Source organism: Lissotriton helveticus, chromosome 10 (assembly GCF_964261635.1).
Source record: "Lissotriton helveticus chromosome 10, aLisHel1.1, whole genome shotgun sequence".
In the NCBI taxonomy this organism is placed as follows: Eukaryota; Metazoa; Chordata; class Amphibia; order Caudata; family Salamandridae; genus Lissotriton; species Lissotriton helveticus.
Genome location: NC_136071.1, coordinates 827603855 through 827675943, shown reverse-complemented (window position 1 = coordinate 827675943; position 72089 = coordinate 827603855).

Here is a 72089-nt window from a genome sequence, read left to right as displayed (position 1 = left end):
TAGAATATGTCTGGCCATCATGATCCAAAAGAACTGAAAATGGTTAACTAAGATTGAAGAACTTCAGCTTTGTAAGGGAAACAAGCATTGGAAATGCAATAGGTCTCGCACCATTAGAGTTAGTGCTTTTAGAATTGTTTATGGGTTTTTTTTGTAAATGTTTAGCATTTTTGTTTCCTGTAGCCAATGCTAAAGAATTACAAATAAAAAAAGCCATAAACATTTCTTAAAGCTCTAACTGAAATGGTCTGAGACCTATTGCACTGTGTGAGGGTGAGGGGTTGAGGATGAGTGAGGGTGAGGGTGAGAGTGGGTGAGGGTGAGTGAGGGTGAGGGGTTGAGGGTGAGTGAGGGTGAGGGGTTGAGGGTGAGTGAGAGTGAGGGTGAGTGAGGGTGAGTGAGGGTGAGTGAGGGTGAGTGAGGGTGAGGGGTTGAGGGTGAGTGAGAGTGAGGGTGAGTGAGGGTGAGGGGTTGAGGTTGAGGGTGAGGTGTTGAGGGTGAGTGGGGGTGAGGGTGAGTGAGGGTGAGGGTGAGTGAGGTGTTGAGGGTGAGTGAGGGTGAGGGTGAGTTAGGGTGAGGGGTTGAGGGTGAGTGAGAGTAGTTGAGGCTGAGTGAGGGTGAGTGAGAGTGAGGGTGAGTGAGGGGTTGAGGGTGAAGGTTTGAGGGTGAGGGTGAGCACACAAGCTTAGGAGTATGTCTTAGCACAACTTGCCCTCACCAATCACCTTTCACTTCTCAGGGCCTATGGACTTTCAAGGCTACAGATAGCATCTGCCATGTGCCTTAGAGGAACATTTATGTTTTAAAAATGTATTTGACAAATAATTATCGATCCATAGTTCAGCGCCGGCGAGATTATGCATTTTTGATATTTTTTGTTGCTGCACAGGCACTCGTGAGCATCATCTTTACCAGACTATACTATGGGTGGGCCGAGAGTTAGGCAGTCCAGGATCTGGGTGTTGCCATTTTAGAATGGCCCCTTACTTGCCAACTGATGGAGAATTGTTGGGTGGTCTCACTACTACTCGCTGATCTTGTAATTCATGCTCTAATACAAATGAACACTAAATAGCTTTTTATTCACCATCTCAGCAAGAGGCCAACAATTGAATAAGCAGAGTGTGAACCCTTCAGTGAACAGCACCAGTGTAAGTTGTGGATGACTTGAGGATTGTCGCTCATATTTTAACAGATTCGTAACTATTTCACATACATCTTTTTAGTACGAAAGATTCGCTGTTTTTTATTTTCTCATCTCTGATGCATTTTACTTGTTTCTTTTCATTCCTGCATAAACCATAGAGCCAACTCGGCACAAACGTGTTATAATGTGGTCAGAGGGAGGGGCACTAGATGACGAGATGTGGACTACCGCCACATTATGCAAGCTTGCCAGAGCCTCTGTGCCTTGTGGTAAACTACAGCTGTTCTTGAAGTGCTCAGAGCTGCTTCTTCATTCAACGTAAGCCATCGCTTCACTCCAATGAGAGCATCTGAGCATCCTGAAATTGACGTCCTTTGCATAATAAAAGTGTTTACATACCTCAAGCTTCTTTCTCTAGGATTCTTTCTGTAGGATTTCCTTCTGTTTCCTGCTCAATGGTTTCTTCAATGAAATGTTCTTAATTGCTTGTTTCTTTGCTGATTTTTTGGAGAGCAGAACTAGAGCACAGCTTGTAGCTACTCCTTTCAGTCTTTCGTCATATTTCAGTTACTGGTGCGTGTACTGCATCATTGAGGCACACGGCCCTGGTGCTGGGTGTGCAGGGTCGATTTTTACATTGACACAAACATGGGAAATAAGTGGTGCAAATTGAAATTATACTGTTTTCGTGCATGCTATTTAAAAAACAAAAATACGCTATTCCCTCAAAGTTATTACCAGCAAAATAACGAGAGTGTAGTTTGCACAAAGCTCTAAAATAGCACTGGAAACAAAGACAACAAGTGAAAGCAAGTTGCGGTAAAGCGGGTTTGGGCTTTCATTTAATGTTATTCCCGAAATGTGCTCCAGGCAACACGTTAATCTCTTTGTACGTCGTGTTTGTGCTGCATATTTGGAGGCTTGACAATAACATGCTAGTTGGGGCTGAGCAACACCAAAATGGTTAAAGGGACTGTAAGAAGGGACGGTGCAAGGAAAACAAACTGCGAGGGGCGGAAGGAAGGAGACAATGTAAAAAAAATTCAAATGAAAAGAAGCGAGACGGGTCAATTACATGTTCCCTCCAAGCGCAATGCCGCTGCCAGCAGCGGCAGAGCAAGAAAGTCAGCACAAACAAACGGTGCGAAGAGGTGGCTCAACATATAACGATGCCGACTTTGGAGAAGGAGAACAGGGTTCGAGCCTCAGCGTGGGCGGCATCATTAATTATAAATTAAATAAACTGAGATCTCCTGCATATTAAATATAAATAAATAAACAGCGTGCGTGGGGTGAGGGCAGGAAGCTGCCAGCTATTTAAAAAACAAAAATACGCTATTCCCTCAAAGTTATTACCAGCAAAATAACGAGAGTGTAGTTTGCACAAAGCTCTAAAATAGCACTGGAAACAAAGACAACAAGTGAAAGCAAGTTGCGGTAAAGCGGGTTTGGGCTTTCATTTAATGTTATTCCCGAAATGTGCTCCAGGCAACACGTTAATCTCTTTGTACGTCGTGTTTGTGCTGCATATTTGGAGGCTTGACAATAACATGCTAGTTGGGGCTGAGCAACACCAAAATGGTTAAAGGGACTGTAAGAAGGGACGGTGCAAGGAAAACAAACTGCGAGGGGCGGAAGGAAGGAGACAATGTAAAAAAAATTCAAATGAAAAGAAGCGAGACGGGTCAATTACATGTTCCCTCCAAGCGCAATGCCGCTGCCAGCAGCGGCAGAGCAAGAAAGTCAGCACAAACAAACGGTGCGAAGAGGTGGCTCAACATATAACGATGCCGACTTTGGAGGAGGAGAACAGGGTTCGAGCCTCAGCGTGGGCGGCATCATTAATTATAAATTAAATAAACTGAGATCTCCTGCATATTAAATATAAATAAATAAACAGCGTGCGTGGGGTGAGGGCAGGAAGCTGCCAGATATGGAAATACCAGCATCAAAGAAAACAAGACGGAGGGAAGAGAGGGGAGAGGGGAGGGGGGAGGAGAAATGCGACACGGCGGGAAGGGGCAGGCAGGATGACTCAGGGGAGGGGGCGGAGCGGGGCAGAGCGGCATGTGGGTGTGAAGAAGCCGGGCCTTTGAAGTGAAGCTAAGCTTCACTTCAAAGGTGTCGGAGGAATGCGGGCGGCTGTGCACGCGCTTTTAAGCTCAATGCACATGCGCATTGAGCTTAAAAGTCACGGGCACTGCAAGGAATCGCCACGATTCCTTGCAAGTTAGATAAAGAGTAGATGAGCCCCTATAGTCTCGCTTGCTCGATGCGCATGCGCATCGACAGGCGAGACCTAAAAAACCACCCTCAAGCAATAAACAAGATCAGCATTAAACATCTTCATCACAGAATGCAGTTCTAACATTTGAAATGTATTCCCAAATTGACCTTCAGAAAAACCGCAAAGGGCGCATGCATTGCAAGACACTGGCTTCCAACACCGGTGTGCACGCGCCTTAGTACCTCGCGCTAGCTGCAGACACTCCCAGCACGAGACTCTTGAAAACACACAGGACTACAGCTCCCCACATCCTCTACGTCTACAACAACCGCACCCGCAACAACCAGGAAACGCGCTGCACCAGGTACCTAGTCGACCGCAGTCCCGGTGTGCAAAGATGGTGACAGGCCAGAGTGAGGAAAAACAAGAGCAGCATTTTGGTCTGAACGGCAGTACCACAACATCAGTGTGGCATCACAGGCCACACGCCGCACGCTGGCTGTGTGGGAGTGTTGAGTTGGCGAATGCGGCCTAATGGAAATGTGCAGGGCACACAAAGAGCAGAGACAAAACTAGGGGGCTTATATACAAGCCTCTTGCGCCTCCGGTATATCACTTTTTCCCATATTAAAAGTGATGAACTGACGGCACAAGGGGCTTGTAAATAAGCCCCCAGGGTGCAGATTTACAAGCACTTTGTGCCTCTTTCACGCCGCCGTTGCGTCACTTTTGTGACGCAGCAGCGGCACAAAAGATGCGCCATGCTGCGGGGTATTTACAACGTGACGCATCTGGGAGATGCATCATGTTGTAAAGCCCTGCGCCAGAAGTAGGCGTTCCCGCGCAGGAGGGGCGTTCCGGCGATGGAACACCTTCCAAAAGTGGCTCAGTCACTTTTGAGCCCATGCTGCGTCAAAACCCTGCGCCTGCTTGAAGCAGGCATAAGGATTGACGCAGCATTGCAAAGATAGGGCCCCAGAGCATTGCTAAAGCTGCGTCGCGCTTGCGACGCAACTCCAGCAATGCGCCACCTTTACGGCACAGATGCATCTGTGCCGCTTTTGCCCCATGGTGCGCTGCATTGTAAATGCGGCGCATCCATGGTGGCGGAGCCCCTGCGCTGCATTGTAAATGCGGCGCATCCATGGTGGCGGAGCCGTGGCACACAATAACTGGCGCATCCCTGCTGATATGCAGGGATGCGCCAGTTATTGTAAATCTGCCCCCAGGTACTTAAACTTGGAGCACCATGAGGGCCGGCTGGGCCTCCTTATTGACCCCCCCCCCCCTCACGTCATGGACGATACCACAGAGGTCACCTGTTTGTCACACCTCCCTCATTTCCTATCCCGACATAACATGGGGGTGCGTGGCACAAAAAGATCGTGTTAATTCACTGCAACACCAAGTAAAAAGCTGGCAGCAGAAAAAGGATGCTGAATAGCCCAAGCCATACTAAGGAGGATACACCAGCTTTCAAAACATATTCATTGCCTAAGAGCCATGGAAGCTCGCGCGCACAACACCTAACACATAGTCTCCCTGCCACCTCAAAGGGAAGTCGCTTCCTTACGACAATGTACATACAACAAACACACACGAGAAAGATATGCTGGAAAGAAATCAAAAGAGCCAAGTGTAGGAACAAGTCATCCAGAAATATCACAGGCTGGAAAGAACATCCTTGCTTTATGTAATCTTCCAGATGTTGCTGGGCGGATTTTGCCTATGAGTCATAGGGTGCAACCACAGCAAAACATATTTTTAAAGCTTCATTCAATTTGAGGCCAGAAATCTATTGGGAACAAAATCACCGATTCGAGTAGCAGTTTTACTGTAACAGAGACATGTCTATATTTACAGTAATTTATATTTGGTAGTGACGTTGTGGGATTTCTTGTTCAGTTTACACCATCATTTTCTCAATGTGTTAATCAGTCAGAACAAGTAAATAATCTCCTTTGCTTTATCCTCATTCCAGTTCGGTAAAAGTGTTTGACGCTTCTTAAAATGTCTCCGCCCATTGATTCATGCTTAGTTAGGTGCCTGCAATGCACCCTGCGCTCCCCCTGGAGGTAAAACACTGCCTAAGCCCCTATATTACAACTCCTTTAGAAAGGCTATGCGAAGAGTTTTATTACTCTACATCGGAGGTGTCCAGCATAGGTCCAGGAGGGTTGGATCCATACCAGTGGTGTAACATAAACCCCGCAGCCCCTGCAGTGCGGGGGCCCTAAGCTCCAGGGGCCCCCCTTCAGCAAAAGTAGTAGGTGGTGGGCCCTAAAGTTTCGTTACGCCACTGATGCATGCGGTCCTTTAAAGTTAATGTCTGTGTGGCATTCCATATAAAGACACTATACATAAATGCATATTTGAGGATACCCTGATAATGTTTCATGGATCTAACCTTCCTGCAGCTACATTGAACACAACCGATCTAGGTAGTGTACAGAGAATTCCAGGACCTTTCTCAAAAGTATTTTGGAGTATGTAAAATAGTAATCCTGTAGTATTCGTTTACGTAGTCATACGTGCATTTGTGATAAACCCCCAAACTTTCTAAAGTGGGAATAAAAAGGGAGTGTTCAGAGAATATTATATGCAATTAGCATAATTAGAAAGGATTGTATCCTCCTTGCACTTTTACTAATAGGAAGTTGGACATTTTGGGGCAATTCACAAAGGCATGTAGGAGTATGCAAAGGAGTACTCCTATTGGACTACTTCCTATACTCGTAAGTGCCTTTGTGAATCTGCACTTGTGTTTAGCAGAGCAGATCCAATATATGTATTTTTTTTTACATAAGTAAAAAGGCAACCCCATGCGAAAATAAATCCACTGAAAGGCCAAATGAAGGATAAACAGCATACGTAAATAAACACTTACAGGTACATGCATCATTGTTGCCGTTTGCGATTCCTTAATTGCGAAAATTAAGAAATCACAATTAAGGAATCGCAAACGGCAATGCATCAAAAAATCGCAATTTTTTTAGCGATTCCTTATTATTCCTTAATTGCGATTCACAATTTGCGAATCGCAATTAAGGAATCACGTCCCATTGATTCCTATAGGCCAAAAGGCCCATAGGAATGAATGAGAAGACAATCTCAATTTGCGATTCGCAATTAGCTAATCGCAAATTGAGATTGCGATTTCAAGGGTGCAGGGGTGTCCAAAGGACACCCTGTTGCACCCCTGAAATCAATCTATGCACATATGTTGTGCACACTGTGCACAACATAACAGTGTGAAAAAAGCCAAAAAATGCATTTTTTAGAATTTTCGCAAATTACCATGAGGTCCTACCTTATGGTAATTTTTTCCCTCCTAATTGCGAATTCGCAATTGTTAAGGATGTCATGCATTGCATTTAAGGAATCACAAATTGCGATTCCTTAAATGCAATCGTATTTTTAGAAATCGCAAAAAATTGCGATTTCTTGTATTTTTTTTTTTGATGCATCCCAAATAGTGATTTAGGAATCGCAAACGGCCGATTTTTGCGATTCGCACCGTTTGCGATTCCTAAATCGCTTGATGCATGTGGCTGTATGGGTCCAACCCACAAAAGCAGGTAAGAGAAGCAAAGAGTACTCCTGTTGTTTCCTTTTATATACTCTTACATGCCTTTGTCACTTGGCTCCAAAATACCCCAACAAAGGAAAAAAATGTGAATGTTTAGGGAATATCCATATACAATTAGTAAAAAACAGAAAAGACACTTTACTTTTACTAAGAGGGAGAAGTGTTTTCAGATTCATAAAGGCATCTACCAGTTCGTAAAGAAGTACTTCTGAAGTACTACTTTTGAACTCATAAATGCTTTCTGTGAGTAGGTCCCTACATTTATATTCTTTCGGTCATGTAACTAAATACCTTGTCTGGAGCTGTCACTGATTTTCTTTAGGATGGTGCAAGAATTAGGGTGACCAGACGTCCCGGATTTCCCCGGACAGTCCCGGTTTTCAAAGGACTGTCCCGGTGTCCTTATGCTTTCCTTAATTTTAAACAAATGTCCTGGTGTTTGGACCATAGGTTAATTCATACTGAAAAGAGAATTGAAAGGCATGCTCTCTATAAGTAAATTGTTTCTTTCTTCCAGGCAGGCAGTGCAGTAGGAGTTCGGCTGCATGCATGGTGCAGCAGATAGGGAGACAGAGTGGGGATGGATGGAGCAGGGCAGGGGGGCTCAGGGTAGAGGTCGTGCCATAGCTAATGTTATTTATGCATAGCTTGCAAATGTGTGCCAGACATTTATTTACTATTTATCAGTGTGTGCGCAAACGTGTGTGTATTTTTTTTACAAGGCTGTACAAAATCGGGACAGGTCAGACATAAAAGTAAGGCTAAAGGATTTAATCTTACTTTTGTGTCTGGCCTGTCCCCGTTTTATTCTTCAAAAAATCTGGCCACCCTAGCAAGAATGCACCTGCTGTTAGCTGAGCACGTGCTGAATTCCATTGCTCTGATTGGTTCCAGGTGCTCCACTGTGGTTTAAGCTCTTTGTAAGCCGTGGATCGGAAACTGTAATGCGTCACTTTTACTGTTCCGAGAGCAGTGTGGAGGCGAGAAAGTTAAGAGCTGGGCGTTTCTTTCATATTTTAGTCTGGTTTGCCAAGAAAAACAACAATCAGGGGCCGTATCATGATGGGCTCCGCTGCCTCAGCGCAGAGCCGAGAGCCTGTTGTTATGAGCCTGCAGGGCCTGAAGTCAATTAATTGACCCAATATTTCTACCAGACAGAGCTTAATTTTTAAACAGCAGAGCTCCAACGCAGTGAGCAAGGTTTTCCTCTTTCTATTTCTGAGAAGTGCTGCCTGTAGCAGTCTAGTTGCCGCTCATACATATTTCAGGGACCCTTAGCCCCGAAGAGCACCTACACATTGTTTCACTCTTTGGCCAGGCGTGGCAAGAGAGAGTACAAATCATTGGGCGGAGGTGACTCGTGACTTCCGGCCCAGACCTGGGAACTGCGTGTCTGTGTCCATTAATTTGCTCCACAGTGCTAGGGCCAGTTGCTCCAGACCAGCAACATCACACTGTCTACATTAATGTGTTAACCCGTAAAAATATTAGGTATAAAAACAGACGCTCTGCTCTGAGCCAGCACAGCCCATCATGAACAATATTCAACTGTGCAAATATTGAGTGCCACATATGTTTGCACATCCATTTGCACACAGGCAGCTGCGTTTCTATGATTTGTAAACCGAATTTTTGGTTTGTGCACATGCCATCTGTTTTGATTCTGCCAGGAATATATCACATTGTGTAATGAAGTGCACATGTCATGAAGATGTTCCTAACTGGTGCATATTACAGTTTTCCTATAAGACTGCACATTTTTATTAACTTGTTCCCAACTGAGAATACAGCAATAACACAACTTTTGCACTAACTTAATGCTGTGCTTTTCAATCAGGTAACATTTTTTATGTATCCATCAAGTATAATTTTTCATATGTACGACACTTGTCTGAAATGGTATTGTACTGCAAAAATGGTGCTAAGTGCTACCACAAATCAGTGTTTGCACTGGTGTACAGGATTCACAATACTGATTAATGCAAATTCGCAAAGATGTAGAGAAGGTAAGTTGTGCTGCAGAGCGGAATTAAAAAGCATAAAAAGGAACTATGTGCAAAATTACTACACAGCTTCCTTCTATGTCTGTTTTCTAAGCTGCACTGCCATGAGCGGCATGTGTGCTAGTGGCTGAGGGCCCGATTCACAAACAGCCTCTGCGCTCTAGTAAACGGCTCGCAAACGTGGCGGGACCAGGCACTCACGATGGAACCGCCGCTTTGCAGTTTCTCCTTGCGAAGGTCTCTCCACGAGTATGAGCTCCCCGCCATGACTGCGGGGCCTCCGCCATGAGTGTAGAGGCCCTTTGTGAATCGAGCCCAGGGTAATTTCTTCAAAAAATTGTGCAAAGCTCTCTCTACATCTGTGCACACTTGTACATAACATTCAGGGGCGGCCCCTCCGTTATGGCGGAGGAGCATCTCCCCTACCCCGCTGAAAGCCAACAGAGGCAAAGGACAAAAATAAAATAATAATAAAACATTTTTATTATCATTTTATTTCTCGTCCTGCAGGCTGGAACTGTGAGCAGAGGAAGGGACCTGGCCACATACACCGACGCTGCAGTTGCAGCACCAGGGAGGATGGAGGAGTGGTGGGCACTTTCAAGTGCTCATGACGGTTTGGCCGGCCCTCTGAGGCAGGCCAAACCGTCATGTGCACTTGGCCTTTCTCCATTTCTCTGCATTGTACAGCTGGATAGAGAAACCAACACAGGCTCCCAGTCTATGTCTGAGCGCCGAATCGAGGCCAATCAGAATAGTATTCCCAGCATGTGAGCAGCGCTGGGATTGGAAGCTGGGAGCCTGTGCAGTGTGCAGCAGTTCCTGGACGTTTGGAAGGCGACAGCCATCGGAACAGGTAAGTGCATTTTTCTTTTATTCATAATGCTTTTTTTGGTTTTATGTTCCCCCCTCCCCCACTCCACCACTTTGCAATATGAGTGGCCGCTCCTGATAAAATTGTGATACGGGCCCAGAAATGTAATTTGATTTAACTTAAAAAAAGTTTAAAATTGTTTCACATTTCACTAAGTAAGCATAATGACCACAATATCCTTCACTGCAGATTCCTGCAAGTGGGATGTACTCAAATATACAACAAGCAACAAAGAGTTTCTCTTGAACAGTGAGTAAAAACAGTAGAGTGGTATCTAAATTCTTAGACCTGACACTACTAGTAGTTAAGAGGTCCATCACCAGAAGATCGAATGCTGGAATTGCCCCTACTGTAAACAAATGGCTAAATGAGACTCCAGCTTGGCTGGAAGCAGAAAGCAGAGCCATTGAGGAGTTAAAAGGACTTAGGAAAAACACTAATGCGAGTCAGTGGAATGAACTGGTTCAGTTACTGAACCAGGGGCAAGTGACAACCTAATGCCCAGTAGCGCAGCCAGTGTGTCTTGGACCCTAGTGCAAGGACGGTCCTTGATAACCGTGGCTCATATTTGACTTATAAAATATAGCAATTATCAGGGTCAAGTGGGTCCCAGTGCCACTGCACCTGCTGCACAAACGGAAGCTACACCCCTGGTAATGCCTCCATGACACATGTGCCTCTTGAAAACACACATGGCACTTATCTACTCGTTCTCAGAAGCACGTTAAAAAACATACTCACAATTTGTACCACTTCCATACCAAATGTTATTGCAAAACATAAGGAACACAAATGGTGGCACAACGCTGTGAGGTGTTTATTAAAGTGTAAAGGTGTAGGGAGTGAAGGTACGCCATGAGGCAGTTCGAGGGGCCAGTAAGTCCCACACTTTCAAGTGACTGCTTGCCATCTGGCTATTATCTTATCTTCATGGTCTGCTATGTTTCAGTAACAAACCATGACTCATGGTGTCTGGCCTACTACTCCCTGGCCCATGTGTCCTCAATGTTTACTCGACTCCCTTTGGGCCCAGTTCTACCACTATTCTTGTAAAAGGGTAGGCAGATTCCAACCGATAATCTTTAAGTATTTGCCCGGCGTAAGTCACCTCTCATACCACTCGAATTTACTAAGCAAAGAGGCAGGCGCTGGAGACCGGAAGGCAGGAAACAGAAGTTTATTCCGACGGAGCAGAACACATCAAATCAGACAACAGGGTATCTTCTCGAGGTGCTCTCATCGCATCTCTGAGGCCTGGCCTCTTATACACGGGTTTATGGCTTTATTGCATGAAATACATTCTTGTCAATACTTTGAAGTACGGAAAGACATCCTCGGAATCCCCGCTTCAAGCCCGTTCCCACACACATTTACAGTAGAAGTCCCCACCCCGATCTCAGTAGGTGATGACTGTCGCGCAGCTGGATATTCCGCCGATTCCCGGAATGTGTGCGGCTGATCGGATCTCATGGGGTGGGGGCTTTGATCAGTCATAGATCCTTTGAAGAGGGACAGCTTCCTACTGTATGGGACAATAAACTGCATCCGCAGGGCCAGGTGATGGCCTGGGATCGGGCCAGACAATCGGGCACAGAGGAAGGGGGTTCATCAAAGGATGTGTGATTACGAAAGGGACGGAGGGAGGTGTTAGCCGGGTACGGGATGTGGCTCCGAGGCAGGGCCGCGCTGAAGGGGCGGTTTATGGCCCAAGCATGTGAGAGCGGGGGCTGTCAGTGCGTGGGGGATGCCTGCGAGGTCAGAGAGGGAGAGAGAGAGACGCGCTGGCTACCGGCAGTGGGCAGAGAGGCCATGGCGTTCAAAATGGCTGCTACTTACGCGCACATATGAGCCTAAAAAGGGACAAGATGGCGCCGATAATGTTTACGTCGCAATCTAGATTTTAACAGTCCTCCCTTTTCAACATATCTAGCCAGCTTGTCAATCTATGTCTATCCCCATCATATTACGGATTTCTACTTCATACAAAGCTTTCATGCGTTCAGCTTCGAAGTCCAGAGTCTTAGGGCAGATACAGTTAGCAAAAAGTGAGCACAGGGGTGGCAAGCATTGAACACCCAGGCAGAATCCACATATTATGACAATCGGTATCAATACAATCATAAACAACCTCCACCCCCAGTCCTTTACAGTACTCCAGAACCAACTCCCAAGCGACCATTCTTCTTGTTCCTGATGAACTTCTGAGGAAAGTCTGTGGAGGTGTTCAATGGCTTTGTAGACTGAGGGCGAATTGTCTGGTATGTAGGTGCAGCAGCTGGACCCAAAAATACGACATGCTCCTTCACGATCCGCTAGAACAACATCTTGAACAAGACGGTTCTGAAGGGCCACCAGGCGGACCGCCTGAAGCTCGCCTGTATTGTTTGTGAGGATGCCAGCTGTAATGTTCATCGTCGTTTCAACTTCTTGGGTCAAATGTCGGATGGCACGGCTGTTCGCCATCGGACCCCAGAGTGGAACAAGTCCCTTTATTGCGTCCAGGAACTGCGCTCCGGTGGAGTCGGCCTGCTCAATGTCTTTTGCTCGCTTTTGTCGGTGATGGTCTGCTGGGGCCACATAGGTTGGAGGAAGGATGAAGGCAATGTAGCAGGTACCTCCCCAGCCCTTTGGGAGTCAAGTGTAGGCTTTTGTACCACAGACAAAGTACATGTTCGGAGAGGTGACAAAAGAGGGTGGATCAGTTGAGTCCAAAGTTCTGGTGATGCGGCAAGCGCTGTGGCCCACCAACTGTGTCCCAAGGCCTTCGATGCATACAAGGCCCGAGATATTGACGACAGAAAGGGCCACAGTCAGGGTGGCAGTTGCTCGTTTTCGGAGGTAAGAGAAGGTGGGTCTGGCTGGGTTGTTGAAAACCTGCATTACAACCCGTTCTTTGGCAGGGATGTTCATGTGAATAGAGGTATTGGATGTCAGAGGGCAGAAGGGAGCAGCATTTCTTCCTGTTTTGTTCAGCCAGACCCCATGATAAAAGTGCGACATAGTTTTGCTGGAAGTGGCATTATCCCTGTAACTCTCTTGCAAGAGGATCAGCCAAGCAAGGCAGGAACCATGAACAGAGAAAGGTGAAGGGATGAAGGGGATGGAATATCCAGCGGCATGTGGTAACAACCCACAGATCCAGCAATTTGTGGCATTGGCGGCAAGGTTGTGTTGGTGCAGCAACTGCACGAAGGAGTTGTTCCAGAACTCCTTACGTCTTTCTCGGAGTTGAGGTGAAAGAGAGACCAGGTAGTGTTCTTTCATGGTGGTAGGCTGCGCAGTAGTTAGAAATGTCTTATGAGCTGGTGCGCTCTCTTCCACGATCCAGAGGGTGGTCATGAGGAGGAGGCAAAAGAGAAGGGCGATAAAGAGAACAATAGTCTTTGAGCTGTGTATTTTGTCAGTCTTTGGGTTTCTGTAGTGGGTCTTCGGATGTCCGGTTGCTTCCATCATCTTCGTGTCGGGTGCTTCCATCATCTTCGTATCGGGCGCTTCCATCATTTTCAAGGGGCTCGGTAGTGGGCAGAACCACAAACTTCATTTGGCTTCTCTTCTGGCAGCCTTAGTAGTGTTAGGCCGCCGCTCTGAGAATTGTAACTTAGTCAGTGGTCTGCTTAGCCAAAGCTCCCTCCTTTCGTCGCAGGTTATACCCTTCTCTGGATGGCACAGTGGTATCGGGGAATTCTGCCAGCTCAAGTGTCTCTGTATCAGGGTAACAGCTCAGGGATGGTCAGTCTTTGTTCAGGAGCTCTTCTTGGGTGGCCACGTCTTCGGTCGTCGTCAGGGTTGAGGAGATTTTCTTACAATGATGTGCGTGCAGCCAGTTCCACTTCCCTTCCACTCGAAGAGCTGTTTGGGTGGTGATCAAGACTTGCCAGGGTCCCATCCATCGGGGTTCCAGACTCTTTGCACGCTGGAAGTTTCGGACTAACACGTAGTCACCGGGTAGGATGTCGTGTCCGGGGCCCCTGGAAGGATCGGGGATGGCCTGCAGCACCTGTTGATGGATAATAGACAGTGTTTTGGTCAAATTGTACAAATAGTCAGACATAAGGACGTCCGGGACGTCGTGAATGGATGTCGGTTTTGGTGCAGACCAGATGCTCATGGGCCGGCCGAAAACGACCTCGTAAACGACCCGCCTCTCCCCCCGGCAGGTGGGTTTTCGCCCCCTCCACTCTACGGAGAAGGTGGTGACCTCAGTGATGGACTGCCTACGCGAGGGCATTGATACCAACTTTCCACAGGCCCTCATCCTTTTAGATCTGTCCGCCGCTTTTGACACGGTGGACCACTCCATCCTCCTTACCCATGTCAGGGCGGCGGGCATAGAGGGCCTGGCCCTCGCCTGGCTTGAGTCCTTCCTGAGTGATAGGGCTCAGGCGGTCCACCTAGCTGGTTTCACTGCTGCCCCTCGTAGGGTCGTATGTGGAGTCCCCCAAGGTTCCTCACTTTCTCCCCTTTTGTTTAATTTATACATCTACCCCCTTATTTTTTTGTTACAGCAGCTTGAGGTCACGGTGTTTAATTACGCCGATGACCTCCAGCTAATTTTTAACCTCTCCCATTCTCCCTCCTCATCGCTGAACGTCCAATCCGTCATGCTGATCATCCAAGATTGGATGAACTGCAACCACCTCAAACTCAATCCGGACAAGACGGAACTAGTCCTGACCGGAGGTGGTTGCAGTCCCTGGTCCCCCTCCCACTGGCCTCCCTCACTTGGTGTTCCTCCAATCCCCGTCCCTAAGGTCAAAACCCTAGGCATTTTTCTGAATTCCTCACTTTCCGTCCATTCACAGGTTAATTCAGTTGTTTCCTCCAGTTTTTTTCCCCTCAGAACCATTAGGAAGATCTCTCGCTTCTTTTCCCTACCCGCTCTCAAAATTATAGGGATGGCTATGGTGCTCTCGCGCCTTGATTACGGCAACATCATCTATAACGGCGCCCCAGCCTATGCCATTCACCGTCTGCAGCTAGTGCAGAACCAGGCCGCCCGCCTGATTCATGGCCTGCCTAAATTCCACCGCGTTACTCCTTTGTTGCAGGCCCTGCACTGGCTGCCGGTGAAAGAACGAGCCTTGTTCAAGCTCGGCTGCACCACCTTTCAGGCCAAAATGGGCACCGCTCCGGAGTTCATCTGCTCCGCCATCAAGCCCTACATGCCGGGCAGAGAGCTCCGCTCCTCTCATCAGGCCTTGTTAACTACCCCCCGTTTCAGAAAGAAAAAAGCAGGCGGAACAAAATTCGCAGTTCTCGCTCCTGCGTTCTGGAACTCTCTCCCGACGGAACTCCGTGGGACACCCTCCTACACTGAGTTCCGGAAAGGTCTAAAAACTCTGCTATTCTCCCGAGCTTATAATGCCTAGACCCCTTCTGCTCCTGTTGGCCTCCCTGCAATCCAAAAAGCGCCAAGAAACCGCGTGGTAAAAGTGCGCTATAGAAATGTTTTTAAATTCAAATTCAAATTCAAGTGGTGTTTGGTGGGGGTGGAACGCATTGACAGCAATGCCAGTGGGAGAGCATCTGGCCATTTCAGTCCTGTGGTAGCCACTATCTTTGCTAGTTTGAGATTCAGTGTGTCATTATGTCACTCAACCAGTCCAGCAGATTGGGGGTGGAATACTGCGTGGAACTTTTGTTTTATACCCAACCCCTTCAAGATGAGTTGGACAACCTCGGCTACGAAGTGAGGGCCATTGTCACTCCACAAAATTCGACAAAGGCCGTAGCGAGGAAAGAATTCCTTCAGTAATACCTTTGCAGTATCAATGGCAGTGTTGTCGCGAGTTGGATAGGCTTCCACCCACTTGCTAAATGAGCACACGACAACAAGTACATACTTTAGACCTTGGCATCTTTCTAGTTGGATGTAGTCCATCTGCAGGACTTCAAATGGATGATTGGGAACCCCAAACCCTCCCCGGGGTACAACAGTTCCTTTCCCAGGGTTGTGTTGCAGGCATATCAGACATTGTTGGACCAGACGTTTAGCTGAGTCTGTGATCTTGTCATTGTGCCAAACTTTGGAGACAAGTTCGGCCATAGGGGCAGATCCTATGTGTGCAGGGAAGTGTGCCATGGTCAGTATGGGGATTAGGTACGAGTTGGGTAACAACCATTTGTTCGTGTCTTTTGTCCGCCAGCAGCCTTCATCGTCTTTCAGTCCCACCCGTGTCCATTCAGTCAGTTCGTGTGGTGAGCTGGCCATCTGGATGTCCCTAATAGTTTCCCTAGCGTCCTTCCATTTTTCGGTTTGTGACCTGGTCACGTACATGCGTATCGTTGCCCTATTCTCGGCTGTGGTCCGGGCAGTGATGTCGGCCAGTGCATTCCCCTGCCCAATGATGTCTGTCACCCTTTTGTGTGCCTGGCATTTGATTACAGCAAGTTGTTTGGGAAGGAGGATCGCTTCAGTCAGAGCGGAGACTAGATCTCCATGTAGGATGGGTGTGCTGTGTGAGGTCAGGAATCCCCTCTCCTTCCACAAGAGCCCGAAATGATGAACCACCCCGAAGGCATACTGGCTGTCTGTGTAAATATTTGCTGTCGTCCCTGCTGCTAGGATACACGCTTGTGTAAGGGCAATCAGTTCCGCTGCCTGTGCAGATCGTTGTGTGATGCGGGCGGTCTCAACTACAGTTCGGGCTGTGGTAACTGCATAAGCAGCTGAGGTGGTGCCATCGGGGAGTTTGATACAAGAGCCATCCACCCATAGCTCTCCATCAGGATCTGGAAAAGCAGTGTCTCGGAGGTCAACCCTACTCCTGGTCTGTTCGTCCGTGAGGGTCACACAGTCATGTATAGGGGACACATTGGGGTCGTTATCAGGTAGGGGCAACAAAGTGGCTGGATTCAGCATGGTGCATCTTTTTAGTGTGATGTGGGGTGCAAGCAGAGTCAGTTCGTACCCAGTCAGTCGTGCACTAGTCAGATGCTGCGTCTTAGTCTGGTTTAGGAGGGTGTCAACCGCATGGGGCACTAACACCGTGAGGGAGTTCGAGAGCACGATCCCCTCACTTTGTCGGATAGAGATAGCAGCGGCAGCTACAGCTCGAAGGCAGGCAGGCAAAGCTCTGGCTACGGGGTCAAGAGTGGCAGAGAAGTAGGCACATGGGCGTTGCTTGGGGCCAATGGACTGAGTCAGGACAGACAAAGCGCACCCCTCTCTTTCGTGAGTGTAGAGGGAAAAGGGCTTTGTGTAATTGGGAGTTCCTAGGACTGGTGCAGAACAAAGGGCGTCTCGTAGTTCTTTGAAGGAGGATTGGCATTCAGGGGTCCAAGGGAGCGGGAAGGGGACATCTTTAGCCAGCAGGGAAACTAGTGGTTTCACAATGAGGCTGAAATTTGGCAACCACTGTCGACAGAAGGAGGTGAGGCCTACTAGGGAGCGGACTTGTTTTTGGGTCTTAGCGACAGGGGTTTCTAGGATGGTCTGTATTCCATCAGGTGTAAGTTTCCTCCCGTCTTTGGACAAGAGATGGCCTAAGTAACCTGGGGTTGGCAGAATTGCAACTTCTTCTTGGAGACCTTGTGGCCATTTTCCGCGAGGAAGTGCAGGAGTTGGATGGTGGCTGTGACTGCAAGTGGAGTGGTGTCGGCCGCTAGAAGGATATCATCGACGTACTGTATCAACACCACTCCATCCGGTAACTGGACTGCGTCCAGCTGTCTCTTGAAGGCCTGGCTATAGATGCTGGGACTTTCAGTGTAGCCTTGGGGTGCTCTACAAAATCTATATGAGCGGGCTTTTAAGGTGAAGCCGAAAAGGTAGCGGCTGTCTGGGTGGATGGGGATGGAAAAGAATGCGTTCTTGAGGTCGATTACTGTGAAGGTGGTGGCAGTGGAAGGAATCAGAGTCAGAATGGTGGTGATGTCTGAGACTACGGGGTACTGAGGTACAACTACTTTGTTGACCTCTCGTAGGTCAATGATGAAGCGGTACGCTTTCTCATCTCCCTCACCCTGCTTCTTTACAATGGGTAGGATAGGGCTGTTGCAAACATTGCTAACTACTTCCTCTACCACTCCGGCATCTATCAGGGACTGGATGATCTTTACCAATGCCTTCTCGCCCTCGGGCGATATCCGATATTGTGGAAGTTTTGGGAGCACTGCGTCCTGTCGAACAGTTATATGCACAGGGTCAATCATCATGCGGCCTACGTCCGAGTCAGTTTTGGCCCACAGGTACAGAGGTAGGGTGTCGAGTAGGGACAAGTCAGCATCAGTGATGGAAAACATGCGTTGTGTAGGACAAGGTCTGAGCAGAGTCGGGTTGTCATACAGAATGACTCGAACTCCGTCTGGTGAATACCTAATAGTAGCTCGGAAATGTTTCAATAAGTCAAGTCCCATAATGGCATCGGGGGTGTTGGATGAGAGCAAAAACGTTGTGTCAGTGGTGTTATTTTCCAAGTCAAAGGAGATCAGTGTGGACAAGGGATTAGTGGAGGGTGTTCCATCAAAACCTATTGACGTTACATGTGAGCCAGACAAGGGTGCCCTTGGAATTAGTCGTTTAGATAACGCACTACGTGTTGCGCCAGTGTCTACCAGAAATGGAGACTTCGTACCCAGGACCTTAGCGGTGACATAAGGACCTTGCTGGTCAAATTAGAGCTCGACTGGATCCCTCCCTTGCCCTTGGCAGTCCTATGCGAAGTCGTGGGTGTCGTCGCAGTCAGACTGTTGGTACTGGTTCTGTCGGGGACGGTCAAACAAGTTTGGTCTGCCTGGCCTGTCGTTGTTGGTGTCGTTCGTGTACCCTCGTCCCTGTCCTCTATTTCTTGGCCCACCCGCTACGTCTCTTGTGTCCCTATTTTTGTTTGCTTCTTGCAGAACCGGGCACTGGGATTTCCAGTGACCAAATCCTTTGCGAAACGCACACTGGTTCTCATCGATGTCTTTACGTCCAGTGTAGGGTGCAGATGTACGGTCTCTAGGGGGTGGATTTCTAGGAGCATTCGATTGGTAACTTCCTTTGTACTGTTCCCTTCCTATTGTCACCCCTTGCAACTGTGCGATCATCACCCTTTCTTTTAGGTCCTTTTTCTTTTTCTCAGTCGCCCTATCGTTCTCATTCTTTTGATGCTCATAGTACTGGGCCATCTGAAGGATAGCCGCAGGTTTGGAGGCTGCCCAACTACTCTCGCTAGTCTGTAGTTTCTGCGAGACTTCCTGCGACAGACCTTTGACATAATTCTGGACAAACAGATGATGTCCGGTTGCAGTGGTCATGTCCTGGCCACTGTAATCGGAGAACACCGTCTCAAACCGGGAGAAATATTCTGATACGTCTTCCTGGGGTTTCTGGCGGCAGGCCGTTACTATCGACCAGTCTACCTTCTTTTCTGGGATCAGGGTTTTCAATTTCTGGACGATCTTGTCTGGGAGGTCTAAAATGGATTTTAAGGGTTTCTGTCCAGGCTCTCGTTGTCTAACTATGCCATCGAGTTGTGACCAGGTATGTCCGAACAGCTCAAGGTGGTCGACTTTCCGGATTTGCTTCCACACGTCAGCTGACCGACATAGCCCGAAAAACAAATCGCTGTCCGCTAGGGTCATAATCGTCGAACCCAAGGCTGTGCCTAATTCAGTATAAAAGGCAGTGGTGTTCTTTCGTAAATCAGGCAAGGATTTTCGGAAAGTCAGGATGTCTTGCCGATCCCATGGTTGGTAGACCCAGTTATAAACTACTCTCCCTCTCGCATCTTGGTGGTTAATGTCATCATGCGTTCCCTGTCCTCTTGGGGGAACCCAGTAGGGAGCGGCCTCCTTTATAGGCATCATTGTGTCAGTTTTTTCTGTTCGGGGTTCGGTCGCTACAGGAGTCGTAGCGTTAGTTTCTGGTCTCTGTTCAGTGAGGTGACGGAAAACTTCAAGCGTACGCGTGAAGAGGTCCGTCACATCACACTTGCCTTCATCCCCAATGTCAACTTTCCTATACAGAGTCGTTAGGCTCTCAGGACCTTTGTCTTGGTATCGATCCTCATAGGTATTGAGGGTGTGATAACAAAATCGCACAACAAAGTGTCGTCTGTGTCTATTGGCATATGAATTGTACATATCCGTTATGTATTCCTCACTCTCTTTTCGTTCCACCAGTGTCTTCACTATCTTATCGATCCCTGCTCGTTCATCTTTGCTTAATCAGTTTATTCTAGTGGAATCTTTCCTTCTAGCTTCAGGGTCATCTAGTGTTACTGCTTGAGCTGCGTTGAGTACAAGGGGCTCAGCCGGCGCGGAGGCCGTGAGGATCGAGGTCCTGGCACTATTCTCACCTGTACTTGGGGGCTGTGGGTGTTGTATTAAGGGTTGGGAAGGGGCGTATGGAGGGGGCATGTAGATGATTGGGGGACCTAGTAATAAATCATCGTTCGCTCGTTGTTTCGAGGGTAACTCAGGGTAGAGGGTGTTCTAACGGGACACTGGCCCGATGTTTCGGACTCTTGCTTCTGTTTGGCTTCCTCTCTCTCCTTTATCTCTTCCTCTAACTTTCTAGCAGCTAGGTGAGCTGCTTTTCGTAGCTCTTTCTCTAACCTAACTTCGTTTCTCTTTTTCCGTTGCTCTGCTTCTTTGCGCCACATGCCGAGACTATCAAGCATAGTGGGCGTTGTCTTATTGTTACGAAGGGCTGTTTCCAGCACGTTTATTTTATCGTCATCAAAGGATCCTATCAGTGGCCACTGACTTTCCTGATCCTTTCTTGTATATTTATGCCATGGCTTACTATAAGCTATGGCGACTAGTCCATATTTAGTGAACATGTCCTTATTAGGGGTGCCTTCCAGTGGAGCTGGATGGGTCATCTCTAATAAGCGGTCCGGGCTGAACCAACTACCAATCAGTGGGGAGAAGATAGGCATGACAGATTACAAAGGGGGACAAAGGTCCGCACTACCTATCCTTCACTACTTGCAAAGACTAGGCAGAATATTTCTATTCTACGTTATTTGCAAACAGAGAATATCTCAAAAAGAACCAACTTCGAACAATCAATGTTCGGACAATCAATCAATCAGGTGGGAGAAAAATAGGCACGACAGATTACAAAGGGGGACAAAGGTCCGCGCTACCTATCCTTCACTACCTGCAAAGGAAGAGAGAATATTTCTATTCTACCCCGTTTGCAGGCAGAGAATATCTCAAAAAGAATCAATGAGCAATACTAGTATTTTCAAACAATCGTTTCGCAATTTGTCGTGTTACACGACCTTACCCGGACCGCATGGACAGTTTCTCGTCTTCCGCTTCCAGCGCCCGATCGTCCTCTATTCTCCGTAATTGCCGCGGCACTCCTGATGGTTCCCAGTCAGGACAGTAGATCACTCGAGAGAGGTCTGCTCGGAACCGGTGAAGTTGGGATGATCGGCTGCCAGACGAGGGTCTATCGGGCAGGTGCACTCCCGATCGTTGCAGTCGTTCACTCTGTCGTCAGGACCTCTCCCACCGGATCCACGTGTCGCTGATGGGCCCCACGTTTGGGACGCCAATTGTAAAAGGGTAAAATGATTCAGAAAAGGGGGTGGTGATGAACAGAGTGCCTGAATTAAGCAGACCACTCTTACCCAGTCCAAAGATCAGGGCTTGATCCATCACCGTTTTTTAGCTCACTGCACCATCCCAGCTCAGAACTTGGCTATATGCAAATTAGTCTGTTCCTGTCCCAGTGCATGATGGGAACAGGGCAAACCAAACTACCAAGCCAATTCTTATACTGGGAAGGAAACGAGCTTCCGGGGACCGGTTTCTGCCATTTCAGGCGTCGTCGGCCGGGCTTGCTTGAATCCTGATGGTGCAATGAGCAAGGGACTCACATCTGAGTATACCCTTCCACGCTTATGGTGGACAAAATGATTCAGAAAAGGGGGTGGTGATGAACAGAGTGCCTGAATTAAGCAGACCACTCTTACCCAGTCCAAAGATCAGGGCTTGATCCATCACCGTTTTTTAGCTCACTGCACCATCCCAGCTCAGAACTTGGCTATATGCAAATTAGTTGGTTCCTGTCCCAGTGCATGTTTGGAATAATCTTCAGAGACATTTTACTCGAACAGCAGTTTAGATTTTGGAGAGTATGCGTTTGAACTCGTGATCATGGGAAAAACAATGACTGAGTCTGGCAATCTCGGATCCAAGTACTATTGAACCTATTCATTCACAGTTTGGAGGGAAAAAAATACGTAGCGCTAATTCAACCCGAAAGAGAGGATGGGACAGCAGGTCAACCCTGTGCAGTCAGTTCTTGTAGTAAATACAAGCCCAGAACAATATGCACAGCAAGGGACAGTCATCGCTTTTGACACTATCGGACTAAAGCAGAGGAAAGAGCTACAGAACTCAATCAAAAGCCCCCAAGAGGCGCTGGTTTGTTTGCAAGAAATATATTATACAATACTAGTGAAGTACATGTGCACTTGAGTTCAAGTTCATGATTTACATCTTGTTGCATTTTAAACTACTGCTTCACATTGCACTAAGCCTATCACACATTGCTCTAAATAAGGACCTTTGGGCAATAACAATTAAAGAGAGAGGACACAGGCATCTCCAGTTGGAGAATGTTTCGAGGGGAGTGACTCCAGGTGGATGCCAGGAATGGAGGGAGAAAACGAGGGTGGTGTGACATTGTTCAATGCGGTCTAGTGCTTGGGGGGTGGAGCTAGAAACAGGAACAGGAGGAGCCGGGACTGGCTAGGGGGCAGTTAGAGTAGGGACAGGGACGTAAGAGGAAGCACACAATAAAGCTCCTGTTAGATTTACATATTTGTCTGTCGTTATTGAGCATAAGACATGACAACTGGCGACGAGGGTGGGATGTGAAGATAATCACCCCAGAACAAGCGTCCTGTCCCTGGGCACCACGAAGAGAAAGTTGTCTGCGAGACACGTGTGCCCCGACGAAGCCGCTGCCTGCAACAAAAGGCCAGCGGTGAGTGCCCCGCTCCGCGATTCGTCGATCGCGTGGAGCCCTGCTGGAAAGTGTGGCCGGGCGCTGCATAAAATTTAAACCGAGCGCGAGTTCGCGCCAAAAACCGGGAGTGCATCCCCGGTGCCCACCGAGCTGTGTGCTGTAAAGGAGGAAGTCGGGAGCTCACCCCGATCCTGCCGTGACGCCCTGAGGAGTGGAGTGCGCGGGAAGAAGCGTGGACACCCTGGCGAAGAGCGTAAAGAAAATGCTGATGTCGGAGCTCACCCCCGATGCGTGAGAAATGGCACGCTTGTAACGGCACGAGTCGGAGCAAAGCCCTGAGACTACCTGGATGGTCGTGGTGGCCAAGAAGCGTGGAAAGCGCTGTGGAAATCCTGGTGCCCGTGGAAGCAGCAGTCGGTGAGTGCTGAATGAAGCCAAGTGAGCAGGAAGAATGAATGCAGCCAAACCTCGTGGGAAATGAGAGCTTCTGTGTGGCGGCCATCTTAGAGTCAGTGTATAAATGGGGGGTTTTACCCAAACATAGTCACTGGGACCTGGGTTATATGAGTACTAAGAGGAAGGGGTCCCAGCGTGAGTGTGATGTAATGTGAACAATTCAAAAAATTATTTACACAAACAATAAATGCATCCACATTGTTTTATTCACAATGGGACTAGGTATACTGAATATACTAGACAACTGATCAATAATTTTAAACGGTTGAACAGTGCCCCAGGGAGGGAAGGGGAGGTGATCGGGTGAGGATATTGTGATGGAAGGGAATTAGTGACAGTAAAATCAGCCTGTTAACAAAACAGTATTGGCGAGTTATATACAAAACAAAGGACCATTGGTTCCAAGCTTAAATCAAAAGATATCATACTTCACATAATACAATAAATGTAAAGATAGTGGCGTGAAGTTGACGACCAAACAAGTTATTGTCGACGTTTCGACCCTCAAATGTTCGCAGGGATTAGTCGTGCCCTTGCTGTGGGGTCTTCATCAGGACAAAAAAGGGGGGCAGGCAACCTTGGTTGGTAAATAAATTGGCAAAAGGTCACAGACTGTGGATATCGCAGGGGATCACTCCGCGTGGTGCGTGTCCAGTTGAAAAAATAGATATGGCACGAGTTCAATGGTGTAGTTCTGGGAAGGTCGTACAGTAATATCCAGAGTTGAGGGATGTCGGAACTCGGGTCTGCGGGTATAATCACTCCGTGATGCGTGACGCCGATTGAATCTGGCAGAGGACGCCGCTCTTACTCGCGGCGTCCTCTGCCAGATTCAATCGTGTATTGGCCAAGGCCTTGAAAGCTAAAATAAATTGTTCCACCGTAGATAGTCTATGCAACAGGAATGGGGTCTTGGTAACTGGAGAGAGTGAAAAGACTGTATTTTTCCAGGACCCTATGAAGCCCTAAATGCACAATGTGTTGCCATACTGTAGAGCTGGAGTAGGTTTATTGATCAAATTTCTGTACCAGAAATATCCAAAGAGCAGCGTACAGCAAGGACGAGCATTGGCAAATCTAAAGTAACGATCAGTGGCAAGTGTACGGAACCAAGCACTGGCAAAGGTAAATGAGCGAACATTGACAAACGTGAAGGAAACAAGCCTGACACATGCAAGAAGTGAATCAAACAAGTAAACAAGCACAAGCGAACATAAGAGTCAACACAGACAAGCATATGCAAATGCAAGTGATGCAAGAAAACAAGTACTGGCTGATGTAAGAAGTGTAAGGAAAAGAGCCTAAGCAGATGCGAGAAACGTAATCTGAAGACCCCGAAGAGGGCAGAAGTGCAGAAGACCCAGAAGAGGGCAGTCCTGCAGAAGACCCCGAAGAGGGCAGAATTGCTGAAGATCCCAAAGAGGGCAGAAGTTCAGAAGACCCAGAAGAGGGCAGAACTGCAGAAGACAGTACCAGAAGCCAAGAAAGTAAATGATCCAGAGGCATGAGGAGATGAATGTCGAAGAAGCCTTCTCTCATCAACCAAGTGGCTGGACAACCTGTACTAGTCTGGAACAAAACGCAAGAAGAGGATGTCAATGTTGCCACATATTGTTGCGACAGCTCCACCGGCCATCTGCAGTTAGCACGCAACTCCAAAGAAAGCGGGAATTCGTAGAGACACAAGTCGCACATGGTGCAGCTGAATGGTGGCCAGTAGCCATCAGGTGATCCAAGCTTAACTCACTGAAGCATACCGAGACAGTCGTGCCAGGGGCGCACAACATACAATAGTCACCCGGGAGCGGTGAATCTTACCAAAATCAAAGGAAACAACCAAACAAAGACTATCGGCCGAGGAGGGTCGGCAGAAAAAGACAGGAAACAAAGGGAACAGTCCTGTGAAGAAGACAGGAAGCAAAGGAAACAGTCCTGTGACATTGTCATGCCACCACATTCCACCATCATGGTGGGGAGAGAAGAAACACATACATCTAACCCCTGCATTGGAGTGCCACCCCCAGTGACACGGACCAGCAACCAAAGTTTGGGTCCCAAATGGAACTGGTGGTTAGAATCACTGGATGCATTTCCTGACATAACCGGAGAGCGAAGAGATAGCAAACGTCTACTACTACTACTTCAACTGGTGGGTCACGAAGGCCGACGCCTAATCAGAACCTTTTCAGCAAAGGATACAGGGACATATAGAAAACTCAAAAAGACGATACGTGCTCATTTCACCACAAAGGAAGATGTAGATCATGAACGCATCGTCTTCAATGCAGCACGGCGGGAACCAGGGGAATCATTATCAAACTTCATAACGAGGCTACAAAAGTTGGTACGATACTGTCAATTCAATACACTCACAAATGAGGAAGCGATTAGTCTCCGGGCAATTGAGAGCTGTTCAAAACCAGACGCACAGAGCAAGATACTTCAGGGGCAACTCTCGCTAAAGGAAATCATCAGGAGGGCTGAAGCTGGAGAGCGAACCAAAGTGAGAGAATTGTCAAGAGAATTGCATGTCAATGCAAGAGAGGAAAAGAAGCGAAAGGAGACATCTCTCATGGCAGAGCATAAAACCCAAGAGGCAACCAAAACCAGAAAGAGGGAGGGCGAAGACAGACTAGAGACAAGATAGCAGGAGAAACAAAGTGACATGAAATACCTTGAGTCAACAACGCGAAGACAAAAGACTGGGATGATCCAGGATCATGACAGCCCCACCGACATAACCTCAGGGAGTCATTCAACCTCAAGGAGTCCCTCAACAAATAGTACAAACTATTCTGAAGAAGAGTCAAGTGGGACAGATCACACGGATGGAACCGATGACAGCCTGCTCAACAAGTATGAAGGAAAGACAAGCTACAGAACAACAGACCTGTCACGTCAACTCTGGGAGCCGATACACAAACACACCCGAGCAACCTGCGGTTCACCAATTTCTATAGACGAGTCAGAAGAAGCATACAGCCGAAGCAAACACCACTCCCAGGACACAGACAACAGAGCCCCCAACAAGCGAGAAAAAGAAAGAAACCTCATAAGACTGGGTGATTCACTCAAACACCCGAAAATGATAGGCAAGCACTCTCAGGACAACCGTGACAATGAGGGAACTGAGAAGAGACAAATAACATCATACGAGAGGGGCAGCGACAAAAGGCCTTGGGATCGAACAAAAGAAATAAACGCGTGGTTGTCAGACATTCTCTCCACGGAAACAGCGTGGAAGACATGTCGAGAGACATACCCCAAGAAATGTCCCAAAGACAGTTCTGACTCTAAAAGCAGTTCGTCACAGTCTACCAGTTCAAGAAGTGTATCAGGCAAAACACACTTGAAAGAAGGGTCCCGAACGAAATCAGCAAGAGACTTCCCTGATTCAGAAGACATGTCAGTATGATCACTCGGATCAACGGAATCAAGTTCACGACAACCCCATGGCATCGATCACCTGAACGGACATTGGACTCAGAGAATGTTCCACCCGTCCAAAGCAACACATCTCACGCCGATGGCTCGGAACAATCGATCACCCGTCAAGCAACTTGTCCTGTCCGTTGCAGTCATATCCGGACCTGAGGAGGGTACCGTCACCCCTGACGGGGTTTGCGAGGTTGACTCCAAGGGTTTTCATAAGAAAGACAATCATATGGGACACTATACACTGGCGTGGGAAAAGACCGTCTCCTCACTCCGTCAAGAAGACAAGGTGTGTTGGCAAAGATGGAGCCGCATCACGAAGACAAGAGGGGACGAGAACGGTACTTGCTCATGCCCCAATACTCAAAGAGTTCAACATTTACAAACACGAGTGGGAGCAAATAGGACAAATAGAGCCCGCAAATGAGCCCCAAAACCGAACCAGGACACTCAGTTCAGACAATGTCTTATCAGGCAATGCCCTATCGTCCAATACGCAGAGCCGGGAACACGAGAGCATTGATGCCCCTGACCGAATGGGTAAAAGAAGTGAAACCACAAGCGGATGCCTAGAAAAACAAGTGTCACAATGGAGAACAGACTGCCACTACCGCGCTGAGATATCAGTAGTCCCACAGCAAAAAGAAACCATGACAACTGTGGAATCTGAGAACAAGCAGTTCATGCACAATGTCTCACATTTTCAAGAATGCGCTCCTGTGGTCAAAGATGTTTGTGTTGAGACAACAGAAAGATCGACCAAAGACAGGCCCATCACTGATTCGGCATTACTGATGCTTGAAGACCGGACTGAATCTGAGCTCATGCATGGAGACACATTCCTGTGGCCCAAACAGACTGTCTGCCGACTCATGGGGCTGAGTGGAAAATTACGAACTTGGTAGAAGTCTATTTCATTTTGTTAAGAAAGGGGGAGATGTGACATTGTTCAATGCGGTCTAGTGCTTGGGGGGCGGAGCTAGAAACAGGAACAGGAGGAGCCGGGACTGGCTAGGGGGCAGTTAGAGTAGGGACAGGGACGTAAGAGGAAGCACACAATAAAGCTCCTGTTAGATTTACATATTTGTCTGTCGTTATTGAGCATAAGACATGACTGGTGGGAACAGACTGGGAGTACCAGAAGAATCAAATTGGGAGCTAATCGACCATTGGCCGTAGTCTGTCTTTTAGTATAGTTGAGAGAGCACAAGTCTGAAAAATGTATAAGTGCACCATATTTACAAGCACGTAGTTAGTTAACATGTACTTTGCACCAGAGTGTTTATATTTAGAAGTGAAATACACAGAGTGTCTTATATTCAGTGGTGAAATGCATAGAATGTTTAAGTAGAGTAACAATAATCATAACTGTGTGAGACTAATGTAGAAATGTTTGGGATGAATATGAAAACCTCATGTTCTCATGTTAAAGGAATCATGTTAGAGTTGAATAGAGCTTTACAAAACCAGTATAATGTGTAGGCCTCATGGCAATTCACAGAAAATCTAAACGTGCTGCTAAAATAATGTGAGACAAGGTTGACGTGGTTCTTCCAAATGTATTATTGAACTTAGGGTTGAAGTATATGCTTTATAGATGTGTTATTTTAGAAACGTATGCTAGTTAAGAATGTTTGCTGTTTAAATCAAGTTAATGTTTTAAGAGTGCAGGGACCTGCTTCATGTAAATCAAGTAGGCCTGAACAGATAATGTCATATCGTTTGAACTACCATGTGCTCGTTAAGGAAGAAGTCGAGAGGTGTCCAGCACAGAGCTTGGAGTGTGTTTTATGACTCAAAGATATGGTGGAGTCTGGAATTTGAGGCCCACTGCAGGACGGACTGTATGCAGGTGCGAGGGTCTTAATCAGCTAGAATGAAAGGGGCTTTGTTCAGTGGCGCTTGGCGCAGGCCTGTAGGAGTTTCCAGGAATTTCAGGGGGTATCAGCGCACTGGAGAAGAAGCCTGGTAACCAAGGTCAACTATAACGAGGGTCTTGAAGAGTACCATCATGGAGTTTACCGCGCAAAGATGTACCACGTGAGGGGCGTCCCGAGGGGCGTTTCTATTGGAAATGTGATTTGGTATTAGGGAAAGAGACCCGGGAGGAGAGCAGAGCAGATGATTTTGGGAGCCTAAGGAAGCGGATGGGTAGGCAGATAGGCTGATCAGGAGAGACCCATTATCAGAGAAGAGACAAAGAGAAGTGCGTGATCTTCTTAGGAAGTCACCACGGCTGACACCTAGAGGGGTAAAGATCTTGTTAAGTAGGGATATCACTTAGTGTAGTGTAGGGATAGACTAACCTTAATTTTCTTTTCTGTAATGACTTTGAGGTTGCAACTTGTATCCATTTTGGCAACCCTTATGGTTTTCGAGCTTGTACTTATTATTCTGTTTTTCAGACTCAGACTATTCAAAAAGTTCATGTTCATAGTGATACCGATTTATCTTCTGAATCTCATTTTGAGAAGTTTGTATCTTCAGTTATCTTTGACTTTATATTAAATCTTTGAAACTTAAAATTTGGTCAGTGGTCATTTAGAGTGGTGTAAGTTCTTAAATTGATTGACTTATTGTAAGATTACCTTTTACTCAATGACAGGTACCAACGATTCAGTCGACATAGTTTGGGATTTGGTAAGGTAACTAGTAACCAGAAATCCCGCGTTAGCAGTTGGTAGCAGAGGATGGTTATCTTCTTGAGGAAGGTAATCTAGAGAGGTTAGTTTACCCCAAGGCCCCTAGACGTCGAGAGACGAGCAGCGGAAGAATCGTGTGCCGAAAGGTGCAGACGGTGCGAGAAAAGCAGCAGTATCGGAGAGTGAGTATAAAAAGGGTAATGCGTGAACAGATTGCGGTGTTTTGTGTTGTATTTGTATTGTAATGTCTTGCGGAGTTGAATGCCTGTAGTGTGAATGAGAGAAGGTTGTGAGCGCGCGCAACCTGGTAAACTGGTAACCTGGTAAACGGGTGAACTGGTGAAATCTTAAGTTCAGGCCAGAGCTTAAGTGGTTTTGGGTGTATCGAACATCCAGGGTAGTTGTCGACCATAGTACGGAGGTCACGAGGTACCATTGACCGCCGTGGATCCAAGATAGGGGGAGTGTAAGAGTGAGTGTATGAGTAACGGACGCTGGTCGAAAGTTACTGTGTGTGAGTAACCTATCGGAGAAGGCGATTGTCTGGAAGTAAACGGAAAGATATTTCGCCAAGTTAAGGTGACAACTACAGAAAGACTGTGGGCGTACAGTCAAGAAAGGTGATCGCTTGGACGGAAGTAATCATTTTTCAGAGTATGAATGGGACGCGTGCATGACCGAGGAGACGAGCTGAGAAAGGAGGGGAACTGCTGCGAAGGGGGACGGGTGACGTCAGCTAGAGCCGCGCTGTGATTGAGCGGTTGGTGTGACGTTAGCTAGAGCCGCGCTCTGGTTGAGCGGCTAGAGTGACGTCGGAGGAAAGTCGCGTACGGATAGGCCAGTTAGTAAGAACGGCGCTGAGATTGGTGGATTGTCATCAGGAAGTAAACAAACGCGGAGAAAAGAGAAATCATGAAGTGTTTTAAGTGTTTGAAAGGGATTTTTAAACGTAAACGAAGTGAACATTATTACGGGGAAGAGGCTCCGCCGGAGGGTACACCAGCTCATTATATGGCAACGAATGTTGGGCTGCATACGATATTATGGATTGGGGCTTGGAATAAGCTTACGGAAGGGAATGAGGAAATGCAGTTCCCGAGGTACGGGACGTTTAAGTTAGAAGTGTTACATCGGCTAAAAGCAACCATGTCCTCATTGAAACCCTCGCCTAGACCAACACAGTTTGAGGCCCTTAATGCATGGATTAGGGCTGCACACGACAGAAATTTGAACAGGCGTCAACAAAGACTGACGCGATCGGTAAGAGCAGTGCGAGATTCTAAATGGGATGAGGAAGCAAAGCGGTGGAGGGTACAGGTTATTGAGGTGGAAAAAATGTATCCGATGAGGGAAGTGGCAGGAGGAGGAGGAAACCTCATGGAAGAAGACGAGGAAAGCGAGTCGGAAGACAATCTGATAAATAGATTGTTAATGGATAGACCACCTCCGAGAGTTGAGGAAATTGAAGATAGAGGGCTCGCAAGGGAAGATGGGAATGCCATAGAGGGGTATACACCACTCCCTATATCGGAATGGACACCTATCAAAGGTGGGGAGACACCTCAACCTAGTACAGTACAGAGTGTAGTGGGAAGGTTTGTGGTGCAGAAAACGCCAGCCACCGAAAGGGTTGAGTCCTTTGGATTGCCAGATGCTCTTCAAGTGCCTGTTACCATAGGACCCATAGTTTCGATCTATAACCCTGAGAGAGATAGAGAGGAACAACAGAGGCAATTAGATAGAGAAAGGATCGAGATGGAAAGGAGGAATAACGTGACAAATGCATGGAAGCAATTGCCAGGATCGGTAACATGGAATACCCCATTAGACACAACTGTCGGTCCCAATTCAGAACAGGGAGGTCCGAGAGGACCAATGGATCTAAGGGGACCGCGGCCAAGACCCTATTCAGAATTAAGAGCTGATTTGAGGGAATGGGACGGGTCCACAGTATCCCTGAGTAACAGGACAAGAACGGAACCAGAGTGGGAAAGCAGGGGTAACGGGACTGTATCTCACTGTGGGGCCAGCGAAAGCAGTCAGGGGCGGGAAGGCCAAAGTCAGGAGAATAGAGGAGTTACATGTCCTACAGATCAGAGAGAACAGCAGGAGCAGAATGGTAGGAGTATGGAGTGTGAGGAGGTGTCTCGCCTCATGCAAAAAGAGGGAGACCAAAGAACGCAAGAGTACAGAGATAGGTTTAGGTGCACTCATCACTCACACGCACCTGGGGAAAATGTACAGCACTGGCAAAGAGGGAACAGTGAAAGGTCATGTCATACATCGAGTGATCGGAGGTCACAGATGCATGAGGAAGAAAGAGGGAGTAATGGAACATCTTGCCCTGCATCCCGTGAAACTAGCCAGGATGGGGAGAGAGAGGCTAGGAGGCATGAAGGAGTGTTTCACCACCCACCCCGAGAAGATGGAAAGGCATGGGACCTAGAGAGATGGGAACAGGGGAGGACTCCCTATAACTCACCAATACCTAAACGTAGATCTCGGAGCTGGGATGGGAGAGATGCGGATGGAGGAGCTAAATTGAGTGTCTTGAAAGCTGAAATTAAGGCAAAAAGGCTTGATGTTACTAGTTTAAAATCAGATGTTGATGAGATAATAGATGGAACCTTGCCTTTGGAAAGGATAGAATTGTATGAACAGGATGAGTTATTGTTCATGGCAAAGGATATTACTAGGAAAGCTAGAGCGTTTCATGAGAAACTGACTGATTTGGCAGATAGGTATGCCGTGGATTTGTCTAAGACAAGGGCATTGCAGAGTAACCACAGATTACAGTACGCAGACCAAGACCTAGATGAGAAGAGGACTACTGGATTGAAAACTCACATAAGGGAGTTGATATCTGGGATAAGAGTGTGGAGAGAACTGGATAAATGGGAAGAAAGGTGGTCAAAAAAAGGCACGGTTAGGCGAAGTACAAATGTGATGACCCCTGAGGGAAGGGTAATGCAGATGGAGGCATTCCCTTTGCGAGAAATATCAAATGGAAATTATGTACATGTGCCCTGGAGTAGAGGAGACTTAGCTGCATTTACCAACTCATTTCCGAAGTTGAGGGACAATCCAGTAGAGTGGTATAAACAGGTAGAGAGGTTTGTCAAAATCTCGAAAGTACTGTGGATTGATTTGAACACGTTGTTTGACATTGTGGTCCCATCTGATTTATGGACCCCGTGCAAGACTAGTGTTGAATGGCCAAATACTGAACCAGTGAGGGATGTTCGGACTAATGGACCGTCCGAGATTGTCATGCGAAAGTATGAAAGGGTAATAGCATGGCTGAAAGATAAGGTACCACCACAGGATATAGATTGGGTGAAAATAGACCGAACGAGGCAGGAACCCAAGGAGACAGTTCACGAGTTTTATGAAAGATTATTGAAAACATTCAAGCAATACAGTGGACTAGATGTAATGGATCCCAAAGATATAGGGCAGTTTGTGTCAAAGTTTGTCTTGGGGTTGAGACCTGATATTTGTTTGATGATACAGCAACATTTAATCTGTTGGCAGAACAAACCACTAGATGAGATTTTACGTTATGCGAGGTACTGTAGTGACGAGATAGATTCTAAAGCCAAGAATCTAAAGGAGAAATTGATGGTGGTGCAATGCAGTCCGCTGGGAAGGGTGGCCAGCAGAAGCAGGGGATGGGACGAAAACCAAACGGTCAGAACAAAGATAATAAAGAAGGGCAGAGACCTAGGATAGACTTTGCCACTTTAAAGAAAACGACAAAGTGCCATCAGTGTCACCAGGTGGGGCATTGGCGACGCGAGTGTCCCTTTAACCCTGAAAATGGAGGGCTAGAAGTAGAAGAGCAGGTTCAAGAAGTCCCAACTCCAAAGGTGACAGTTCCAGGAGGCAAGGTGGCCAAAGGGGGGACTTCGGCCCCACGGGCCCAGTTCCCACAGCCACCCAAGGTAGCGACAGGGAGTAAGGTCTTTAAGCAGATGCCTCTCTTCATCGAGGAAGAAAAGTGTTATTACATTGATCCATTGACAGGACAACGTGTGAGCAGTGAAGAGGTCTGTACCCTCGGGGCAGTCCTAGAAGTGGATCAAAGAGGGCCATTTGTTGAGGCAGAAGTGGCAGGGTGTCCCACTACGTTCTTAGTGGATACTGGGGCTACTCGTTCGACTCTGAGATCAGCGGTGGTTCCAGACTTGCCAATGTCAGGGGAAACTATTCAGGTGGTAGGAGTCGCAAATAAAAGAATGACTAGTCCCTTGACAGAACCAGTGTCTGTGAAAATTGGAAACCACATGAACGAACATCAGTTTGTGGTTTGTGACTCGAGTCCAGTATGTCTGTTAGGAAGGGATTTGTTGTGCAAATTGAACTGCACCATATACTGCACCCCGCAAGGAGTGGAGGTACAGACTACCGACGATGATGCTACCTTTAAGGTGGCCAATTCAAAATCCTGTGTAGAACTATATCCTACTCTGACTGTAGAAGATCTTCCCCAAGATTTAAGAGATGCAGTGGCGTCAGAGGTATGGGATTTCACAGGAGAAGATATAGGATTGATTAAAGGGGTAGAACCGGTAAAAATTCTGGTAAAACCAAATGTTGAGTTTCCAAGAACGCCTCAATACAAATTGTCCCAGGAAACGATTGCGGGAATAAAACCTGTGATCGAGTCAATGATACAACAGGGAATACTGAAAGAAATCGTGGGTAGTCCTTGTAACTCCCCGATTATGGGTTTGCAGAAACCTAGCGGGAAATTTAGGATAGTGCAGGATTTACGAAAAATTAACAACATAGTCGTTTCATGTTGTCCCGTGGTACCGAATCCTTCAGTGATATTGTTTCAAATACCATGTCAAGCAGAATGGTTCACAGTGATAGATCTTTGCCAGGCTTTCTTTTCCATCCCATTGGATGAAGAGAGCAGGTATCTTTTTGCTTTTAAAATGGAAGATCGCGTTTTAACATGGTGTCGAATCCCACAAGGATTCACAGACAGTCCATCCATCTTCAACCAGTTGTTGAAGAAGAATCTCGAAAATCTAGTACTGCCGCAGAACTCGGTTCTGGTCCAGTACATAGATGACCTACTTGTTGCGTCAGAGACAGAGGAAGCCTGTAAAGCAGATTCAATTGCCTTACTGAACCATTTAGCCGAAAATGGACATAAGGTATCTCCGAGCAAGTTGCAGTACTGTCTGACGGAAGTACAGTATTTAGGGCACCGGTTAGAGAAAGGAAAACGTAAGGTGTCACCAGAGAGGATTGAGGCGATAATGAAGATGAATGCGCCCACAACACAGAGAGAAGTTAGAATGTTCCTAGGAATGGTGGGTTACTGCCGACAGTGGATAGTTAACTTTTCACTGAAAGCAAAGCCCTTACAGAAACTGACGCACAAGGAGGTGAGTGATCCGGTACCATGGGACGAAGAATGCTTGGTGGCGTTCTTGCAGCTGAGAGACGATTTGTGTCGTGCTCCGGCTCTGGGAATGCCCGATTACGAGAAGTCAGTTTCACTCTATTGCTGTGAGAGAGAGGGATGTGCTTTGTCAGTCTTGGCACAGACCCACGGAAATGCCCGTAGACCAGTTGCATATTTTTCGGCTACATTAGATCCAGTAGCCGCAGCGTTGCCCGGATGTCTCAAATCCGTTGCTGCAATGGGTGTCAGCATTGAAAGGAGCGAGAGTATTGTGATGGGACATCCAGTGGTGGTGTATGTACCACATTCAGTTGAATTGCTAATGACCAGGACGAAGACGCAGCATCTGACCAATAGTAGGCTCACGCGCTACGAGCAAGTTATCCTTGCTGCGGAGAACGTGACTCTTAGGAGATGCTCTGTCTTGAATCCTGCTACTTTGATGCCATTACCCACTGTGATAGAAGGCGAAGGATGTGAAGACCACGATTGCCTTGATGTGACTGAACTATGCACGAAACCCGGACCAGATATTGTGGATGAGCCGTTGTCTGACCCCGATGAAATTTATTTTGTTGATGGCTCATGTTTAAGAGACGATACTGGTCGATTGAGAGCAGCTTATGCTGTTTGTACCATTACTGGAGTTGTGGAAGCCGCTTGCCTGGAAGGAGTACATTCCGCACAGGTAGCAGAAATCATTGCCCTAACTCGTGCTTGCATAGCAGGAAACGGAAAGAGAGTCACCATATACACTGACAGCCAATATGGTTTCGGTGTGGTTCATGATTTCGGGCAGTTGTGGTCTCAGAGAGGTTACATGACCTCCTCTGGTTCACCCATTCGGAATGGAGAATTTGTGAGACTGTTGTTAGAAGCATTACAAGGTCCAGTTGACATCGCAATAGTAAAGTGTGTAGCTCATACTAAGAATACAGATTTTGTGTCACAAGGCAATAGGTACGCTGATGAGGTCGCACGTTATTGTGCGGAACAAGATTATTCATTTTCAAAAGTGGAAATAGATGGTGCTGAAGAAAAGACTGAATTAAGCATGATGTTAGAAACTGTAGACACTTGGGAGGATTTAAGAATAATGCAGGAGAACGCACCTGAAACAGAGAAAAAGGCATGGGAAATAGCAGGTTGCGTGCGAAGCGAAATGGATTTTTGGGTTTCAGCAGATGGGAGAGCTGTGTTACCTGAAGAATTAGCTAATCCCATGGCGAGAGAAATACATGGTCCAGTACATCTAGGAAGGGACGCTATGATGAGAGTGTTTAGGCAAACTTGGTATTGCCCTAAATTTAGAATAGCAGCAGAATCAGTATGTAAGCGATGTGTTACCTGCCAACAACTGAACGTAGGTAAACGAACACCAGTCACACTGAGTCACATTGGGAGGTCGGGAGGGCCTTTCAATAGAATGCAACTAGATTTCATCGAAATGCCAAGAGTTAATCGCCTTCGGTATGTGTTGGTGATTGTATGCGTATTTTCCAGATGGGTTGAAGCGTACCCTACACGTAGGTGCGATACACTCACAGTGGCTAAATTGTTGCTCAGGGAGTTGATACCGCGCTTCAGGGTGCCTGCCTCTTTGGAATCGGACAGAGGAAAACATTTTAACAGTGAAATAGTGAAGATGTTGTGCTCCACACTGAATATCGATCAAAAGCTGCATTGTAGTTATCGACCAGAAGCTTCAGGAATTGTGGAACAAGTGAATGGCACATTGAAGAATAGATTGGCTAAAGTAGTGGCATCCACATCTTTGAGTTGGCCAGATGCTCTTCCTTTAGTGCTCATGAGCATGCGCAGCACACCTGACAGGAGGACAGGTCTCTCTCCCCACGAGATCCTGATGGGGAGGGCCATGAGACTTCCCACAGTTCCAACTACTGCCCTATTGAATATTACAGATGATCTGATCTTGGATTATTGTAAAGGACTGTCTGACGCCATCCATTCTGTGTCCCTTCAGGTGCATGCGGCTGAAGTTCCAGCATCGAGGAACCTGTGTCATGACCTGAACCCAGGGGACTGGGTGTTGGTTAAAAAACACGTCCGGAAGAACTGCCTAGATGTTCGCTGGCGTGGGCCCTTTCAGGTAATCCTGATAACGAACACCGCGGTGAAGTGCGGGGGGCTGCCAAATTGGATCCATGCATCCCATACTCGAAGAGTTCTAGCACCTCTAGAAGAAACAGCTCCTATCCCAGACGAAAGCCCGGAAGTGGAAGAAGGGTCGCAAGAAGGGATTGCAGCAGCTGAGGGGGTGTCGGAAGAAGTTGGGAACGCAACGGATTCAGAAGAAGAGCGAAGGCAGGACGGCAGTGAGACGGAAGACGCAACTGAAGGAGAGAGCAGAAGTGAATACGACTCAGACTCAGATCCGTATCAGAGCGACCAAGAACCAAGTGAGAGGACAAGGAATAGGAGAATAAGGCTTGGAGCTGCCACTTGGCCAGCAAGGAGAAGAAGGCTAAGTTTGAGGTCGGCCCAGGAAGAAACGCTTGCTCCTATATCCGAAGACTCAGATCCAGAAGAAGATATCCAGGATCAAGCCGAGGAGGGCCTTAGAAGATCAAGGAGGGTGCGAGTGCCTAGCAGAAGATACTCTACTCCCGACTGGACCTACCTCGTTGCAGATGTCTGGGGGGCTCAGAACCGGGAGGATCCGGGAAGTGGACCTGGTCAGAACTAACCCGATCATCACAGTGCAAATAAGGTTTCTACTGCCAGGAGCGGAGACCGAAAGGTTGCTGACACTCAACATCGTTCATCCTCCTCTCCTGAGCGGAATAAGAAAATTGATTTTAGAGACAGTTGAGTTTCCAGTTTGCTGTTCACGATATCCAATATTGGAGGGAACTCTTCTTCGTTTGGAAATGCTTGAGCGAGTAGTAGAAATTCTAGGAGCGCTCATAGTTGTGGATTAATACCATATTGCGAATGTCTTCAAGGGGGCGCAGAACTGGAAAGGTGAAGAAAGTGATCTTGATTAGAACGGACCCCTTTGTAATTGTGGATGTAGAGCTGATAGTACCAGGAGTAGAAATTGAAAAAACGTTAACTCTCAATTTCGTCCGTCCACTTGTCCAGAGCGAAATAAGGAGAATAATCCTAGAAACAGTTGACTTTCCATGTTGTGGTACGAACTGCCCAGAACCTGAGGGAATGTTACTTCGGATGGACATTTATGAAGACGTAGTGTCCCTCCTTGAGCCATACATAACTTTAGATGAAAATAAGACTTTTGAAAAGAAATTGTAAACTTGTTGCAAGATAACCTAGCGCCGAGTGGAAGAAGAAAAGTGGTAGGGGTTTCCTTTTAGTGGATGGAGAAGGGCTAGGGTTGTCTAATTTCTACTGGACTTTGAACTGTTTTGCGGAAATAAATTGTCAAGCTTCCAAGTGTTCAAAAGAGAGACATTGCGAGAGAGAAAGACTTTGTTCGAAAAAAAGGAAGAAGTTGATGCAGGAGGAACATCCAGAACCACACTGTTTGAGAACATGGAGGCTGGCAACCCGAACCGCAGGGCAAAATGCATAGTTGGCACACTTTTAGGAGTAGTGATTTCTCTTATAGTTTTAGTGGTTACTGTCTCATACATAGTGGGACACGAGAGAGATGCAGCTGCAGTGAAGGAGGACAAGGGAGTGTCAACACCGAGAACTCCTATTGCTAATGATAAGGGAAACATCAATGATAAAGACAAAGCATTGTTAGATGCAGAAGTAAAAAGGTTACACATGGATGAGTCACAGGGAAATTACAGGTCAAATGCTTATGCTAAATTGCTTTATGAATACGTTGACGCCATGGAGGTGAAGAATTGCTACGTTTGTATGCAATTACCAGCTTCTGTGGAGGAGGGTATCAGATACCATCATCTTCCATTGACATATGGAATCACATGCAGTTTGTTGTTGAGCATATTTTATGGACGAGAAGGATTTGAGTATTATTTCTCGAATTTCGACTCGACATTGCCAGAGGTCCCGAATTTCAAGCATTTGAACAAGTGGGACTATTACAAAAGCGAAGACAGATTACACAAATGGTTTATTCCATGGAAAACGTTAGATACTTCACATGCTCGAAGGAACAATCTGACTTGTCAAGTGTCAGAAATTGAGAAAAAGTTTATAGGACAGGTAGATACTAGATACAGGAGGCAGAAGATTCTGAAGGCCTCAGGACAATGGGAAACTGATTGGACCAAGGAGGAAAGGGCACATCAAAGAAAGGGTAGTATTGGTCCAATTGCTTTGGATAAGGAGAAACGGGGGAAACTGTGCATTCACAGGAGTTACTCCTATTATGAGAACTTTTATGTAGGTCAAGTCAATTGTGAACATGCATTTCAACTGGAGTATTACTCTAAGGATTTTTTGAAGGGGATGCAAGCAATTCCAAATGTATATTTTGTATGTGGAAGAAATGCCTATGTGAAGCTACCAGATAATTGGTACGGATCATGCTATCTGGCTGTTGTCTTCCCTAAAATATATCATGTTGAGAATTTAGAAACGACAAAGAAAGAAATACCAACTAGGTGGAAGAGAGGGCTGGGTGCAGCAGAAGTAGTTGGAGATGTACTCGGTGCTGCATTCCCTTTCTTAGGACTGATATTGAATGACATTAAGATCAGGAGGTTAGCTACAGTCGTAGATAGGCTATCTGCCAGTACTGCAAGATCATTGATGCTGATAGAAGGGGAGATGCAATCGATTAGGGCAATGGTTCTTCAGAACCGACTTGCTTTAGACGTCCTGTTAGCTAAAGAGGGAGGAGTCTGTAAGGCTTTGAAGGTCCAGGAATGCTGCACTTACATTCCAGACAATTCAAAACCTCTAGAGAAGTATATACGAAACATCACTGCCATACACTACGAAATTGAGGACCTGGCAAAAGTAAATGTGTGGGAAAAAGTAGGTCATGGAATGGGTAAAGTTGGAGGTTGGTTTGCCAACTTAGGAAAGGGTATCGTTTGGTACATACTGAAACCCATCATCATAATTGTGATTTGCGTAATCACTTTGTGGGGATTGGTGCGTTTGTATCAATGTTATAGAGCAAATAGGTTGCAGAGAATTATGAGGAAACAGGAGGAAGAGTTGACAGCGATGCAGGACACTCAATACAAGAGTCTGAAAGCATTGGAGACTATGAAAAGAGGTGGCACTGCCATGACTTCACTTTGAAGGGTTCTACATTTTTAGTGTCCTGATGGTGATGACCCCTGAAGGTCATCAAAGGGGGGATTGAGAGAGCACAAGTCTGAAAAATGTATAAGTGCACCATATTTACAAGCACGTAGTTAGTTAACATGTACTTTGCACCAGAGTGTTTATATTTAGAAGTGAAATACACAGAGTGTCTTATATTCAGTGGTGAAATGCATAGAATGTTTAAGTAGAGTAACAATAATCATAACTGTGTGAGACTAATGTAGAAATGTTTGGGATGAATATGAAAACCTCATGTTCTCATGTTAAAGGAATCATGTTAGAGTTGAATAGAGCTTTACAAAACCAGTATAATGTGTAGGCCTCATGGCAATTCACAGAAAATCTAAACGTGCTGCTAAAATAATGTGAGACAAGGTTGACGTGGTTCTTCCAAATGTATTATTGAACTTAGGGTTGAAGTATATGCTTTATAGATGTGTTATTTTAGAAACGTATGCTAGTTAAGAATGTTTGCTGTTTAAATCAAGTTAATGTTTTAAGAGTGCAGGGACCTGCTTCATGTAAATCAAGTAGGCCTGAACAGATAATGTCATATCGTTTGAACTACCATGTGCTCGTTAAGGAAGAAGTCGAGAGGTGTCCAGCACAGAGCTTGGAGTGTGTTTTATGACTCAAAGATATGGTGGAGTCTGGAATTTGAGGCCCACTGCAGGACGGACTGTATGCAGGTGCGAGGGTCTTAATCAGCTAGAATGAAAGGGGCTTTGTTCAGTGGCGCTTGGCGCAGGCCTGTAGGAGTTTCCAGGAATTTCAGGGGGTATCAGCGCACTGGAGAAGAAGCCTGGGAACCAAGGTCAACTATAACGAGGGTCTTGAAGAGTACCATCATGGAGTTTACCGCGCAAAGATGTACCACGTGAGGGGCGTCCCGAGGGGCGTTTCTATTGGAAATGTGATTTGGTATTAGGGAAAGAGACCCGGGAGGAGAGCAGAGCAGATGATTTTGGGAGCCTAAGGAAGCGGATGGGTAGGCAGATAGGCTGATCAGGAGAGACCCATTATCAGAGAAGAGACAAAGAGAAGTGCGTGATCTTCTTAGGAAGTCACCACGGCTGACACCTAGAGGGGTAAAGATCTTGTTAAGTAGGGATATCACTTAGTGTAGTGTAGGGATAGACTAACCTTAATTTTCTTTTCTGTAATGACTTTGAGGTTGCAACTTGTATCCATTTTAGCAACCCTTATGGTTTTCGAGCTTGTACTTATTATTCTGTTTTTCAGACTCAGACTATTCAAAAAGTTCATGTTCATAGTGATACCGATTTATCTTCTGAATCTCATTTTGAGAAGTTTGTATCTTCAGTTATCTTTGACTTTATATTAAATCTTTGAAACTTAAAATTTGGTCAGTGGTCATTTAGAGTGGTGTAAGTTCTTAAATTGATTGACTTATTGTAAGATTACCTTTTACTCAATGACAGGTACCAACGATTCAGTCGACATAGTTTGGGATTTGGTAAGGTAACTAGTAACCAGAAATCCCGCGTTAGCATAGTCATTGTCAAGGCTCATAGCCAATACAAATGCAAGTTTCATCTCCCCCTTCCCCAATCTTGACATGGTTTTGACTGGGGATTTCAGTAACTCAGGGAAGGAAGGGCTAATTGTGAGGCGTGGGGGACTATATCACTTGTGGAAGAAACACAGGGCATCTCTCAGGTTAGTGGCTACATCATTCTCTAACTTGACATGTAGGGGCTTTCATAATCCTGACAGGCAGTCTCAGAACCTTCCCCATTCATGCAAAGTCAGTCATATATTTCTTAATTTGCCTGAACTTCTCTTTACCTATGTTAATAGGGATAGCCTGGAACATATAAAACAGGTATGGGGCTACGTTCATTTTAATAGCAAGAATTGTGCACATCCAGAATGCAGAGATGTTTTGGTCTACATATATTCTCCCAGAGATCATTAACTAAGAAGGTTATATAAGCATCATACAGCCTGCTCATTAACGGGGTTATGTGGACCCCCAGGTATTTCACGGAGACGTCTGATATTCTGAAGGGCGTTAGAATCTACTGGAGGCCTTTCTACCTGGCCAAAGGGATTGGAAACAGGATCCATTGGCCCTTGTCTGTCTTGTATCCAGATGCCACACCATGTCCTCGCATAGCTTCAAGCAAGGGAGCAATACAAAGTAGTGGCCCAGTCACCTTTAGCATAATATCATCTGCAAATAAGGATATGCTTTGTTCTCTGTCTAAAAACATCATCCACTTAGTAAGGCTAAAGCCAGTGGTTCTATTGCCAACACAAGCAAGAGTGGTGATATAAGGCACCCCTATCTCTTCCCCTGATGTAATTCTAACCTAACCAATTTCTCCCCTTTTATCACAGCTCTGACTGTGGGTGAATGGAAGGATGCCATTACCGTTTCCACAAAGCTTCCCCCTCCTGAACTTCCCTTATACATGCCTAGAAATCTTGTCAAAAACCTTCTCCACTGCGCAGTTAAAGCCATCTTTATTTTTTTTCCTCCTGGATATTTATGACAATGTAAGCAATGCGTTCTGTAGTGCCACTTGACAAATTCTGAATGGTCATCATGTTTTAGATCAGGGATAAGACCTGCAAAGCCTTCTCTACAGTGCAGTTAAGGCCATCTTAATTTTTTTCTGTTGAATTCATATGTCAAGGTAAGCAATCCTCTCTCGAGTGCCACTTTACAAATTCTGATTAGTCATCAGCATGGTGGCCCGAGACACTAGGACAAATACTTGCCCCGAAAGCAGAAGTAAATAATCTTGGGGTCTGGCTTGATTCTAAACTGACGTTTGAAAGTCAAATCCAGAATGTGGCGGGGAAATGTTTTGGGACTTTTAAAGTCCTAAGGAAACTCCTTGACCGTTTACCCATTAATGTCAGGAAAACAATTGTACATGCCTTGTTCACCACCCACATGGACTATGGTAATATCTTCTATCTGGGAGCATCTAAGAAAGGACTGACCAAGCTCCAGACGATCCAAAATGCGGCCGCTCACCTAGCTTTGAACCTCCCTAAAAGAGCAGCAGCCGCGAGGGCTGTGGCAACCCTTCATTGGTTGCCCTTGCAGAAGAGGATCACGTTTAAGGCCATGTGCTACTGCCACAGAATTCTGTGGAAAAAAGGACCGCAATATCTCCAGTCTATGATAACTGCTTGCACAGAATCTAAGATCTAAAAGCACCACACTGGTCACTGTTCCTAAAATACAGAAAGTCAGGATGGGAGCTTGCTCTTGTGAATACCTTGCTGCCACGATCTGGAATATTCTGCCAGTGGTGCTAAGAACCAAACCTTGTGAAATTACTTTTCGCAAGAGATTAAAGACACGGCTGTTTCCACCTTCAAACTAGTACCGTGATCTTCGAGTGACGCCATATGTTTCCGGGTACTCTTTTAATGTAGCTTCCTGCTGACTTTACTGAGATTCTGCGCTAGCGCAGGGTCACACCGGTGGCGTAACCATGCGCTTTATAAATTGATAAAATAAATCACGTTTTAGATCGGGGACTAGACCTGCACCCTTCTCTGCCAAGACCATCATGCATATTTTGTTGTGTACATTGAGTTGTGTAATAGTCCCAGTGAAAATAGGAGATCCCATAGCTTTGAACAATTTAGTTCATTTGATCACTTTTGTGACTCCTCATCTGACATCGGAGTTGATATAGAGCCTCGCTGCTCTTTGGATATTTCTGGTACAGAAATTTTATCAATAAACCTACTCCAGCTCTACAGTATGGCAACACATTGTGCATTTAGGGCTTCATAGGGTCCTGGAAAAATACAGTCTTTTCACTCCCTCCAGTTACCAAGACCCAATTCCTGTTGCATAGACTATCTACGGTGGAACAATTTATTTTAGCTTTCAAGGCCTTGGCCAATACATGATAAGTTTTATTGCATGTTTCCTACACTCTTTTTATGTGTGTTAATATTGCCTCCTCTGATTTGTTCACCAAGAGCGCACACAATTGATGTACGGTCTACATCAGGGACCTCAGATTTCTTCTCGCGCCTGACTTTTGTCGGACTCCTCTAGGTCAGTTCCCTATTTCTCTTTTCTGCTGCAGATAGTGTCAGTGATTTCCTTTGCCTTCAGAGCATCCATCAGTACCTCAGGGATTGGTCAATCTTAGAAATTCTGCCATAGCATCTTGTATTTCGAATCTTTTGCTGAATTCTGTATCAGTTGCCACATCTTGTCCCCATGTCCCATATGGGAATTATATATGTAAACCATAATCCTAGTGTGATTTAATATCACAAAGGATTTTGTATTAGCATTTTTAAGTGTTGACATCAGATTCTGGAATATATATACATTATCAATCGAACAGCATGAACAATACATATGTGAGTAAAATGTGTAGCCCCTCTGTCTAACGAGTAACACCCTCCACCTGTCTTGTCGGCCCAACATGTTCAACTACTCCTGGGTGCATTGTGCTATATGCCCCAACTCCTACTCCAGATCAGTCTAATGTGGTTATCTACTAATTGGTTAATATCCCCAGCCAAAATAAGTGTTCCTTCCACAAATCTGAACACTTTACAAGAACATTAAAATAAAGTGGTCTTGAACTTTACTGGAGTCATACAGTGCCCCTATCATGAGCACTTCTCGTCCCATTCTTCCTTTTATTAGAACATAGGGGCAGGGTTTGTCTTCAAGTGTTTAAAGGACTGTGAATCACATCAAATTATGAATCATAACTACCACCCCTCAGGTTTTGGTACGGTCTTAAAAATATATTTGTGTGAAGTAGTATTTTGCTTTCAATTTGTCTGAATCCTCCGTTTTAATGTAGGTCTCCTGTAATAGCACCACTTCAGTTTCCCAGTCTCCAGAAATGCATTTAACCAGGCTCCTTTGGCTGGGGTGCTTAGCTCATTGACTGAATTGAGACATCAGACTATAGGAATCTCCAACATATTGATCGTTAGCTTCCAGTAGCTAGAAGCCAGTCTTGAAGTAGACCTCTGCCTGTCACATGAGCCATGCAGTATTTGAGCAGACTTTGAAACAGGACTGAAGGTGCAGTACAGCATGCAGGCCACCATTTTGATAAATACACAAAATCATTATTTTGCTTGATAAGAAGCTTGACATGAGAAGACTCAGATCAGAGCATGTTGTTAAATGCATCTTTGAAAATCATCCAGGAAAAAATATTTCTTCTTTGAACCTTTAACCTTCTAACCACGAGTCTTAGTCGTTTATTTCATTACAATCAAACACAGTAAAACAGTGTTTCCCAAACTGTGGGTCACAAGTCGATTTTTGGTGGTGAAAGTCCAAGAAATAAATAAACATTCTTTTAAACTGTATATTTAATTTGGCACATTTGCTGCGCTTCAAAAACAGATGTCAAATGTTAGGCTATTGACGGGAAAGGATTCATGAGATGCACTATGAATACATTTTTTTGCGGTAACCAGGAATATTTTATACTGAAACATGGCACTGTGATGGGAGCAAAATTTGCTCCCTCATAGGATTGTATCTTCATTGGGGAAGTGGAGAAATACTGGTAGGGGAATGAGTATTTTGAACATCTTACTAAACGTTTGATTTTCAGCTAATGTTACATAGACAACATCGTGATATGGCTGGGACATTGTCAACCCTTAGAGGAATATATTTGAACAATTAATTCAAATCACTCGAACATTTATTTGCAAGACATAAAACATCTCCAATACTCAAGTGAATTTTCTGGATCTTACCATCTTTATTTAAGAAGGCCAACTTCAAACAACAATTCACAGAAAATCAACTGCTGCTAACTCCATACTTAGGGAGTCATTACGATGGCAGAAGGCCCGCCACCGCCAGAAGTTCGTTGGGGACCTTCCGCCCTCGGAAAGCAATTTCCCCCCCGCCACATTATGATGGCAGGGGGAATCTGACTGTGGCGGGTGCAATGACCGCCCACCACAGATCTCCCACAGGCAATTGTTATGATGCCTGGCGGAGCGGTCAACATCGGTAAAATCGTGGCAGTGCCTAGCAGGCACCGTCCGCCAGATTAGGATGCTGGCTACAGCCAGCCTTTCAGTGGCAGGTAAACCACCATTGAAAGGCTCGCGGGCATTGGTTTTGGGGGCCTGTTGCGGGTCCCCCTTGTGTTGGGGAGAGGTGTTTGTGCATTGGGGGGGTACCCATGGTACCCCCCTACATTTCACTGCACTAAGGCCACGTAGTGCAGTTAAATGCACAACATGCATTTTTAACATTGTGGTGGATGTTGCAGTCAGCAGCACCCGCCGCAATGTTAAATTGTAAAATGCGACCACCATTGTGTCGGTCGCATCCTAATTTGGAGTGCGAGAACGCTGCATGCATGGCAGCCAGTCCCGATCGCCGCAACGATGGCGGTCAGACGAGAGTCCGACCACCATTGTAATGACCCCCTTAATGCAGACAGTTGTCACCCTCCTAGCATAAATATAAATATTCCCAATGTTTTGTAGTCTATTGAGCCGGTCTTACCCCTCTGCAGAGACTCAGAGTTGATTGCTTCTTCCGTACCCCAACTTTTGTTACCCTCGCCCCCTGCCTTCTATTTTATGCGACATGTATACTTTTCTATTTGTTTGAATTCAATTAACAGATATTAAACAAAAAGATATTCCCAAGAGTGAATTGCTTTGAGCCAGAAGAAACTGCAGTAACATGATTAGTTATAAAACCACTGCTCAAAGGGAAACAGCCTTTACTACACGGGCTGAGCCATGCGTGCCATTTCCCCACAAACTAAACCACGCTTGCCTTAATAACGTATATTCCTCAACCATGCATATACGTGGTTAAGGCAGTGTGCGGTCTAGCTGTCTGAAAGGGGTGGAGACTGACAGGAGGCATCGGAAGAGGACACATCAGAACAGGAAGCAGACAGGAATGCGGACAGGTACGTGGGACTGGGACCAGGTCTGTTTCAAAGGGTTGTGTGTCAGTTTAAGGGCTCATGGCGGGGTTCGGGTAGTCGGGGTCATTTGTGGAAGGGGGGCAGAGTTTCCGGTTTTAGGACTCAGGGCGGGGGAGGAGGTTTGGGTAGTTTTAAGGACTGGGGAGGTGTGGTTTTAGGCCTCGGAGTGGGGGTAGGGGTAGTTTTGAAGGCAGCGCAGGGGTATGTTTTAAACCCCAGGGTGGGGTGGTTTGGGTAGTTTAAAAAAAGGGGCAGGGTTTTAGGTCTCAAGGTGGGGTAGGAGTAGTGTTAAGGGCAGGACTGGGTAGGTCTTAGGACTCAGTGCAGAGTTGGGGCGGTGTAGGTGAGATAGAAGGTTAGGGTGTGGGTATGGGTCGGAGTAGCGGCGAACTTAACAAGGCCCATTCCCTCACCAAACATGCCTTTACAACGAAAATGAGTAGTAAAGGCATGCATGGTTAAGTCAGAGGTGTGGTTCGGGCTGCGTTGTAGAAGTATGCGTGGTTTAACCATGCGACCCTCCGTCATACAACCCTGATCAAGAGATTAAACACAGGCTTTGTGAAAGAAGATAGAGTGAGTGGCATTAAGGGAAACTGACCAAACTGTTAAGCCAACTAACAGGACAATTGTATTACAAAAGTCTAAAACCAGGGACAAAAAGCCAAATGACAAAGATCCAATCTGATTTATAACTAACTTTCATAATGGTCCCCCTCATATTAAGAATATTCTAATGACACACTGGCATCTGCTGAGGCTTCATCGTACTCTTAAAAATAACATAATGGATTATCCACAGAAGGGCTTTAGGAGAGCCAGAAATTTGAAACAGATATTTTGTCCTTCTTACGTTGACTCTATATCAAAAAAACAAGATCAAATATGGTATCTTTATTTCTCACAACTTTTCAATCTGTACATTGAAAATGAACAGAACATGGAACATAACATTTAGCAATGGATATCATTTGCACTGTCAATCACCTTCTCAATTGCAACAGGTCATTTGTTATATCCCTCAAATGTCCCTGCCAAAGTTTTCATATTGGTAGTACAAAGAGTCCTCTGAAATCTTTATCCAAGAACACTACAGGAATATAGATAAGCAATATACTAAATTACCCACTTCATCAAACATCATGAACATGACAGAAATGTTGAATTCCTTGCTTTTAAGCATATCTTTTCACACACCAGTGGTGGCAACAAAGAACTGCTTTTAGGGCAAAGTCTCTGGATTCTTCAAGTGAAGACAGTAAAGGGGGGCCTTAATCAAGACAATAAAATGATTATTGGTTACCGTAAATACTAGATATGTTCCCCTTTGTTATGAAATCCGTGTTTTATGAATTGCTTGTCATACAGAATGAAATGCTCTGTATCATCAAATCCTCCTGTATAACATACTTGTGTTTCTTTGAGCGATATTGACAGTTGGAGATTGTTTACTTATCTTAACTTTATTTATAGTAGGTTATGGCAAATATAATGAATTGACCTAGGTTTTCAGGGAGTATGTCAATGTACTTATAGGTATAATGATTATGTACCTGTATCATTCATATAACTACATTTCTAATCATTAATAAACCTTTCTCCTATTTTCTTAAACCGCATGCTTATATCCACTATTTGATTTCTTATACTCCTAATTATAACCGTCCCTCATAGTAATGAAAATATCTACTAGGGTGGAGTTCACCCCGACATTTTCAAGTGGCAGCCAATACTTATTGTTTCCACAATACGAACATTACTTTAGTTTCCACTTTCGTATTATATGGACTAATTCCAAATACTCCCATGCTAAGATGCCTGCTATGATACAGATGGTAGCATACAGGATTGTGGGATTAATCTTGTGTGCAGAAGACATGATTAAAACAGGCAGAGCTAGCACTAGTGGCTGCTTGGCCGAGTTCCAGATTGCATGGAATGTTCTCCTGGGGCAATGAAGTCCCCTCCTTCTCTTTGAATTTTTAACCAGGAGGCTGAGAAGTAAGTCCTCGCTCTCGGTTGCACAGTTGCTCTGCACCCTTTTGCTGCAATTGGTTTAGGGAGCCAATTTTGAGCTCACATGTTCTCTTTATTCTTTGTCATTCCTTAGGTTGCATTACTATTGCTAATTGTTTGTGATATTTGTGTTTATAATACACTGTAAATGGATATCTTATTTTAAAGGTTTTATATAGCGCTGGCTAGAACTGGAGGTATCAGAGCGCTTTACATGAGTATCAGACAATAATTGCAGGTTACATTGTTACAAAGGTTACACAGTTAGTAGAGCATGGCAACATAGTTACATGTAAGGTCGAAACAAACAAAAGGATCTATACGTAAGGGAAAAAGCAGGCAAGGGCAGAGGCTCAGGGGAGGGGGGTAGGAGCAAGGGAAGTAGACAGAGAATGAAGGAGGGAAAAAGAAGGGGAGGGTGCGAGACACAGCATGGAAAGAGAAGGGGGAGGGTGACGGGTACACAAACCGGTAGATGAGTCAAAGCTGCGTCCACAGTCCAGTAAGCTGTGATCCCAGTGGAAGTGATATCCTTTCCCCATCTCTATTGTGAGAGGCTCCCTATACGCAGTTGACTCTCCCAGAGGGGTCTCTGAGAGTCCAAGGCCTACATACTGGATCCTTCCCCAAAAAGGGGAGAGGGAGTGTTTTGGCAAAGAGTGCCATACCATACCTCAACTGTGGGTGGCTCCCTTGGTGCTGTGGACTCTCTCAACGGGTTCGCTGAGACTCCAGAGTATAAATATTGGATCTTTCCCCAACAAGGGGAGAAGGAGTGCTTTGTCAAAGGGCACAAACGGACAGGGGGCTAGGCAGTGTAGCAGGCAAGGGGAGAGATTCAGAGGAGAGGGGATAGGAGCAAAGGAAATAGACAAAGAAAGAAAGTGTACTACATGGGAACAGCCAGCGTCAGTTTAGGGGACAGACTGTTTTCTCTCTGTGGCCATGAGATTGCCCCATCTCTAAGGTAAAAGCCTAGCACAGGCCATTCCAGAAGCTTTGCCGCCCAGGACATGAAGCACACAGTTAGTAATTTGAATTGTTTTTTCCACAATTCACGGACGTTTATAGTACGCTGCACATAAGCAATCCAGATGTTTTCATATTAAGCTCTTGGGTGCAGAGGATGATGCTAAGAACTAACAGTGTTTAACCCAGTCATCATCCAGGGGAGATAGTTCGGAATCATGAGGCTGAGGGAGAAGATCATGAACCCACTGAAGGTCAACTCGTGGACCGCAGGGTTTTCTGTAGAGGACACGTATGTCAGAGGGAGCAGGCATAGGCTCTCCAGGACGTTCTCAGGATGAAGTTAAAGTGGCAAAAGATGTGGTAAGTGCGGTTGGAACATGACGTGGCACAATAATGTTTCCAGTAGGCCACAGCCATCATCAAGGCGTGCCACTAGGTCTAATGGTTGAGTGAGGGTTACTGGATATGTAGGGGGATCTGGTAGAGGGGTGAATCCACGAGGGGAGCCTGAGAGGTCTAAGGTGGTACTACTAAGATAAGGGAGTGGTGACTGGGACCTCCTAGTTCAATGTCGACAAAAGCCTCTCATAGTTCAACTCTACTCTATAGACTGGCAGTGGATGGCAGAAGAGGGAATGGGTGGCCCATCCAGGTTGGGGCAGACAGGGAGCAGAAGGAAGCCAATTCTGCTACCTGGGCCCAATGCTGCACTCCTAAGATTGAAAGTTCCAGATCGATGACATTGTGTAGACCAGCTTTGGGTCCCAGAGTTCCTGCATCTGTTGTGGGTTTGGAAAAGGCTCGCCATTGTGGTGGAATAGGTAATTGTGTAATGATGTGCTCTTCGATCGCTGTATAAAAATAAGGGATAAGCCAGATAGCACCCGATCAGATTAAATAAAGTCAGACAGTCGGGAACCTAGCCTTTAGCAAGTTTTGTGGCGTGAATGAGGATAAACAAAGCAAAAAAAATAATAATAATAATAATCGGTTGTGAAATGGAACGCTCCTCATGAAACGCAAGCGCTGTAAAATGGTCTCTGTATGCAGGCTTGGATAACAATGTTCGATATAATTAGAGAAGAACTGGCGATTTACGTGTCTTCATACCGCTGCCATTTTAAAGTCAGGCACTGATCAACTCAGTTTGCAAGACCTTGGGAGGCTGTAGTTGTCCCCTTATTTGAACTCTCCTAAAGGTTGAGTGCAATGCATCCATAACGCTTGCATATAAACCTCACTTGCCGTACGCTTCATAAAAAGTCCAGTAAGAGTGAGCTCCCTATTGTTTATGGATCCACCATTTTAAGGACAGGCATATTTCAGCTCACAAAATCGTAACAAGGAGTTGACAATAAGCGGTGCAAATACCTGAGATAAGGCTAGTCCAATCGAGGTGATGAGGATCAAACGTTTAAGGGAGTACTTAGGGTCAATAGAGAACATATAATGACCTCCATGAAGTAGTGGTCGAAATCTGCCATTTTAAGAGATCGGATTTAGCCGATTTTGGGTTTCTGCAAGAATGATCTCACTGGGGTCCAAAAGCTACCTCAAACAGCGAGTATGAAGCTGGCCACTGTTCCTGTGGCACACATCCTGTATCTGAGGTCTCCCCAGAGGCATCATTTAATTCCGGTGATGTGGGGAAATAGGGCTCCGTTCGGGTCAGCGGCCACTGGGGTATTGAACCCAGCAGGGCTGCCTGAGTCAGTATTTGCAGATCCGTCCCGAAGGCTCGCCCCCAGTAGTGATGCCCTCGATGGGAATAGACAGTAGCCAACTGTTGCATGTAGGAGTCTGGGCGCAAGCAGGGTCGTCTTCTCCGGGGTCCTGTGCCATGTAGTGACGGCTCCAGTGATGTGCTTGAGCCTGGCCGGAAATTGGGCCTTCTTCCCGTGGACGGGGCTCTGATGCGCTGAATCCAGTTGATCCGTCTTCTGTCGTGGAGTGCTCCTTGAGATTTTCCATAAAACAGGATCTTGATTACTTTATAAATTAGGTTGTATTGTTTTCAGACAGGGCACTCAGACACCTTGGAATCATTCCCCAAAAATGTAACATTCTCATTTTCAAGTGAACTGTGTTTTCTAGAAATATATTTGTCATTAAACGAACACCATTTTGCATACTTAGTAGGATTATTCACATCCACTTAACTTGTGGAACACTGGGATGAGACATGAACTTCCCACTAATAAAATACACTTATTGATCTCTTCTGCATGTTTTTTCTACCTTGCCCAGTAGCAGACAATTCTTAGTTACTTTTCTTTTACCCTGTACCCCCATGTGTGGTTCTACACATCCACAAGCATGCTTCAAGATAGTTGAAAATCCAAAGTCACACACTCTTGTTCCATGAAGTGCTATAACAGGCGTGTATCACTCACATTTTTGCAATGAAATTGTTTACTATTAATTATTAATGTTCATTTGGTTTTTTTGACAGTTTCTCCTTCGATTTTCTACATGATGTGAATTGCTATGTTACTATGTAGTTTTATACTTTCAATATATATGATGAATGTCTCTTGTTACTTGAAAATTGAAAAGGCCCTAAACTAATTTGCCACCACAGGGTGAAACACATGTTGCCTGTGTTGAAAATATGTCTCCTAAGACTCATTACATGAAATATGTAAAATACTCAAACTATATGTCTGTGCAAATTTAGTGGATATTTAAATAGAAAATGTGCTGTCACACAATACTCTAGTTACATTAAACAAATCGCCGGCCTCATGGCTATTAAAAGTAGGCGAGTCGCAAAAATTTGCCATTCTAAAAAGTGGGTTGTGGTTTTTAAAAGTTTGGGAAGCACTGCAGTAAAATATTTCGAATATATTTAGACAAATCCAAAGAGCAGTATTGAGGATAGCAGTGTATTAAAATGTATTTTAGTAAAATAAAAATCTTTTTCTTTCATTTATTTCTTTATTGGTTTGTTCTCTTCACTTCTTTCTTTTCAATGTCTCTTTTCTTCTTGCTCTCCTTTCTGTGTTACTTTCTCTCCTCTTCTTTGATTGTTGTTTTTTTCCGCTTCTTTAATTATGTAGTTTGTATCTCTCCTCCTTTCTCACTTTCTATTTTTCTTTCCTTACTAATTACCTTCTTTCTTCTCCTACAATACTTATTTCCTTTACTGCTTCTTTACTTTCCCTCTCTCCTCTCTTTCTTTCTTTCTTTCTTCTTTTTCCAAGTCATTCTGTTATTTCTTACTTGTTTCTCCATCACTCTCATTCCTTCTTTCCTTTCATTCGTTTCTCTATTATTTGTTGCCTTTCCTACTTCTCATCTTCATGTGTTCTTTCCATTCCTTCCTGCATTCCTTATTTACTTTCAGTTCCTCCTACTCTGCTTTCTTCCTTTTTTTTATGCTTTGTTCCTTTCCTTTCTACCATATTTCCTTTGTTACTGTTTCATCTTTGATTTCCTTCTCTTCATCATTCATAATATACGTTTTATTTCTTTACTTTTTTCTTCATTCCTTGCTCCTTTTCTCCTAGTTTTCTATGTTCCTTCTATCTTTCAGCCCTTACCTTTCTTTCTCTACTCCTTTCTTTGTCTCCTTTTTTTAGGTCTCGACTACAGCATTGCTTTAGCAATGCATGTTTTTCGAGATTATAGTAAGGCTTTCAAAAGTCTACCCAAAACTGCGGATCGGGTACAGTTCACGTGAGCCAGGTGCGTGCACATCGCCAGCCACATCGCACATCGCACACCACCATTTGTCTGAGCCTCGGCATCAGACTTCAAAGGACTCCGCTCCCAAGCCGCTCCCCGCCCCGCCACACAATGCAGAGAGCTTGTTTAACTTGCAATCACTCGAATAAGGCGGTGCCTCCGGAGCACTGTAGGCTGTGCCGTAGTAGCGGTAGTCTTAAGAAATGCCTGTTTGTTATTTGCGCCGTCCTCATCTACACACTATCACCAAGCGCGTACCTCTGCTCCTGCCCCCGTCTTTATAAGTGTTAAACTTCTGACTTTTCAGAGCGGAATTCGTTTATTGGCACAAGTGGCTGATGTATACATACTGGGTACATGCAGACAGTGCTGTCCTAACTGAATTATATGTACTTACACTGTGCATTGTTATGTGGTCCATTGGCACAAGTAATACTAGCCTGCACTTATACGTGAAAGGCGTTCTTTTTTTAAATACACACTCCATTTCTATTATAATTTAATATGCACTTGAAGATACTGTAGCGCGGATAAAGCATTTCACTCTTTGCAACCAACAAGATATACTACCATGTTTTTAATTAGCTACTGACCGAACTGTTGCATTTCATCTGCTTTGCGAATGTGTGTACTTCCTCAACAATAATAGAAAATTCACATGTAAACCCATAGTAACACTCTCTCCGACCCTGGTGTATTGTTATTTTTTAATGGGAAAATATTGTTATGTACCTCTTTGGGGGGCAGATGAAAGAAATGAGACTGAGTACTGAGAATTAAGCCGTATTATCTATTTACCTGATGACTCTGAACCTGTTGCAAATAATACGTCTATCTTTGCAGAATTGGATGTTAAAATACAATGTCCTATAATAATCTTGAAAATGTACAGACTAATCGGTGACACCACGATGCTGGAATGTAATGACTAGGTATTGTACATCTATCAACTAACTTAGTCTCCATTCATGTTATGCATGACTTGACCCTGAATGAACTCACTCACTACTGCATGTTAAAATCTTCATGGAAGACCTTAATAATAGCGCAACAAGACCTGTATCTCGCTACTTCTTCTAATACTCATATTTCACTTTCATTGCAATATCCTGTTGTTAGCCACAATGTTGTTAACACGTCTTTTGCCAGCACTAGCTTGTCCTGTTCTCCCCCTTTCCTTTCTCCAAATTTCTCTTTTCTTTCTAAAGTAAAAAGCATGCACATGTAAATCCTGGTCTATGCTCGGCTAACTCTTTTGACACTTTTGGCCATAGGTAACTCTCTTTAAAATCTTTTCAATAAAGGCACTTTTTCAAATAAACACAACTCGAAACCCTATAACAACACATTATCTTTCTCTCTCCGTCACAGAGATAATAATATCATAATTCATAATAATATCATAATTACACACACAACCCCCCCACACACTACCCGCCCCACACACACAACCACACACACACACACAACCCCCCTCACACACACAACCCCACACACACACAAAACGCTACACACACAACCCACACACACATACACACACAACCCCACACACATACAACCCCACACAATTACAAACCCACACATACAACCCCACACATACACACTCCCACATGCACCACCCCCCCACACACACAACCCCCCACACACACAACCCCCCGCACACACACAACCATCTATCTATCTATTTATCTATCTATCTATATCTATGGTCCTCACTCTATCTATCTATCGTCCCTCACTCTATCTATCGCCCTCACTCTATCTATCTATCGCCCTCACTCTATCTATTTATCTATCGGCCTCACTCTATCTATTTATCTATCGGCCTCACTCTATCTATTGGCCTCACTCTATCTATCGCCCTCACTCTATCGCCCTCACTCTATCACCCTCACTCTATCGCCCTCACTCTATCTATCGCCCTCACTCTATCGCCCTCACTCTATCTATTGCCCTGACTCTATCTATCTATCACCCTAACTCTATCTATCGTCCTCACTCTATCTATCGCCCTCACTCTATCTATCGTACTCACTCTATCTATTTAGCCCTCACTCTATCTATCGCTCTCACTCTATCCATCGTACTCACTCTATCTATTTATCTATCGCCCTCACTCTATCTATCTATCTATCGCCCTCACTCTATCTATCTATCGCTCTCACTCTATCTGTCCATCTATCTATCGCCCTCACTCCATCTGTTGATCTATCGCACTCACTCTATCTATCTATCAATCGATCTCACTCTATCTATCTGTCTAACTATTGCCTCTATCTATCTATCTATCTATCTATCTATCTATCTATCTATCTATCTATCTATCTATCTATCTATCTATCTATCTATCTATCTATCTATCTATCTATCTATCTATCTTATCTATCTATCTATCTATCTATCGCCATCACTCTATCTATCTATCTATCTATCTATCTATATATCTTATCGCCCTCACTCTATCTATCGCCCTCCCTCACTCTATCTATCTATCGCCCTCCCTCTATCTATCTATCGCCCTCACTTTATCTATCTATCGCACTCACTCTATCTATGTATTGCATCACCACAGCATCACTCAGCACCACCACAGAATCACTCAGGGGCACCACAACATCACTCAGGAGCACACCAACATCACTATGCGCTACCACAGCATCACTGAACGACACAGCATCACTCGTCGCCACCACAACATCACTCAGCGCCACCACAGCATCAATCTGTGCAACCATTCAACAACAACTGGTTCAAATATGTTCTCTCAATGTTTCAAGCTTTATTACAAATGTCACAAAAAGATCTTACTTTTTCACTTCTGTTCTTGGATTTTCGTCACAATAAAATACACTGAACATAATCTTCACAAAAGTTATTTACAAAAGTTAAAGCTAATGCCATTATAAATTACAATAGCTTTTATTTAAGTATTAATTATTAAAAAAAATTAAAAGCCATTGTTATTTGTAATATCAATACTTCTAAGTCACGTAAATACGACACATATTGCATTACAAATGCAATAGGTGTCACATTTGCAAAAGTTAAAACTATTGGCATAGTAAATGACAAAGCTATTAATTTCGCTATTTTCAAAACCAACACTTAAATAAAATATTTGTAATTTACAATACCAATAGCTCAAACTCTCCTAATGCGAGACCTATTGCATGGCAAATACTTGTTCCTTTTCTGTTCCATTCCTCTCATTCTTCCATTTGTTTCTCCCCTTCAGTCATCTCATTCCATTGTTCCTTTAATCTGATCCCTCCCTTTCTTCCTCCTTCTCGTTCCTTCCTCTTTATTTTCTTGCTTCTTTCTCTCAGTTCTCAGTATTTCCATTTGTCCTCTCATTTTTCATCCTCTCCTTTCTCGAAAGCTCCTAACTTCCTGTAGCAATCTCTCCATTCATTAGTTTGGGTATTATCACTGCCTTTCAGTTATACCCATGGGGAAGGGGATATCTGCATATATATGTTTGCTAGTTGAGGGCTTCCTAGTGTGCATGTACCTCTTGCTACGGGTGCAAGGTATATGCTAAAAAGTAAATTCCTGATGTAGTTGTGTGTACATTTGCACGTGTTGGGGAGTACTGGGGCATTTTCACCTAGGGCACTGAAAATTCAAGGACTGGCCTGACCCATAATCCTTATACGCTGTCTACCACCAAGCCAGTCCAGTTTCTGGATGCCCGCCAACTGACTTTAGGACAGTTTGCTAGATTATGTGGGGTTTCTCTTGAGAGCAATTCACCCTATGTACTCCGTGAACAAAAACCACAAACCACAGGGAGACACTTACCTGTCAGAGGCTATTGAAAAATAAGGGTAATGAGGCAAAATGGTCTATGGGGACTCTACAGATAAACCTGACATACTACTCGTGTGGCATTAATGCAATGGCATTAACAGCAGCACAGTGGGTGTTCAGCATTTAAGTCACATAACCTTTATGTACACTTGAGAATTCCAATAGAAGCCCATGTTCACACCAGAACCTGGGCTTCTATTGGAATTCTCCAGGGCATATTATCAAGCTCATTATCGCTGCTTTAGCGGCAACTTTCTGCCCCTAAACCGGCGATAATTTTTAACGCCGTTCTTGATAATATGCCCCTTTGTTTTTAACCTAAAAAGCATAATAAAAACCCACCAGCTCCCGGTAGAGAAATTATCCACAGGCAGATCTGTGGCTTTCTTGTTCATCAGCAATCATGCTCTTATGAACTCCTCCCTTTTCACCCATAAATCCATAAATTCTCAACATATTTGTTCATTGCATCTCTGACATTGCATTATTGCTTTGCACTTTTGTGAATTACTACAATCCCACGTTTCACGACTTTGTTTATATTTCTCTCCAGTGCCTGCAGATTTTCATCTCCTTCTTCAATTTTGCCGGTGCTTCTGTCACCCTGGCATGTTCCTTTGTGGTTGTTATTAGGGCTTTGGTTCTGTGGTTGCTCTCATTCAAATTCTGGAGATAATCCAAACAATTAAAATGCTTTATTTTGACATCCAAAGTTTAAGGATTCACTGTATGTTGAACCCGAAATACACATAGAAAAGTCAACTTCTAATATATTTGCTAGCTAATTCATCTACCAGCAGTCAAAAGGCTCTCCTTTTTGTCAATCAGTTTTGATCATTTGTGTAACCGTAAGCTTTTGTATTCATTGTAGACTTTGGACTTCGTTGTGTAGGTTCTTTAATAATTTACTCTTGGGTGATTACTTTTTTACCAGGAAGTCTTGTCAATCTTTGTCTTGTCTCACCAAAGGAGAACCAACTCTGTAAGGGGGAGCTGACTGTCACGCCGTGTGGGCACTTTTTGAATCGCTACAGGACCCGTTGCAGGGGAATCTATAGCCTGCATCCCAGACTTCATCATCCAGGCTCCCACACACCAGGAGGCGGGGGGAGCTGTCAAACCATGCAGGTGCTTTTTGAACCCCCGCAGGACCTACTGTGCTTGAAGTGCCTGAGCAAAGCCTGGGCCAGTCTGGTCCTGAAAGAGGCTGGGCTGGGCCACCCTCCTTTCCTTTGGGCTTACATCAAACACTGGCCATCTGTATTGCAATAAGGTATTGTAAGAGCACAATACTCAGACCAGCTGGAATGGGGAAGTGCAAGGATACTGCAAACCAATCCAAATCACAGACCGGCACCTCTTTGAATGGATTGATTCAGAGTGCAGTAGGTGTCTTAAAAATGGAAATTGAACATGCTGAGCATCGGCTATCTCTCACCCCAGGTACTCTTGTGCACCCTGTTCACTCTGTTGCAGTAGACCCTGAGATGGGAACCACAGTCTCCCTTACTACTTTGGGGTCAGGTTCCTTCACTTCTTCAGCCAGCTTTCCATAATCAGTACTTTTGGACCCATAACTCAAACTTCCCAGACCTTCAGCTAACAGCCAGGCAGTGAAAAGGACAGAAGTGTGCGCTAAACCTAAGCGATCACGTTTAAGCCAACAGAGAATGCGCTGGTCATGACGAAGATATGTTTATTGACGTAATGGGGTGTATTTGTAATAAAGTTCTTGACACTATGGGGGCCAAATTAAAGCCAATCTATGAATGTTTGCGTGTAACTGAGGTGGACTATGCAAGCTAAACACTGCTATACTTGCACAGTCACCTAATTAGCCTTCTCCTGTTACTCATGGCCCTGGGGAAATCTTCCATATTAACATCTCTGCTATTAGGTTGGTAAACAATGGTTTGATGCAAAATTGTTCATCGGCCGGGGCGGCCAAGAAACCACCTATTTGGGCCTACCCAGAGCCCACTGTAACTGAACATGTTTGCTCGGGTGGGTCTAGGAGGCATTGAGGAAGAGGCTGCTGGGGCAGTGGGCTGCAAATATATCCAGAAATCTACCCCCACCTCAATAAACCTACCCCAGGTGTTTGTCACTATGTGGTTGTATTATCACACGTTCTATGCTTGTCACCCAAATCAGCGAGTCCCTTGCTCAGCTTATGTTATGTTTATGTTTAGGGGTTTTATATAACGCACATCTGCCCTGGGGCTTCCCAGCGCTGAGGAGCAAATGATAACAGGTGGAGCAACGAGTTATCCAGGGAACAACCACGTCTTAATTTTTTTCCTGAAGCTTATCTTGTCAGTGAGTAGTCTCAGTTCTTTAGGCATGGAGTTCCACAGCTTTGGCACTAGGTGCGAGAATAATCTTTCTCCCCATCTGGAACTCTTTATCCTTGAGGTCTTGATGAGACGATCTGAGGAGGATCTCAGAGCTCTTTCGGGTGTATATGGGGTGATAAGTGCTGTGACAGGAGCCGGACCTTTGCCGTTCATAGCTTTATGCGCTATACATAATGCTTTAAATTTGATCCCGGCCTTTATCCGTAGCCAGCGAAGTAGTCTCAGTGCACCTTTTGCTGATTCCTGCCTGGGTATACTTCTAAGCAGCCTGGCTGCTGCGTTTTGTTCCACATGTAGCATGCTCAGCACATATTTGGGTGATCCCAGGAAAAGGGAGTTCCCGTAATCCAATCGTGAGACCACCATAGACTGTATAACTGTTCTCCGAGTCTGCTCGGGAATGAGACCTAGACTTTTAGAAAGCATGCGTAGTATTCCAAAACAAGTGGCAGCCAATTTCCTAGCTTGTGTTTCCATGGCAAGATTGTGATCCATCCACATTCCCAGATTCTTTATGGAGTATTTATGGATGGGAGGACATCCCAGTGCTTTTGGCCAGTTAATGGTGACTCGTGGTGGAGAATTATTTCCTAGGAACATAAGTTCAGGTTTGTCACCATTCAGTTTTAACCTACAGCAAGTTATCCATTTTGCTACTTTTTTATACAAGGAACCACTTGATTGTGGTTTGATTTAGGGACCTCTGCCACTGAGAATACCAGTTGAGTATCATCAGCATAAGATACTATTGATAACCACAATTCCTGGATAATCTCGGCCCGAGGTTGCATTTAGAGATTAAATAGTGTGGGACTGAGGGCGGTGCCCTGTGGCACTCTGCATTCAATCTCTAGAGCATCCGAGTAATGTCCGCATTCAGTAGTCTAAAAGGATCTGTCTTTTATAAATGACATTATTTATCTTAGTGTGCTGTCCTGTAACCCTGCTTTCTCCAGTCTGTGAATCAGTGTTTTGTTATCCTCTGTATCAAAAGCTGCACTAAGGTCAGGCAGCAGGATGGCAGCAGTACCACCTGATCAAGGATTCCCTTGAGTTCCTCTGTGACCAACTGCAAAGCTGACTCAGTGCTGTGTAATGGTCTGAACCCCATTTGGGTCGGACCTCGTTCTCCTCTAGGAATTGGACAACGTCTGGTTGACATGTTTTTCTGCGATTTTTACTAGGATGGGTGGGAGTGAAATGGGGTAGTAATTCCCTAGGCCTGTTGGGTCTAGCTGTGTTTTTTTTAAATAGGGGTCGGACTATAGCATGCTTACATGCTTTTGGAACTCTCCCTTGAGTGAGAGATAGTGTTAACAGCTCTGTGGCGGTGGCCAGAGTGGCATCCCCACCGTGTAACAAGATGTGTGGGGGTAGTGGATATTGAGGGGAGCCTGATTTAATGTTTTGTAAAATCATGCTTGTGGTTTCTTTGATTAGCGCTGGAAAGTGCATGAGTACGGGTCCTGTGACCTGCCCTGAGAGGTCCATAACTTGTGTAGGTCTGGGTTATCTCTGTTCCCATGCATGGAGTTGTAGATATTTTCTACTTTATTTTTGAAGAAAACTGCAAGTTCACTCCATCTCTCCACACAGAACAAGATTCTACATTGGCTACACAACTGCGCTCTTTTCCCTGATATTTGGATGGTTCATAGGGTGGGTTGGGTTGGCCCCTTGGCAAAGAGTTTCTTGGGCGACTGAGTGATTGTTAATTTCAGGTCTCCTGCCATTGTACAGAAGTTATTGGCCAAATGTTGCACTTTCCGTGGATTTCGATCTGAGATTTCCTCTTTCCTATTGGGCTTTTTCTATCACCCCCTCCAGCCAAGGTTTGTGCCTCGGACTCACCTACCAAGACCGTTAATTTCTAGAAGTGACCATCCAGCACCTTTAACTCTTATCGGAGTTGATTGACTGGAGGTTGATCACAGCTCTATAGATACCTTGTTCTTTTCTGTTCTCAGAGTTGGTGCTTCATTGCTGGGACCCTAAAAAGCTAGATTCCCCAAACTCTTCTATGCACTTCACTGGAGTCGGGCCACCGACAGCACCTAGGCTGACTCCTAATTATGCTTCTAAATCCATGGCTTATGTCGTGCGACTACCCCTTGTCGCCACTCAGCCGGTTGCTGAGAACAAGGCCCACCTTACAACTCTTGCCCAGCGGCAATTGGTCCCACCCCACACTTGCATTTCCTCTGCGAGTATGCTATCCAATTCCTCAGCTATTGTCAGTTAGACATTGCTGGGATTAAATGACAGCTAAATGACCCTGTGTCGGGCCAATTCATTGACAATCATACGTTTTGTCTTTTCCAGGAAACGTGGACAACCTAACTTACAAACCCTATGGCCTAACTCAGGATTTGTGTCACAAGGAAGACGGAAAATCCCTAGATTAGCCTCTTAAGTGAAGAGAAACCTAAGAAGGACTGCTCTTCAAGTGGTATATCTAACCCTATCCAATGGATTGTGAGCTTGTATTGGTCGATCAATATCTGATGTTATTCCTGTCCCCACATTCAGAAGAGGGTTGTATGTAAGTTAAATTGACAACATCATTTTGGATGTTAGACTATAGTGGTTGATATGAAGGTGTCAGAAAGGGATGAGACTGACAACACCCCTCTATTTCTAATCATGAAGAACTTGGTCCCACACACTTCTCTCCCTCCTTCCCCCCTAGTTGAGGTTACAAACAATTGCAGGAATGTAAAGTGGGAAGCAGTGTTTTCTTCTTCTAAGGTACTTTCAAATATATACCCAGTTGTCGACTCCATATGGCGGTCATGTTTGACAACTGAGAAAACAATCAAATTATTGTAGCCGAGCATACTAAATTATTTGCTATGCTCAAAGATTTCTTTCAGAAAGAGTTTGCGAGGGCCTCTGCAAAGGCCACTATGGATGAGTGGGTTTTACACAGCATTGCAGAGTGGCATAGAGGAATCTTCTTAGAGCAATCAAAAAAGGATCAAGTCAGGAAGTAGGGGCATGCAGGCTCAATATAGGCTTGAGGTGAGGCAAGCTAAAGTTACGTGGGAGAGTAATAAATGGGTCGACTTTCTAGATTCATCTTCCAACATTCATCTGAAAAAATTCTGGCTCCTAGTAAAACAAAGTGGAGGGAATCTAGGGAAAACAGCTGAAAACATCAATTTTACCCTGTGACTGAGTCGCCCATTTTGGGAATCTTTACTCCTGTTCATGTGAAATTGATTTGGCCTTTACCAGCACTGAGGAAGGCCTTGTATTTACATCTCTCCCCTCTCCTGTTGTTTTTACTCTAGCAGAGCTTCTTCTGCAGTAGCATCATTAAAGCAAGGAAAGGCTCCTGTTTTAGATGAGATCCCAGCCGCCCTTTTTAGATCTGACCCCAATTTATTTAAACTTTTTGTTCAGCACGAACATGACCCAAGCGGGCATCAGAGCGTTTTACAGAAGAGGTGCGACAGACAAACGGGGAGACAATTGTCGCTAAGCAACAGTAATATAAAGCAATAGTAACAGGAACGTAAAGACAAAATAATGGAGGATATGGGAGCCATGACTTTGGAAAATAACATAGGTAGGCAGCGGTGCGAACAAGGACGGCGGAGACTAATCTTTTAGTTCCCAAGCTTGGGTTCCCAATATTAATAATGTCTCCAATGCAATAGCTGCAGGGGCAGCAATGCCTGTTACTTGGAAAGCAGCAGAGAATGCCCTAATCTATAAGAACGGAAGCCCAAGCGTCTCATCCGACTACTGCCTAATTAGTCTCTTGGACAGCTTCAAAAAGGTCTCGTGCAAACTAGACCTGGAGAGACTTTTGGATAGGATGAATGAAAACCATATTCTGTCTAATCTCCAGGCAGGTTTCAGATACAAGACCAATTTGATCAACTAGGTCTTCTGCTTCCTTCTAGTTAAGTGGAAGACTGTAGATGTTGGAGGGGGAACACATTTGTAGCCTTTATCGATCTCTGTGCTGCTTTTGACCTGGTTCTCGGGTAGAAACTTTGGGATGTCTTATCCGAGATGAGGATTCCATACAAAATAAGCTATACATCATGATACGGCTCCATGAGGAGAATTTTGCTGGAGTTCAATGTGGTGTAAAAGGAGAATCAACCCAGATAATTCCCATTGATAAGGGTGTGCACCAGGGTTGTGTTTTGTCTCGCACCTTTTTCCTCCTTTATAGCCACATCTGTGTCAAGTTTCTGACCAAATGCGCCAGTGACTCCCCCACTCATGCGGGCCGGAAAGTTCCACCTCCTTTTTTTATACAACAACACTCTTCTGTTGGCTAAAATTAGGGCTGGCCTTCAAGTTCTTGTGGACAGATTTAACCTGTTCTTTGTATGATCTTGAAACGAATGATTTCAAAACAAAGTAAATGACCTATTCCAGGGGGAAGATGGTAAAGGGCACTATAAGCTTGGGGAAGGAAACATTAGGAAGGGTTAGGGAATTTGACTTTTTTTAGGATTCATTTGGCTGTCTCTGGCTCCTGGACTACACAGATCCTCAAAAGCTTGAATTTGTTACCCATAGAGCAGGGGCAATTCTTTGGTTTGCTAAAAAGACATTTTGGTTCCTGATCCTTCCTGCAATGAAGATCTATAAGTCCCAATCAAGGGGTGCAGCATTATACGGTGCTGAACTATGGGGATATTGCCACACAGGCACATTGGGCACTTGTGAGAACAACTTCATCAGAGCCGTTAGTAGATTAGAGAGAGGCACACCCTTGATTGGATCTTGTTCCTGGCCTCACCCTGTCCTTGAGATGGCTGCCCTAAGCCTGTTACTTTATTGGGTGCGCATTTGGACTACCGAAGAATTACGACAGTTAGAGAGGGCTAAAACTACAATGCTCCAAGAAAATCAAGGGTCTGGCAGCTGGTTCAAAATGCCGCCGCAAGGCTGCTACGTAAAATTCCTAAAACAGCTCATATCTCGGGACATCTTCAAGACTTACATTGGCTCAGGGTAGAGAGTCGCATTAAATTCAAAACCCTGAGCTACATGTTCAAAATCAAAGTTGGATCAGCTACACTATACCTACAATCCCTTGTCTGCCCCCACATTCCCTCTCGCCACCTCCGGTCCTTATCCAAAGGCAACTTCATTGTCCCCAGAATTAGACTTTCTAGAATGGGTGGCAGATCCTTTGTGTACATTGGACCAACTCTTTGGAATTCTCTCCCCCTGAATATTCGCTTAGAAGCCAGCTATATCCGGTTTCGCAAAGCCGTCAAGACCTGGCTTTTCAATCAATAACGCTATGCCTGTCTGCAACGTTAGGCCACTTAGCACCTTACCTGTTCAGCGCCGGGAAACCCTTTTTGGGTAGCTGTCGCGCTAAATAAGCTTAATAAATAAATAAATAAATAAATGTCAAAACAACATGGTATGAGCTAGGCCTAGTTAGTTTTTGGGAAGACCCTCTGTTTATCCTGGCCACGGGGGAGTGAGGGGGGCGGTGGTTAAATCAAAATATTGGGAGAGAGTTGCTGCCCAGATCGAATTGTCTAGCCACATAGGTAGCCTCTCAAGGTGCTTTTTATTGCACAAATCCATGCTTAGAGGATATTTTAAAGTATACATGTTCGGTGAATGCTCATTCATTGTTTCTGTAGTTTAGTTATGGTATGGGACCCTCTCAATTGCTGTGTACACTTCATCATGAGACCCTGCAAAGCCAGTGCATATATTCGGGTCAATATTGTATGCTCTTTGATGTCACCAAGGAACATTTGTGTTTTTTTTGTCCTAAATATGCTAAACCAAAAGCTAGGTGGATTGCGACCCTATGTCAGCTCTTGGACCAAGCCACAACACCCAAATTTGGATACAGCAACCACAATCGCCTGCGAGGAATAACCTGTGCGAATACTACGAGCGTTTACTAGATTCATTATGAATCTAGTACACGCTCTTAGTATTCGCACAGGTTATTCCTCGAAGGCGATTGTGGTTGCTGTATCCAAATTTGGGTGTTGTGGCTTGGTCCATTAGACACAAACTGTTAGACTCTGTAGATTGTTTGTGCATTGGGAATCACATATTCATTTCTTTTTAGAAAATTTGGAATTGTTGGCGTTTATTAGTTTTCATAAACTAATATTGTTTTTTATGTCACATTTCTGATGGCTGTTTTTTATGTCTTGATGATATCTATTTTCAATCTGTCGATGAACTTTGAACTCTGAATACCCTTTCAAAGCCCACTGGGGTCCTCAGTAATCACCTTCCTACATGATTCTTCTTCATAGCTGACACAGCTCCCACATCAGTGCCTCCTGGGTACCTCTGAAGTGTCCCTGCCTACTCATCTCTGCACTCTTGAATCATCTGTTGCCCCTCCGGCGATGTCAGTATCTTCCATCTTGGCGGTGTAAGCGATGAACGTGGTAGTGGGGGATTTATCTCACATAGGACTCGTTGGGCTCTTTCTCCACCTTCTCTTGTAACTTCAGAGCTGGGCCTCACCATATATTGCTTGTCATGCTGTTTTTTGGGTTGATCCCGTGTTCCTGATTAGGCATCATGTGAAGAGTCTTATGTTGGGCACCAGGTGGTGCCCTATGTAGACGCATCAGCCATCTTCACTGCCGAAGCCACCCACTCTCAATGTACACATTTTAAGACAAAGACCCAAACTGTAAATATGCATGTGAAAAAAAGGTCCAAATATTGTTATTACACAATGCAAAATAATGTATATGACTTATTCTGTTAAAACATATTTCAGTATGTACCCATCACTGATGTAGGCAGTGCAGTGGCCATGAGCCCCTGAGCTTGATGGAGCCCACCACACCAGCTGCCTTTCGCTGTCCTACTGCAAGCTGGTGCACACTGTGCGGCTATATTTACGTGCTTAAAATGAGCCACTCTGTCATGAACTTCAGTCTGCTTCACATTCCGATTCACTGACAACTGTAAACGGTGCACACAAGAAGGCAGAAAAAAGGAGAGAAAAAAGTCGAGACATGAAAGAAGATGAAATGGTGGAAATACAGAAAAGTGGAATAAAAAATCAATAAAACCTTTTTTGTCATGGTTTTTTTGAAAAAATAAAATGTAACTGCCATTGCCTTACCAATGTTAATAAATATTGTCTTAAAGCAAAAATATTTTTGGTGTCAAAAAGCACACTTTGACTGGCAGCCACTGGTACTGAAGGGAATCTGAATCTGCTTCTTATGAAAGAACAGAGGGGCATATTTACAAGAACTTAACGCCACCATAGCATCAATATGTTACGTTATGGCGGCTATTTTTTTATTGCCTTATTTACAAGTTGCCGCTAACTGCAGTTAGCTGCACTTTTCTGCCGAAAACGTGAATTTTAAAGATAGCCACTTTTGTTAGAGATAGCTAATGAAAATGTGATGCAAGGTGGGCGTTCCTGTGAAAAAACTGCTGCTAACCCCACCTCACAATATTTAGAAGGAATTCCTTGTTTGGTGCAAACCCCCCAAAACTGCCTCTGGGTTCAGGTAGAGGCAGTTTTTTAAGACCAGAAAATAGTTGATCTTAAAATTAATCCAAATACTTGGGGCCTTATTTTTAGAGGTTGAATATTGCTGCCCTGCCCTGCGCCAAAACAAAAGCTCAGAAATGTGCCGTACAGTAAGATAGGGCGCAGTCCTGGGCCTCAATCATGAAAAGTGTTACATCGCTGCAACAAAACAGCGTTGGCACAGTTTTCACTGTGCCCTCCTAGTGACACCAAGGATGCGCTGTATTTACATCTCCACGCCACCGGAGTCAAGCTATCCTGGCTGAAGACGGCTGATAGCCAGAAACCGGTCCAAGGATGCTTGATTCCGGTCCAAGGAAGACATGGCTTGGCAGTTTGGGCTGGACTGTTCCCATGAGGCACAGGGTCAAGGCTGATTTGCATATGGCCATGTCTGAATTGGGGTGATGTGGTGAGCAAAAAAACGATGGATTTAGGCCCAGATCTCTGTACTGGGGTGAATGTATGACATTGTTCTGCATTCTGTCCATCAACTATTGTTTTTGCATTTGTCACCCCGAGTGGGACGGGTATGCTCAGACGTGAGTCCCGTGCTCTCCACACCACTGGAGTCAAGCTATCCTGGCTGAAGATGGCTGATAGTCAGAAACCGGTCCTAGGATGCTTGATTCCGGTACAAGGAAGACATGGCTTGGCAGTTCGGGCTGGACTGTTCCCATGAGGCACAGGGTCAAGGCTGATTTGCATATGGCCATGTCTGAATTGGGGTGGTGTGGTGAGCAAAAAAACAATGGATTTAGGCCCAGATCTCTGTACTGGGGTGAATGTATGACATTGTTCTGCATTCTGTCCATCAACTGTTGTTTTTGTATTTACTGTACGGCGCTCCATGTCACATGGATTCACAGATATTTCAGTATTCCTGATGTATCTGTCGGCCCTAAGGTCACGCATTGCTGCATTTTTGTCACAAGCATGATGCAACTCCAGCAATGCATGGGGCAGGGCTATCCCTATGGCACTGCCTCATCCTTACGCCCGCCATGAGGTAGGCATAATGTTTTGACGCAGTGGTGTCCTAGACTTGCTACAGTGGAATCTCAAAGATTTCACTGCGCCACTCCTACAAGGCTTTGTTGCGTGGGAACACCCACCCTGCATATATCCTACCTGACATAGGTAAATTGTGGCATAAGGGTTCACAAGGTCACACATATGCCTAGATGCGTCCCTTTTTACAGAGTCTAGTTTGACGTCTTGGATGTCTGCCGTCACCTTCCCCAGCGGCCAGTGACTCCCAGATGCTCGGTCAACTGACACGGAGGAGCTGCCAGGGTGCCAGCGCAGTTGGAGCTCCATCTGTGGAGTTTGCGCGCTGCGGTGTTCGCGTCTGTAAGCATTGGCAGAGTGGTGGTGCTGAGGGTGTTGCCGAAAAGTTCTTTGATGGCCTTGATTCAGCTGCGGCTGGAGGAGCGATGATGGCAGTGGTGTATGGTGGGCGAGGTGAAGGCGTGATGTATACTGTGATGGTCAGTCCAGGAGAGTTTGGTGGTGTGGCAGTAGTTGAAGTTCCTGCTGGCGGAGAAGATGGGGTCGAGCGGGTGTCCGGCTTTGTGGGTTGGTGCGGTGACTAGCTGCTTGAGTCCGATGTTGGCGAGGTTCGCCAGAAGGGTGGTGGTGTTATGGTCACTGGGGTTGTCCAAGTGGAAGCTGAGGTGCCCGAGTAGGACGTAGTCAGTGGATGGGAGAGACTGGGGTGTGATGAAGTCTACAATGGCATTCGTAAATGGGGGTTTGCCAGCCGGGGGCATGTAGACGAGGATGCTGCGGAGGGTGTGGTGGTGGTTGGTCTGGATCTGGAAGTGGAGGTGTTCCATGGTAGCCGTCGGGTCATTAAAGTGCATGGTCAGTCGGACTGTGCTTTTTTTTTTACGATGGCAATGCCTCCTCCAGGGTGCTCGGGGTGGTCTTTGCGGGTGAATTTATAGTCATCGTGGATGGTGATGGCGATGTCCGGTCCGGAGCAGAGGTTGGTCCAGGTTTCCATGAAAAAGGCGAGGTCTAAAGATTTGGCGTTGAGGAGTTCCCAGATTTCTGTTGCACGTTTGTGGAGAGACTGCACGTTGAGGAGGATGAAGTTGACCCTGTCGGCAGGGCTGTTGGTCGGCTGGGCGGCAGGAGGCACTGGTGTGCTGATGTGGCAGAAGGTGGATTTGCAGTTTAGGTAGGCTCAGGGTGCAAGGAAATTCTACAATAATGCTAGATGGCAGCTATGTAGTGTCCAGGGCTGATGGCGAGGAAGGTGCTGGAGCCGTAGCGGTGGAGTGTCTAAGAGGAAGAGTCCTTGGTGCTGGTCGCGGTCCAGGGGCGGACGGATGCATATGGGCTTGCCTTTAGCACACCAGTGGTACGCCAGCTGCATATGGCCGCACATCGTCCGCCATTAAGTCGTGATGCATGGCGGACTGGACAGCTGGGAGGAAGGAAACGCGGGAAAAGACACTGGAGGGGGCGGGGGCGCAGTGGGAGAGTGGGGGTTGTAAATATATATATATATTTAAATCTTACCTCAAGGCTGGGTCCTGTGTTGTCTCTGCTCCTGCTCTCCAGAGTCTGCTTCCAGGAACAGGAAGCAGGCATCCAGGCTTCCTCCCCTAAGCCAATCACAACACTGCAATGCAGCATTGTGATTGTTTTTGAGTGAACAACGCAAAACCAAAGGGGATGATGGACGGAGTGTTGAACATTGCAAGCACTCACCCCCAGTCAACTGATCGGGGTTAAATCCATCATTTTTCTTTAGCTCACTCCGCCACCCCAGTTTAGGCATGGCCATACGCAAATCAGTCTGACCCTGTGCCTCATGGGAACAGTCCAACCCAAACTGCCAAGCCATGTCTTCCCTGGACCGGAAACAAGCATCCTGGGAGCGGTTTCTGGCTAATCAGCCGTCATCATCCAGGCTAGCTTGAATCCAGTGGCAAAGTGAGCAAGGGACCCACGTCTGATGGACGGAGTGTTGAACTTTAAAAAAAAAAAAAATTAAGTTTTGTATAGCACTAGCTAGACCCGTAGGTATCAGAGCGCTTCACATACATATTGTGCATAGCCGAAGGGCCTTACATTACCTAGAAGGCTGACAGTAAGTAAGCAAACCACGGATAAAGAATACAGTATGAACAATAAGTAACTGTGCAGCGGAGGGGGAGGGGAAGAAAAAAAGATAAACAGGGAGATTAGCATAGTCCGTTCACCAACAATCCTTGAATGGGAGTCAACTCAGGGTATTGAGGTCTAGGTTAGTTGACGTTGTTCAGGAAAGTATTTGTTAAGGAGATGGATTTTGAGGTCTCTTTTGAAACAAGAGAAGGAGGGGTTGCATCCCGGGAGAGCGTTCCATATCCTGGGAGCGTTGCCGGAAAACGATCGGTAACTGATCTGAGTTAAATCCATCATCTTTCTTTAGCTTACTCCGCCACCCCAGATCAGACATGGCCATATGCAAATCAGTCTGACCCTGTGCCTCATGGGAACAGTCCAGCCCGAACTGCCAAGCCATGTCTTCCCTGGACTGGAAACAAGCACCCTGGGACCGGTTTTTGGCTAATCAGCCGTCATCAGCCAGGCTAGCTTGAATCCAGTGGCAAAGTGAGCAAGGGACCCACGTCTGGGCATACCTTGCCAACTTAGGGTGAACAAAGCACAACCAAAGGGGATGATGGACGGAGTGTTGAACTTTGCAAGCACTCACCCCCAGTCAACTGATCTAGGTTAAATGCATCATCTTTCTTAATTTCACTCCGCCACCCCATCGATTGTTTTTGAGTGCCATGACAAGGCATACAGTCAGGGGCTGGAGGGGTGGGCATGTTCTCCATGCGTGCTGTAATGCAGACTGCATTGCGTAGAAGGAAGGGCTCATGACTGCATTGAGCGGCCTGAGAGGGCCAACCAAACAGTCACTACGCACTTGAGTGGGCATACCACCCCACCCCTGCCCTGCTCCATGAGTAGAACAGCCCCACCCACCCACACGCCCGCAAAGGAAACATAGCATGAGACTATCAGAAAGTTATCATCATGTTATGTTTCCTCTTCATGCACTGCGTGAATTCAGTGAGGCAATGCTCTTCCTCCATAGCAGAGGAGCTGCCACTGGGGTGCATCACCCACAGGCGCTTATCTTTGAAACTAACACTATTGCACTGATGGGTTTGGCTGAATGTGGTTCTAAAGTTTCTATTTTCCACTCTTTATTTTAAAAAGGGGGTCTTCTATTACATTCTACCAATTTGTGTTCATGTCAGAACTTACTGGCAGGGTAAGGATCCGCATATACATTGCAAGCGGTCGGCGAGTTCTAGTAAGAGTAAAACACTAGGGCCTGATTCATAAAGGGCCTACGCACTCGTTGCAGATGTCCTGCAGTCGCGGGGGAGTTTCTGCACCCGTGGAAGAATCTCAGCAATGAGAATTCTCATTGCGGAGATTCTGCCACAAGTGTGGAGACTCCCCCACAACTGCAGGCCTCCGCCAAGAGTGTGGAGGCCCTTTGGGAATCAGGCCCCAAGGATATGGCCAATCTCCAGTTGACATGCAGAGAGAATCTTGAGTTCATTAAAGACAACAGAGGCTATCATTATGCATACACCTTTTATTGCTTCCCCACATACACCCCTTTAAAAAAACGTAAACACATCACAAAGTAAAAAGTTCCAGTCAGGAATCACAATACCGTGTATATGCCCATGAGACACAGCTATCTTCATCTTTTAGGCTGCAACACAAAGAAAACGTCAATTAACCTGAAACATCCCAAATGACGTAGACCACAGGAAAGAATTCCAACTTCTCCTCTTCCCCTTGGCAGAAGA